Below are 72,089 nucleotides of genomic sequence, written 5' to 3'. Positions count from 1 at the left end.
CCTAAGGCTGTAGTGGAAGAAAAAAAAAAGTCACTCCACATTCAGAGGGCCCGGCTATATCCTGTCTTACAGACGCTGCTATCCCATCATGCACACCCCAGCCTTCTCTCTCCAGCAGGTGGGGGTGGTCATGCACCACGCAACACGGTTATGGGTTTAAGTCTGAAATCTACATACTGAAATGACTTCAGCTCTCTCACACAATGCCAAAACTTGCTGGAAGTCTGATGAGTTTATTTCATCAAATCCAGAAATGCTGCAGAGAGAGAGGACGAGAGGAGGAGGAGGACAAGAAGAGGAGGAGGAGAGACAGAGAGGGAAGAAGAGCGATGGACAGAGCGAGAGGAGAGAGTCTATTTCTACATACAATGGCCTGTGTCCATCATCCTCAGAGTACCTGTGTGTGTCTACGTGCACTGGCTCTGGCTTTGCATACATGGATGTGAGGAGGTAAGTTTGATGTGGATCCTCTCTGCCCTCTGAGTAGCACAGTGACTGCTGTCCATCTGCTCCGGGGTCTCAGGTGTGTGTTATCTCTCCTCGTGCCCCTGGGAACTTTCAACAGATATGCCAGTCAGCCTGAGCTGAACTGCTCTTGTAAATTACTCACTAAACAGCCCTGCCCTGGATTCTGCATTCGGGGGAAAATCAATTATTTGACCCCCCCTTACATTTCACAGTCCATTTTCAGCATGCTGGGGCCAATTACACCCAGCAGAAAGACTACTCTTTATGTCATTCCCACGATGACCTCCATCTTGCAGCTCCACACGGAGCACTGTTAATGCACCAACTACAAGCACTTGTGCCACGAAGGAGCGTGCTAATGCACTGGTTACCCACACTTTAGCCACACCAAGCAGCACACAAATACAGCGGCTGAGGGGCAGCACCACAGCCGCACACAGCCAGCTGCAGTGTCTCTCAACCAGGAGGTGATCATCCCCTGTCCAGTGTACCAAGCGAACGCCACTGACGGTTTGACAGCCCTAATGAAAGCTGATTACCAGGAGGCATCTATTAATTTGTCCTTAATCATGACAAAGAGAGTCTGTGGCTAACAGCTGTGAAATGGCAGCCGCCGCGCGGAAATGAGGCTCAGGGAAAGGCCGGGGACAAGGGGTTAGGCCCTGCGCTGTCATTAACCGGCTGCCATTGTGTGTGCTCGCTCAGAGCTTAGCTACAGGTAACTCAATAAGATAACACAGAGCGCGCTCGGCCCTGCTCTTTGTGAAAAGCTACTGCTGTGAATCCTGGGCGGCTGAGCACAGAATGGGAGGATATTGGTTTGCATGCTCCGAGCAGGAGCTCTTATGATCCAGGTGAGAAGCTGACAGTAACAGGTTTAAGCTCTGTTCCTTCATCTGCTGGAGGGGCGCTGGGGGAAAAGTCAATCACAGACTGAACAGGTTGCTGAATAAGGAACCAAGCTGGCTTTTCAAACAGACAGTGCTGCCAATGAATGCTCAATAAAGTCCAAATGTTAGATTTTTAGAAAATGAAGACATTGAATGACAAATATGTCTTCTGTTTAAAACTTTACAAAAAAAAAGTAAACGAAAACAAATACAGACCTCATTCCCAGATTTCACGCAGGGAGTGCACTTCTCAATGAAATCATCATATTTGAATATTTACAGCTGTGTCAAATCCTGGTTGTAGCTGCTTTGGAAGAGCAGGAGACCCCTCATAGAAATCCAAATGAGCTGCCCAGCTAGAGTGGCTAATGTGGTTTATAGGACCCTTGGGGGGCATAGAGAGGAGTGTAATTATAGAGCCTGTCAGGGAGTCTGTGACATAACACGACCAGAGAGTATTTGACACGTACACTAATTTATGAGAGACCTTATGATCTTTACATTTCTGCTACCTTAACAAGAATGCTAACACAAAAACATGAGATATCATATAACAGAAAAAAATCAGCAGTGATAACTCAAACCAAAGTGTCAAACTGACAGCTTACATCCAAAGACTGAAGATCGAGAGAGGACATGAGCCATGAGTTTGTAGAAAGAAAAAAAAAAGTTTCAAGTTTGGCATTTTGGTTTGTTGCTATCTTGACTTTCAAACATCTCAGATAGCCATGCTGACACGATAGTAGACACCAAAAAGTTAGCGTTAAGTGGTTTGAATTAGCTTGCAGACAAGTAGTCAACAGCTGATCTCACACAATCATCTGTACAATTGTGCAAAACTGTAAGCATAAACATTAGGCATAAAACATTAGCTTATGTAAAATATACACCCTCAAAAAAAAAAAATATATATTAACAACTTATATGTTTATTTTTGCCTGGCTGTGGTTGCCATGCTGCTGCAAAGTTTGTCATTTTATTGCAGTGTTTCCTCGAGACCCACTTGCCTTCGAAGCCAGCCTCATGTGGCCACTCTGGGAACTACAGTTTTTTTTGTTTTTTTATTTATTTATTTATTTATTTTATTTGTTTTGGAATGGCAGTTTTTATTTTTCTAATTTTTAAGCTGTTTTTTTCCCCACTTTTGTTTGTTCCACTTTCATTTTTTGTTTCTCTTAGTCTGTGACATCCATATACATGAATGCACAACTGTTAGCTCTGAAAGGTTACCTGTGCTAGATGCTCAGATTTTGGCTTCTCTTAGTCCATGTCTGACTTCTCAGCACTTAAATGTGAGCTCCTCTTTGCAGCAAAATTTTTTTTTAAAAATCAGGTTTCTGGTGGGTGATATTCATAATCCCATCCTAGAATGGGTGTATTTTGTTGTCAGTTCCCTTTGGTATTAGCTCACTATACTTTTCTCTCCCACTCTCTCTCCTCTATCTGTCTCTCTCTAACCCCAACACAGTCGAGGCAGATGTCTGTCTAACATGAGTCTGGCTCTGTCCGAGGTTTCTGCCCATTAAAGGGAAGTTTTTCTCTGCCATTGTAACTTGCTAAATGCTACAAAGTCCTGTACTCATGGTGGATTAAGATAAGATAAGACTCCTTGTCTTGTCTTGATGTTGGGTTTCAGCTAATAAAATTTTATTAACATTTATAGGTCTAGACCTGTAAATGTTTTTGTAAAATGTTTTGAGATAACATTTGTTATGATTTGGCGCTATACAAATAAAGATTGATTGATTGATTGATTGACTGCACTTTGGATATTACTCATCATTAAAACTTGAAAACTCTGATCTGAGATCTGCTGTATCTTGTCCTTTCTGGCGTTCTGTTGGATCACATGCAACATATCCATATAGGCTACAGTATACTGTAATTCAGCAGTTAAGCGCTACAATAGACAGAATATGAAAAAAGAACGTTGATATCTTAGATCAGGGTGAAGACAAGACATTTACAGCGCCCCCTGGTCAAACTATAAAATGAAAATACAAGTCATATAATTAAGTTTTTGATGAGTTTTTTTTTCCCCAAGAGCTTGTTTTTTTTCAGTTTAGTTGTCTAATGCAGTGGACTTTACCTACTTTAGGGATCATAATGAGTTATCACAAAGTTTAATGCATATTTTGGATAGTGCCGCAGGTTTGAAGTCAATGTGTACATTCAATATAAATGTTTTCAATGGACACCTCAAAGAAAACACAAGAACCAAGACAAAAAACCTTCAACATATAGAAACATTTGTGCAGAATGTTTATTTTGCCGAAACCTATGTCAGATCCGTTTACTTTGAATCCGGTGTTAAAGGAAAAGTTGTAACACGTCTTTTGTGTTGTTGCTCATATGAACAAGCTGGCCCTTTAAAATCAATGTGCTGTATTGAAAATTTAAATACTTTCATTTTGAGATTTATCTATCCTAAATATGAAGGAAAGAAGACAGAGGAGTATTTCACTTTAAATGTACTTTCTCTCTAGGTGGGTTAAAAATAAGTCTTGTGTTGCATCATGTCAGAGGTTTTACTCCAGATTTAAAAACATTCATCCTGATGTGGGGAAAGACTGCAGGGCTTGGATGTAACATGACAAACAAGGCAGAACATTTCGTTTGGCTTCGTATGAATTAATCAGTGGAAACGGGCAGACATGTTGAGCAAACAGTCATTTAAGACTCTGCTGAGACACTGATGGAAGCTGTGATTCAATTAGATACCGAGCTTCCAGAGAAGCAACAAGTATTTTAACTGAGCAGGGACGACATTCACATTGCAGAAATATACCTGAAGAGCACTTCAATATTGAATGCATGTAAAGTTACTCAAAAACCAAAAATGTTTAAAGTTTTATCATAATGTGTCCAAACTGATACTGTCACGTCAAGTAAAATTGCTTAATGCAGGTAATGGCTTTGTCATTGGAGGAGACAATCCTCTCCCTCTTCTCTGTATCTGTATCTCTGTACTAGTCAATTTTAGTGTTTTATCTGTCAATTGATGTGATTGTGTTTTATATGTTTTTGTGTTTTTTTGTCACTCTGTAAAGCAAATTTCCTTCAGGGAACAATAAAGTTTGGATTTTTTTTTTATCTTGAGATGTAAATCACATTTTTGTCTTATTCACACTTTTTCATACACTTGTACTAAACCTCTGACAACATGAAGAGCTATTTTTCTGTTACCTTAGACATAAAATAACCCAGATTGGATATCAGATTGTCCTAACAACAGCTGACTGGTTAGAAGAATAGCTCATTACGCAAGGTTGAAATCACAAAACCAAAGACACGCACTGATTTTTAATTGTTTGTGGACTTAAAACTTTTATTTAACTGTCTACTCATTAATACAGTAGGTCACCGGCATTTACTTTGATAGTACAGCTGTAATGTCACCTTACTGCTGTTGATTTTCCAGGGCATTTTTTCTATTGTTCATTTTTCAGGATTGGAAAGCTTGTCAGCTATGGTTTGACCAAATGGCAACTTCAGGTCTGAAAGTATGAAGCCTGTGTTTAAGTGCTAAAAACTAGAGTTCTTTGAGGGTCTGACTGAGGCTGAGTGCAGAAACACATGCAAACCAGGTAAAAAAAAACTGATTTGTACTGCAAAAATAAACTAGTTTCCAGCCTGGTCCAAAAAAATGGCTTGGGTCTGAATAGCTTCATTTTCTATTGACACACATTTACGGGGGTGCACATTTTTATATGTTATAAGACTTGAAAGTTTTTTGACTGACAAGTGGGCATCAAGTTGTTGTCTGCAAAGAGTCTAAAGGCCCACCTTCTTAGCTGATCCTAACTCAAACAAAGCTAAACTTAGTTCAGCATCACTAATATGACCGCTCTCAATAAGCTTCAGAACAAATGGACGACATCACAGTAACTGAAAAGTGCAAATGCTGTTGCAATAACTAGGGATCAGTGGACGACAGTGTGTAATCACTGGCCCTAGAACACCAAATTAATACCGACTGTAAATCACACTCCTTTTTTTAACAGTTCAACTTACAGAAGAATTCTGTTTCCAAATGCAATTTGTTAAACAATGCAATTCAAGATTAAACGATTAAACTGTATTTAACAAGAAGTTTTGCAGAATATCATGATTTAAATTCAAAAAAATGTTTGACTGTCCAAGAAAATTAAATGAGGGCTTTTTGATATTTTTTTCCTGAAGAGTGTCTCTCTTTTACACCTTCTTGAATGTTACCTATGAGAATGACGAGACCTCTTTTGCTGTTAAAAAGACACAACATGGAATATTTAAAAAAAAATTCCTGATTAAAATTCTTTTCCAGAGCCACTCAATGCTAGATAGCCATTTAGTTATATGCTTTTTAGACGCTAAAAAAAGCAGCACAGTCAGTCTCAGTGTGTATATGTGCTTGGCGTTTGGCGTCTGTTGACAGTTAAGGGTTGAAGGAGTTGTGAGGCACCGCAAGCCTCACGCTGAGTCCCCTGGTGCTGCCCCCTCTCATCTACGAGCAGAGTCTCTACTCCCCTGCTAAGTTTGCAAAGTCCAATTTTCAGCTAATATGGAGGTCGCAACAGCAGGCGCAGAGGGCGTAGTAGGACATAATGGCTATGGGATTGTAAATATTGGTTTTAGAGAGACACAATTGGAGGGCAAGCGGAGAGAAATTTCCATAGAGTATGTGTGCCGGCGCCATTGGAGGCCTCAGCGCGGCAGAATAGATTTTCCATTCTAGTGTGTCACATTAGATTTTCGGAGGTGCTCAGTGGCAGGTACATGTCATTAGTAACACTTTAGCACAGTAATGAACCTTTTTATTTATCCGGTGCTTCTCTCATGAATGAATAAGGAGCTGCTCCCCAACTGTGCCCAGCCGTGAGGAGCAGACAGAGGAGGCACAGAGAGAAAGAAAGAAAGAAAGAAAGGAGAGAAAGAGGGAGGAAAAAAAAAGAGAGAGAGAGGCTGCCTAGAGCGCCACGAAGTCGAAAAGTGGGGGACATGGAGCCCTGGGGAATGCTGAGGAGGGTTAAATGATCATTAATGTGACACTCACATGCACACACATATGCATCAGTGAACAAAAATACACTCTCACACTAACACACACATGCTCACTCCCCCACCTCTGCTCCCTGGGGTCCTGATCTGACACTCTATTTACACACACATTTACACAGTCTACTCCCTCCTTTATAAAGCTGACAGGTACTTAAGCGCTACATTACACTGAGGAGCTGGAGCCTCGCGGCGGTGTAACCAAACTGTCCTTTCACCGCTTGCCTTGTCTCACTGCTCATTCAATAATGGCCTCAGAGAAATGCAGCAGTAACGAACGCTTGTAACCGGGTGGGCAGGGAGGCCGGTAGCCTGACACTGAGCATCAGGAGACTTTTAAAATGACCGAGGTTCATTTAGCTGAGAAGAAAAATGTGTCAGGGTTCAGTACCTTGGAGAGCAAAGGGAGTCTCAAAGGGGATCCAGTCACATGGGACTGGGCTCTCCAAACCTGACAGGAAATCATGACGTGTTTCTGCTTCTGTTAGCAACTCACTTTTTTATCAGACATTACATGTCATGAGTATGACTCTAGATTAATCTGTGCGTCTGTGTCTGGTCAGAAATTAAAAGCTTGTGAGAAAAGTTTGAGCTGCTTATGAAACAGACTGAAATCATTACAGAAGCTTCTTTAAGACATGATGAACCCTTAAAGGCCAAGCTTTTAAAATAGAGTAACAATATCAAACACAACTATTAAACATAAAGTTGATAATGTTAATATTATCATTTGCAACTGCCGCAAATTGAACATCCAACAGGCAAGTTATAAAATGCTCCATACAGCAGGTCTTGAGCCACAGTTAGCAAACACTAACAGAAATGTGTAAAAAGAAATTCAGCCACTAAAACTGCATTGACTACGTTTCATTTTGAAGGAAACAGCTCTTAAGCATATTCACAATCCTAAAAGTAAGTCTTAGTGCCATACTGCATACGTTTTTATTATTTATGAGCTGTAACTGGCTGCTAACAACATAACGATTCTTACCTTCTTTGGGTTAGCAGAAGTTAGCAGAAGTTAGCATAGCGCGAACAGACAGAGACGCTGCGCTAACGTCGCATGGGCCAAAACGTCTCCCTCTTAAAGAGACAGTACATGGATTAACACATCTGGTTCAATGGGCCACCAAAACACCTTATAAAGTGAGTACTTTTCAATATTAGATAGGATTAAAGAAGGTTAACAGAAACAAAAAGATATAATTTAATCTGGTTGAGTTGCTAACACAAAGAGCCTTTACTTAACTTCATGTGAAGAACTTTTGGATTTGGATTTTATTCCAAAAACATTACTTTTTACATTCAAATGCATCTCTTAAGAAAACTTTTCATAAAGAAAATGTAAAATTATAAATAGATGAAAGAATAATGCTGTTTAGCTGTTTGCTGACCTTGCAGCAATGGTTTCAGACATCAAAGATAAACTCAACGTTGTTGCTCTTTGAGGCATCAGCAGCCTTCTTGAATCAGTCTATTTCATAACCAATTGAAAACTCTTTTCTGGAGCTCTGACTGTACATCTACAGAGAAGATTCACAGTGAGTGATGTGATTCACACATTTACAGCCATCAGAAGGATTCTTTGTTATGTATGTGTGTACAGGACAAGATCAGCAAAGAGATAACAGACACAGCTTTCCCTACAGGGGCTATCAAGGTGGATGCAAAGTAAAAGTTTCTTACACTTTCCTTTCTGCCATTCTTATACAGGTGGTAAACCTCCATCTTAACGCCTCCTCCTCATCCTCACTCCTCTCAGCTCGTGGTGCAGTGAAGCGGTCAGAGCGGCGGTGGCTTTGCGTGGTCAGGGCCCCCATGTCACCCCCAGCATCCTCAGTGTTCATTTCCCTTTCATCTTGAGTGTGAAATCGCTGCCGGTGCAGCACTGACCTCAGCATTAAGAGGTCAACTATTGAAATCTGATGTGCGCCTCTCTGGCTGAGGGACTCCAACAGATGGAGGGAAAGAGAGGGAAAGGTAAGAAGTGGAAGGAGAAAAGGAAGTGTTTAAAGGAGGACACATCTTAAAATGTCGGCCATTGCAGAACAGAGACTCCAAAAGTTATTTTTCACAGTATAAGAGTTTGTTTGTGGGTGGCAAAAAGTTCAAGAGTGGTTTTCTGGACTCTGGTGATCTGCTTCATTAGGGTTTGTTTCCATTTTTTTGTAATATTGGGGAAAGAAATTAAGGTTCTTTTGAACACACATGGCCACTGATATACAAGGTTAGACATCCTTATAGAATCCCTTCAGAATAAATGCTTTGATAAATGAGGCAAATGAATCCAAGCAATTTGCAGTGCTGTGTAGATTTTCACAGTACTCAGTTAATATGTTTGGCACATGAAACAAGAATTAGGTCAAAACTCATGTTCAGTATTTGCTTAGACCCTGTTTGTTTTCTACAGGGTGTTTCTCTCTCATACTTCTTTGTTTGAAAGCTGATGTCAGACTTTCGTATTTTTCCTCACACTAATACCTCTGAGCAGAGAAACTCTGAAAACTCCAAACTTTGCAGCTTTTGGCAGCTTTCTACAAAAATACATGCCAGAACTTCTCGTCTCTGTGTGTTTCGAACACAAGGTTTATGCATTTAAAGTCAATTCGACACCTCATCTCAGTATGAATCCCCTCTGAAAGCATATGTGATATGAAGCGTCAGAGAAGTTTGAGGTCTTGTCTCATATTTCCCATCGGCTACACTTTCATCCCTCTCTCTGCAGTAGACCACCCCCAGCAGCCCCGCCAAAATAAGGTGTTCTGCCTTCAATACTCTCCTCTCTGAAGAATCTGAGGAGTTCACAATCTGCCCAAACTTTGGGTCTCAAACACAAACATCTTTTATTCAAAGGGAGTCTGTAATCACAAATAAATAGCATTTCTAGCGATGAGCACAAGAGAGGGGGAGAGGGAGAGAAAAAGAGGGAGAGAGGAGTCTATCTCAGGAGCAGATAACTAGTAGATATGATTCCTTAGATAAGGAGCAGTAATTTGGCTTTTAGAGATAGCTCGGGGGGCCGCTGTGCTGAGCCGTGCCGATTTTCTCTGTGTATGGGAGGTTGTTTTTTTCCACATTTTTATCTCTCCTGTTGAAGAGCTTTTCATCTCTGATGATTTTCCCTCTTTTTTTATGTATTTCCCCCCAGAAGGTGAGATCACAAGCCCGCAGAAGGCAGAGTGGCATGTTTTAAAGCGATGGACAAAATACAAATATTTGAAAATGTATTTCATGGTAATTATGTCAGGTTTCATGGCCTTGGCACAGTACTGAGGCGCAGCCTGGATGCCTTAATTTGTATAGAAACTGTAATCATTTGTTCATTTCAAGGTGAAAATTGCATTTTTTAATTTAAATTGTATCCTGCGTGATAGGCTATTATCTAGAAAAATTGTCACTGTGTATGGCGGTCTATGCCCTGCCGTCACGCCTGTTTGGAGCCCACCTCTCCTGAGAAAGGGCTTATATATGAATCTCCTGACTGAATGCACCCAGCTTGTTCTTCACTCAGGGCCGCCACTCCACTCATTTCCATTTTTGTTATTAATATTAATTAGTTTGAGAGCACAGCTCAGATTGTGAATGTTAAACAAGCTCGGCTTCACAGTGATTTTTACCTTGCAAAGATTTCTTAGATTTACAACTTTACTTGGACTTTTTTCTTCCTTTTTTTTATTTTTAAAACTCTGCTGTGAGGGAGGCTTGTGTGGACTGGTGCAGACTATTTACAGTATATCAAAAATAAGTCAGATTAAATAACAAAAACTAAATGGCAGTAAACTCATTAATACAATGAAGGTGATTTATTTCACAACTGGGACACATTCCTGTTTAATCATATGACTTTAAGCTATGACAATACCCTCTTTAAGCTCCAGCTCTTTCCTTATACATGACAGATTGTCTATCTATAATACCTGAGAGGGGTGACCATGAAATCTAAAATACCTAAAATGTTCTGAAAATAAGATTTTCTCCCTATGCAAAACACGCAATTGGGCAGGAGATATATGCGCAGCAAGCTGTGCGTCTGTGTCTGTGTCAGTGGGATCCTAGAGGTGACGAGCACAAAGCTGCGGCTCAGGTACACGGCGTATGCTGGCATAATTACAGGATTTGGGGGATTATTATACTGTAAGTGCTTTCATGGCGACAGCTGGGAGCTTTTTCACTCCCCGTGACACATAATCTCAAAGAATAAAACCAAGACCCCCAGAGCATCTCTTAATCATTTCTTAGCATACCTGCACACGGCTCTGAACTCTCTTTCTGAAGACAGATTTGTAAAATTAGAATATAATTATCATATCTGCTGTAAATCATTCTAAAGTCATGTTTTCAAACACACTTTCTTGAAAATGGAGACGTTTCCTGGCCTCTTTTTCTCCACTGAAGGCCCTAAAATGGCTGTTTGTGTTCTTCCATCTTCTTCTTCATGGCTTTCCTCGCTCTCTAGCAGCAGGTTATTTATCACAGCATGACCAGGTTCAAGAGCCCGGTCTCTAAATGAGATCTGAATCAGAGTCTCTATTCCATGGCTCAATCTGAAATGTGAGTATGACCGGGCTGAGGCTGTGGCTCCTCTATCGCTGCCTCCTGAGCGATAGGGCCTCCTGGTTCTCTACAGCGAGGCTCAGGAGTTTCATTTCCATCCCTGTGATCTAAACAAACCCATTACCGCCCAGCCATTTATGCACAGGGGCAGTATGCGAGGCCCGGGCCTGAGGACACAGCCCCCAAAGCTAAGCTACCGTGGCACAGAGACACCTTCAATGGCCCCTGTGTCCATATAGAGCGAGAGGGAGAGGAGAGAGGAGAGAGGAGAGCCCGGGCCTCTGCACTTTATCTAAACCACTCCAGAGAGGCGAGTGGAATCGGCTCTTGTGGGCTCTGTTTATCCTCTGCTCCTGTAGTCAATCAATTAGGGGATCAAAGGAGGAGATGAGGGAAGTGTCACAAAGCTCTCCCACACAGCAGAGCCTGAGCTGCCACCTCGTCCACTGTGAGTGACAGCAGACCGTGGGGAGACAAAACTCCCTGGCCGGCACCTCAGGAGACAAGCCGGAGCAAAGGGGACAACCATAGCACATGCCAGGGTCTAATCTGGACAACCACAACACAAACTTTTTTGGGGAATATATAAAGGAGGACAAACAGCTACCTGACAATGCATATTGATCATAGTGTCAGGATGAACTCTTATAGAAAATCAGTTCTCACTTGAGAAATCACTTTTGACGACACTCCTGCCTTGTTGGCATGCATCTCCGGAGCCTGAGAATAATTTCTACTTAAATGTGTGTTTTGTAATTAGTCGCTTGCAAGAATTTCCATTTGCATCAAATCTGACTGAGCCTGGGTGATTTAAAGCGGTGATAACACTGCAGTTTGTAGCTGATTTAAATCTGTAAATCTAGAGGGAATGCTAAATATTCTGCGTCTATTTATACTCGCTGAGCTGCTCCAATCTCTTGAACATTTAACAAAGGATGAAATATGAATAATTTTTACTCTAAATAAAAGTTTTTTTTCCCTGATGAGTTCTTAGTTTAGTTGAGATCAAATTTATCTCTTAATAGAATTTGATGTTGCTGGGATGTGTGGCGCTTTTTATGACTTTCATTTAATTGCAAATCAACAGAGAAGAGCTGCTTATCATTTAGTAGTACACAAAACTGGTGCATGATTTCTGTGTTTGCAAAGACAAATATTAAATGTAGACATAAACGTTGTCTGCAGACACATCAGACATGTTTGGGATGTGTTTACAACCCGTCAGGACTGAATGGAAATACCTCTGGCATGTTTGAAATACCTCCAGCAGTGCTGACGTTGGAAAACTGAATGAGTCTGACTGTTCTGAGGTGTAATATAAGACACAGCGGATGCTCCCCCACCAAACCAGTAAGTCCCCCCCACCCCTGCATTCACACCATACCACCATACCACAGAGATTTGCAGATTTGCAGACAACATTCCCCCGGACAGTGCTGCTGGTCAGACGGCGAAAAATGAATGACTTCCTACAGCTGCAGAGAGATATGCTCTGAGTCTGCGAGTCTGAGTGTAGGACGTCTGAGCTCTCATCACTCCCTAATCACATCAGCAGCTCTGGAACACTGACTGGTGGCCTTCTGGCTCTGCTAATGTGCCTGAACACACATGGTGGACACACATGCATCCACAAGCAGCATGCACTCAAGTATCCTAATGCTCAACATCATTTTCTCATCTGTCAAATGTTTTTCTTCAATCAATAAAAAAGAACTTCTTTTTTCAAAAATATTAGGAAACATAGCCATTTAATAACTGAAGTTTAATGTAATGTCTTAAATTTTATATCAAACTGACTCCCTAGAGTTGGAAACAGTAACTTCAGAATGATGTAGAGCAGTGACAAGCATCAAATTCTTACATTGGGAAAAAAGAAGCAGAATTATTGTCAATTTAACTCAGGAAATATTTTGAAAGATAAATTTATAACACAAACTTGTTGTTTAGATCTTTTCCGTAATAAAATATATATATATATATATATATATATATATATATATATATATATATATATATATACATACACTAACACTTACATAGTAAAGGTTTCTGGAAAAGAAGGTGCAAAAGAAAAGTGCAAAACGAGCCAAACTTCGTAGAAAGAATAAGAAAGGTCAAATAATTGAATCAGTTTTGATCTTTAATTGATAACAGTTACGCCAGTGTTACAGTAAACACACCAACAGGCTGAAGGTAGTAAATACCAGTACAAGTTTCCCACTACTCTAATACTTCATACAGCAGAATAAATTATACCATGATAATATACACACATGCGGAACAGAAGAAGGAAGTAAAGCAAAGCACAGATGTCAGAAAGCAACTAAACAGGTTAAAGGTCAAACAGACAGGGGGAGGGGTGGTGGGGGTAAAGGAGCTTTAAATATCCAAATGTTTATTGACGTAAGTGTTAGAAATGGGTTTGATACACTAAAGACAATTCTAAAATTCTTCCTTTTTAAAATATACACATGAGTGAGGCGTCTACGCCGAGGGAGCAGTCTGTGCTTCAGTGCGGAGTCAGCGTTACTTTTGCTCTCTTTGAGTCTTATTGGTCCATCAAATCAAACACGACTTTGAGTCAGTTTCCCAGAGCTGAGAGGACTTCTTCACTGATCTCATCGCCGTCATTCTGGTTGTGCTTGTGAACCTCTGGTGGACTCTCGTACCAAAGTCTCAAAGAGTCTGTGGTGGGTCAAGTCTGGTCTGCACTTCTATGATCAGTCTGTAAAATTGGGTGGCAGAAACACCCTCAAGATCCTCACACGAGGATGCTTCTTTTTACCGCCTTTTTAAATATACAGTGGTCCTGTGTGGTCCCATGGAGTTCATTTTCCGTTGAGCTCAGTTTGATCCTCTTTTTTTTACAATTCGAACATTTTTAATGGAGTTTTTATTTTACTAATTTATACAAATTCATTCTTACCTGGGCTTAAACCAGAAACAGAACTTTTGGTCAGAACAAGTGAACCAATTAAATACAATTCAAAGAAAACTAACAGAACAAAAAAATAAAAACAAGCCAGTTAAGGAAACTCAAATTACACATTTACTTCCACAGATCCCTCGCTTACCTACCACTCCACATAAGTTTTGTTTTAGTATAAAACATACTCTTTATAAACAAACAATACACAGTCTGCTCCAGCTACTGTACAGGGTTCAGAGGCGACAAGGGACCAAATCCTGTCTGTGCACATCAGCATCATCACCTGGATGCTGATGTAAACAAAACCAAAGGAAGAAAAAGAAAAATCACACACATCTCAAGGAATCAGCTGGTCCTGGATTGTGTCAAAAGTCAACTATGAGTGCTACACAAATGTCTCATATCCACTCCTCTCTCTTTCTTCTATTTCTACATCTCAGGGATTTTTTTTTTTTTAAGCGGGGGATTAGAAACTAATCAGCCGTGTTACCTGTGCCCTTTCACATCTGACTGGATTAAATGTTTTCCAGAGTGCATGTGAATGGCACAGCTTGTGTACTTCTTAATCTCATAACAGAGAGCTTTGGAATGCTTGTAGTTTATTTGTAGTTGGAGCGTAAGGAATGTTTTGAGGAATGCTCGTTCAGTCCGTGAGAGTGGAAACCAGCTGAAGGTGCATTTACAAAATGTGCTAATTGGGCTATAAAAAATGGAAATGCTGTCTAGTGATGGAAAGGGTCACTGTGAATTAGCTTTGACATTATTTTTGTGTGATTTAATCTGCTTTAAAGTCAAACAGGGTTTCCCAGCAGATGGGATTTGAAGGGGGAGGAGTCGTCAGGGGGGAGGATTGAGTTAGCCCTCCTTGGCAAGGTCCGTATTTCTAAACAAAATACATTAATTTCCCCAATCCTGTTTTTGCAAACAATGCCCCGCCTCCCCACGGACCGCGGCTAAGGATGGGATGGAGGTTAGAAGGGGAAAGCTATTGGCGGCCAAAACGCTGCTTTAATTCCCTGCAGAATCCATCCAGCCAGACTTCCCACAGAGTGGCCAAGTTCTTTAGGAATGTCAAGACGAATATGAAAGTGGGAAGGTCAAACCGCTCACAAACATTAGAGCTCAGGGAACAGGCAGAGGAGCAGCAGCTTGAAAAACAATCATCTTCTCTTGTGAGACTGTGCCGACACGCGAAAAGAAAAAGAACTACATGCACACGCAACACACACACACACACACTCTCAGATCATCTCATCCGCTCTGTGTTTTACACACGGACGTCTAACAAGGAAAAGAGATACGAGTGGAATCAAAGAACAACATAAATCACATTAACCATAATCATAGAACAGCAACAATAATCTGAACAATATCAAAAAGGAACAAGAAGAAGAGGCGTTCAAATGATATTGGCTTTGTTAACTACTATGAACAGCAAGGTCAAAGTACATGTTGTTGATGGCTCTGGATGTGTGCTGGACTGCAGCCATGACAAAGAGGGAGCAGGGCCAAGGCGGCCGACCATCCCGAGTGCTTCAGGGTCCTGTCTGGCCTTCTGAGGAAAACAATCCAGGGTTTGGGGCAGGGGATGGAGCACAGGAAGCAGGCAGAGACGCCAAGGTATGGAAAAGACGGGTTGCAGAGCCGCCTGGTGGCTGACAGTGGCGTGAAAAAGTTTGATTCCCAGAGGTGCTTCGTCACACCCACAAAGCGTCACTTTCTGCTGCGTGTCTGTGCGCTGATGTCATGACCGGAAGTTGGAGTCCGAACGTGATGGAGCATGGGAGAAGGTGGGTGCAGCAGGAGGGTGTTGCAAGCGGGGCGTCTGTGGCTTCAGTAGGCCTGTCCCGTCTCCACCTGTAGAAGCCCGAGCACAGCTGAGTGGTCCCCAAGTTTCATCCTCCTCTGGGTGGACAAGCTCACGTTCTTCGCCAGGTAGTCAACAGCAGCTGGAGTGAAACAAACACACAGAAAGAAAGCACATATCAGACAGGTGGTTGATTCCTGACACACATGTTCTATTCAGTCTCATTTCACTCCTTTGATTGAGGCTGAAATAAGTTGTGGCAGAAACGAGTGAGTCAAATAAAAAACAATTCATGCAGGGAGAGTGAAAGATAAAAACCCCTCCCATGTCCCCTTGTCTGAGGTTGGCACGCTGCTGGCACCGAGCATGTGCATCCTGCTAAAAGTCCCGGCGCTGTCACTCACACGGCTCCCTGTGTGTGTTCTGTGTGCCAGTCTTCATTACACTTGGCATCTCTGATTTCATGCCCTCCACACTCCACATGGCCGATCATTTTCATCGTCAGACAGCAGCTCTCTCCTCTCTCCTCCATTCATTACCCATCCACTGTGCTCAATCACCATCTTAATTAACCTCACATCAGCTCACATCCGCGCTGCCATCACTTTCTCTCACTGCTGCTGCTGCTGACAACAACTCTGCTGCGCACTCGCAGAACAGCACGGGGCTGCATGTGCATTCACACACATCACAAACACATCACAAACACATCATGAGAAAAGGCAGAGGAGCTCAAATTCACCAGATCACAACTGGAAGCTGCGGGTAAACACAAACAAATGTTAGCTATCCAGTGCTAGTGTTAGCTTGTCTGGGAAGTGTGCTTCATTTTACCTCTTATGAATGGCTGTGACAGCATCAGTCAATTATGCTAATCTAATAAAGCAAACTCTTTCCTGCCCCGAGGCTGTGTATGTGTGTGTGAGTGTGTGTGTGTTGGTGATGGAGAACAGAGAAAGGCAAGGAGAGAGTGAGGTGGGCAAGAGGACACTGTGGCCCCTGAGGGTGTGCCGTTACTTTGAAGTGGCCCTCTCCTCTTTCCCATCCAAGTGGAGTGGGGTGTGACTAAGGCAGCTCTCGAGGAGGATGGTGGTGGTGTTAGGGGTGGTGTGTGTGTGGGGGGGGTCTTTATCGAGAGCACGTGTCTGCCTCCACCGACTCGAGTGCAAAGGTCAGGAGGCTCTCTTGGCTGGGAGTTGGACATCACATAAAAGGGCTTTTTAAAATCCAGACAGCTAAAGCAGAGGATGTCAAAGACTAAACTGACAAAAGCAGAGAGGAAAACAAACTCTTGGACAGAACTATGTCAAGTTATGCCACAAAATATTGACCAGTTTAAAGTAAGGTTCCACATCATTTTGATAAATAACCAGCAATCAGTGTTTTTCAAACTTCTGACGACTATCAGATTTAAAGGGGCACACGGTATCAGCTAATTCTTAAAAGTCGGTACCAGGAAAGAAAATTGATACTGGATCATCTCTAATGTATGCAAAAACAAAAACACCAAAATGCAGGATAAGTGTAACAGTAAACACAAGGTTTTACTCACTCTGTCCATACTGGCTGTACTGGTAGCCCGCAGTGACCGGGTCCACGCTGTAGCTGGTGGCGCTGTAGGTGGGGGGACAGTAGGACTGGGAGGAGGCCAGACTATCCACACTCTTGATGGTGTCGGAGCGCTGGCTGCAGCTGGCCGAGATGGGGTTGGAGCTCTCCAGGCTGCTGTGCAGGGGGGAAATGGAGAAGTCGTGCTGGGGCTGGGAGGGCACGGCGCTGGGGTTGCTCAGGATACTCATCACCTGCGGGGGGAAAAGTTGGGGGGGGCAGAGGATGTTAGAAATTTGGAAAATTGAGGATCAAAGCATTGACAGAGTTGAGGAAAAGTACTTTTTTCCTGCAAATATAGAGCCATCCCAGCTCTTCACGGTAAAGATGCCAATAGAAATATGCCATTTGAACTTTGAAATAGGGAATGGGAAAACTTCCCCCGTCTTTTTTTTTTTTTTTAAAGAGCAGGGGGAAGGATACAAGGAGGGTGATGAGGTTAGAAAAAGGAGAAAGGGAACAAGGGAGACTGTTTCCATTAGCTGGCGCTGCCAGTAAGTGTTCTGCTGTGGGACAGAAGGGTCCCAGGGTGATAATAGACCCACCATCCGTGCCAGACAGCCCCTGTCCCGGAGCCTGAGGCCTGAGCCCGAGCCTACAGCACAACAAGCACCAAGGGAGTCCCTAATCCCTCGCCCCTAGCCTACCCATCTCATGAATAGTAATGGAGTTGGAACTGGTAAATGATCCCCTCAGATCCCCACACAAAGTAGGCTCCACAAACCTCAGTGAGGGGCCCACTGATACTGCAGGTTGAGGCTGGCCTGAATATCACAGTGTGTATATTATTCATAGTGCATAAAAGCTTCCAATTCAATATTCTAGATTAATGTAATAGCATGTGACACTCGTCAGAAGAAGGTCTCAAAATATGTTAAAATGGAAGAGATTACCTGTAGTGCAGCTCCAGTCTGAAGCGCAGTGGCCCAGAACACTGTGAAAAATGTTGTTTTCTTATGCTTCGAGTTTCTTTAAGTGAAAAAGGAAAGTGGAGTGTGTGTGTGTCTGAGTGTGTGTGGGAGGGGGTGGTTAAAAAAGGGAATTGTCCCACACATGCTCCCCTCCTATAGCCGGGCCAGCTTCCCTTCAACATCAGGTTCATGTTGAGTTTTGCTATGCTGCACTGGCCTTTGGCCCCTCGGCTGCTAAACCAATTAGCCCATCATGGAGGTGGTTACACAGGGGTGATACACATGCACACGTATGTTCACATGCACACACACACTCACACACAAACACAGAGGCAGACAAACAGTCCACAAATGATGCACTAAGCCTGGAATACCCCACGGAGAGAAAACTAACAGTTTTCTGTGAATTAATCATATCTTAAGAAAGGCGGCCTCCCAGGAAATATAAAGCACCAGCAGCATATCAGAAACACAACTGCTGCTTAGTCATTTCCACATGTTAATTCTATCAGTATGGAAACCCCCAGCCTGCCCCGTCCTTCCACATCTGCGGACAGAGCATGTGACATGTATCCATAAGAGGGGAGATTCATGGCCCTCTGCATGCTGGACACATGCGATGCTCCCTCACATATGGAGCCAAGAGGAGGAGGATGAGAGGAGATGGTGTGTGATGGCTGAAAGTGAAGAGAAGAAGAAGAAGAAGAAAGAAGGAGGAAGGGCTTGTTAAGTGTCCTGAGAGACAGCTGGAGGGCATGAGTCCAATTTAGTCATTGGTTAATTGAAGCTTGATTACATCGCTTCCTTATGGAGAAGAATAGCCAACAATCAGGCCGAGTATTATTCATGCTCATAAAAGTTCTTCAAAAGAAAATGACTGCTTATCGTTGACATTGGAGCAGCTTTACTATTTTAAGGAAGAAGAATGGGTCGGCCATAATTAGAGCCGAGCGAGCGTTGTTATGTGAGGACATTGCTCAGCTTTAGACGTCATTTTTAAAGACAGCATGGTTTGAGTTTGGCTGGAGTGGTCGGCTTCTTTTGGCTGTTTGTGAAAGAAAAACAATCAATGCTGCTTCATTATTGTCATCTCAACCCCATGGAGGTACAAGACGATATAAACTTTACTTTTCTAGTGTCGTGTTTGGCTGTTTTGGGGTTTTGAAGCATCCGAGCAAAATGTTTTTCACACTTTCACATTTTGAGGGTTTATGTCACATCATTTTGACTTTGATGACTGTGGAACATCTTCTGGCTTCAGATGAAGAGTAAACTTCTTGAAAAAGCTTTTGTGCATTTATGTGCAAGAATCTGATGCATCTAAAGTCTTACGTGTGTGAATGCAAAGGTTTTCATTGACTTTGCTCTTCGAGAGGAATGAAAAGATATATTTCAGGTTTTGTTCACACTGTTTTGTTAACATTTGCATGGCTTGATCAGGAGTTAGGCTGGAACACATTAAGATCCTTCTAAAGTCTAAAGGCCATGAAGGTGCTTTGAACACAACTCATGGACTTCCAGTGAGTTGAGAAACTAAAAGCAGAGAGAAAAACACTCTTTACAGCCACATTAGTTTTCCTAACACACTCCTTCCTCGTTTGCAGAGAAGACTTCACTCCTTCCCTTCCTTCCCCCTCCTCCCTCCCTCCATCTCTCTCCTTGCACACAGCGTCCTTAGCAGCCTGGAGTTCGTTTGTTGTTCGACGTTGTGTGAGTGCTGGTTTGGGAGATAATGTGAGCCAGGACCTAGTTTAAAGGACAATGCTCCAGGGCGTTCCCCCTCCTCCTTCCTCCTCCCCCCTCACCCTCTCCTTCTCCTTTTTCTGCTCCCTCTCTCCTTCTCTCTCCCTCCACAGATAGATTACTTTATAAATAATAATAAAAAAGTAATTAATTCTCTCAACTTCTGAGCCCTCTAGCCTGTGGCGAAGTGAATGGGGAAGTGCAAATTGATACAATGTGCATCCTTTCAGATAAATAAATAGCGTACTTGAGACACAAAAAGAGGGCCTTTCATACCTCCCTAATTTCTTCAACAGTCAAATTACATTTTTTTTTTGTCTGCGGGAATGTTTGACGAGATGTTCTTTGTTGGGTTTCTTTTCCAGAATAAAACAATGTGTGTGAGAGACAGAGAGGAGAGAGACAGGAAGGGAAGAAAACAGAAACAGAAAAGGGCGGAATAAAGGGCAGATGTGCTATAAAATGCTTCTTATTTTTAGAGACACTGGGGACTTTTTATACTGCTCAGTAAAGCATGACAAAGTCTTATAGATTTAGCTTAGATTTCCATGAAAACTTGTAGCTTTAGTGCACTTTAAATTTAAAAACAAATATGATTCTGAAATGTGTGACTTTAAGATCTTTGTATAGTTGCCTGTCGTGTCCTAAGCGTCTGATTTCAATGCATTTTGGAAAAATCTTTTGATTTTGTTCCACTTTTACCCTCCAGTCAATAGAAATTTTTGGCGTCTGCACATCTAGATTGAGTAGTTTAAATTCTTGAGGATAATTTTGCTTTAATATTTGACTCATGAAGTCTGGAAAGTAATTGACTAGCTATGACTTGAAGGCTCTTGCTTTATTAATAAATGTTGTTTCATGGTTTAATCTGAAGTATTCACGTTGTGTTTTAGGATGCAGTATGGACCCAGCATGCCTCAGGTCTGTAAATGATTGCATCAGTTGGTTGCTGTTTTAACACCTGACAATTATCAGCAGGAAAACCACAACTGCATGTGACTGAAACAACAGTAAGCCAGACATGCAAGGAGAGGAAATAAAGCGGTGTAAATATGATCGCCTATACTGTGAGGGTGAGGGGGCAGAGGAGAAAGTGATCCACAGTGAGCGAAGGGAAAGTGGCGGCTTTGGGAAGTACAAAGACTCCTGTAGGACTGCGCTGGCCTGAGGGCGAGCCTGCCTGGAGAGCTGATAGGAGCCCCTTCTGTTCCATCCCCGGCGCCAGCGCCAACACACCCCGCTCCACAAATACTCTTAATCTGCGCAGGACTGGATTAGTTCCTCTGTCACCGATAGCTCCCTGTTCTGCCCGAATCAAAATGCCCCCGAGATGTACCTTTAAGTTAGGCAGAGGTCAGCGGGGCAGACGGGGAAAAATGAGCACTCCAAATGTCTGTAAGTTATCTGAGTGCTGCAGAATAGCATCTTGCACCTTAGCAGATGAGGCGGGCTGATACTGGCTGCAGCAGACAGTGATTAGTGATCCACAGTGATGACACTGAATACAGATCAATATTTGAAGGCCAGTCCTGAGGGTGTGATTACAGGAAGAGAATAGTGTTTAGATTGGTGATCCTGGAGTCAAGCAGGAACAGTGTCTGGAAAGTGGCTGACATTGAAATCTGCTGAAATATTGAATAAAGACTTTCCGTGTGAAGAAAAGAAATATAAATGCAGATATTTTCTCTTCTAACTCAGTTAGATTTGACCTTAATTATCTTCCCCTTTAAAGCACATTTAAAATCTGCATCAAATTACCCAAAAACCTGAAACTAAACAAGCATAAAATAAGTAAATAACAAATGAAAATATCAGGGACCCCCCACCCACACCTTGAGTCAGTCGACTCCTGCTACCCCCATGTTCCTCCCTTCCCCCCACCCTCACATGAGAGCGCCGGCCCAGCGGGCAGTAAGGCCCCTCATCTGAGCAGACAAAATGACTATTTAAAAATAACAGTGATTGCATAAATTGAATTAAAGCGTTTTGGTCACGGGTGGAGGTTGTGCGCGGGGTGGCGTGGGGGCCGTAGCAGCAGCAGCAGAAGCAGCAGACGGCCAGGGATGGTGGCAGGCAGCAGATGACGGGCTCTGGCCTGCATGCCACTGCGTTAATTGGCCGCGGCACATTAATAAAAAGTGAAAAGTGTCCTCCACAGAGCGCCACGGGATGAAGAGACAGAGGCAGAATGAGAGGTAGGGGGGAAAAGGAGGAGGAGTGGAGAGAAATAGGTCTTTGAAGAATGTGGTGGATATGGGGGTTTGGGTGGGGGTGCTAATTGTGTTCAATTAATGGGCTGATTGGCACTGACAGAATCTGGGCATTGACAAGCCAGGCACAGATGAGGACGATTAGCGGGCACTGGAACAAGCTGTCACTCCTCACAACATGTTAGCCACCCTGCGCCTGTGTCTCCTCTCACTGGGCTCAATACTCCTGGGCTAAAACAATTGGAAAGTCACAAAAAAATCAGATTTATTTGAGGTTTTTATTCACTGTTTCTGGAAATTCTCATTAAACAAAACCCTTTAAATCGCCTTGACTTATGGCAGCCCTAAGTGTTGAAGAAAGCACAGCTGCTCAAGCAAAAGAGCCCCCTCCCACACCCCCCACTCCTAAATGTCCCTCAGTAAAAGCTATAAACTCGGCCCTGCACTAACCAGAGGTTAATATGCCGTCTATTGGACTGCAATTGGAGAACGTGTGGGGAGCAATCCTCTATTCTCTGCTAGTGATATGCTTGAGTAACTATGGGATGGATTCAGCCACTGGGAACAAGAGAGGCCCCTTCAAGGCCCAGGCGGGCGCGCTCACACACACACACACACAAAAACACACGCACACACAGACTCCAGCTCTCCGCACCTTGCACCAACGCCTCTTCTAAATTAAACGGCAGATTTTCTGATTCCAGGAGAGTGGTTTCAGCAAGGCAGGGCCTATGTGTGTGTGTGTGTGATTGTGTGTGTATGAATGTGTGTGTGCTAAGGGAGACAGACTCCAGGAGGAAAGCGAGGCGGATCGAAGGAGGGAAGGAGAAGAAAAAGAGGGAGGAAGAAGATGAAGAAAAGGAAGAGGAGGGGGAGAGTGGGGGATGTTTGCTAAAAACAGCAGGGGCCAGGTCTAGTGAAAAATGTCAGGTCAAATTGTTCTTGACAGTGTTAATATCTGCACCTCATAGCCATAATTACATGTAAATAAATAGTGAAATAGCTCTCAGCTGGAGACTGAGAGGGGAAGAGCTGATGCAGGAGACGGCCAGCTGAGGACCAGAGAGTCAGACTCTCATCTGATTGTGAGGAGGAAGAGAGATGTGCAGTGAAGCATGCTGGAAAAACACACTATTTTTTTTAAAGACGGCTAAAAAAAACTGAGTGTTAGACCAACTTTGAGAAGGGGTCACCAGCAGGAGTGAAAAATAACAGGAGCAGAAATCTAATGGGACATGCACAGAGAGACAGAAGGAAAAAGAGGGACAGAGCCAGAGAACAAGGGTGAGAGAAAGAGTCAGAGAGAGTATTAATCACAGCGATGCACCTGTCAGAGTGGCATCTGGAACTAAGAGGAACCACATGCAGCTCGACAACATCCCCAGACCTCCAGCTAGTAGGACAGGTTCACAGTGAACCAGTCCTCCTCCTCCCTCTTCTTCTTCTATTCCTTCTTCTTCTTTCCCTCTGGCTGTCCAATAACCCTGTGCACTCTGACCTTTGACCCCAGAAGAAGTAGAAGAAGGGTCACCCAACATTTTCCTGACCCACTCTTCACTCACACACTTTTAGGACGACTTTTACAAGTATTGTTATTTTAATACAAGTCACCTTCAAATTGAGTGTTTGAGGCGGGGATCTCCACAGATGAGCATGTGACACACTGTATGTATGTGTGTGTAATGGCTTATTTTAGATAGGATCGATGTCTGCGCCTATACTTTAATAAAGGCACCTCCACTCTCCACCTTATAGGCATTTCAACTGCGTGGGACACACAGCATGAGAATCAGTCGCAGTCATTTTCCCTCCTTAAATCCCCATCTTCTAGGATTTACTGAAATTCATATTGGCTGCCTCTGCAAGATAAATGTAAATCACATTCCCTTATATTTACTATTTATCAGGATGCAGCAGCTCACTTTCAGCAGGAAATATCTCTCACCCGCACACAAACACCCTTGCATTTAAATAGCATTTTTATTGTCCGCCATAGCCTTTCATCTGGGCGTAGGGAAGAAGAGCTGCCTCTCCAGGGGAGAGAGTTGGAGCACTGGAGGAAGGTGGGGAGAGAGGGAGGGAGAGAGAAAAGCGCGATTGGCAAGGCATCATGGGATGACAAAAAGCCAAATGGAGGGAAGCAAGGTTGGTAGGTGAAAAATAGATTATGAATGCATAAAGCGGCGACCAAAAATATTTTGGAATGAAAAAGAAAAATGGCTTCAGTGGGGGGGCTCGGGAGAAGATGACAAAAAAAAAAAAAAAAAAGGGAAGGAGGGAGCAACAAATGGCTCAGGTATACAGGCGGATGTAAGCTGCAGCACTGTCTTAGCTGCTAGCAAAGAGCCAAAATTGAAGCTGCAGAGAGGACTATGTGCTCCATGAGTTTGGTTCTTCATCAACCTTAAAGTTAATAAGAGGTAAAATATTTTTTGGCTTACATGGCTTATGTTACGTTGCATGTTGAAAATCTGCACAAGCAAACCAAGCACCATTTTTAGAGGAATAATGCAACACTGTGAGGGTAACACATTTATTTATTTAAGGATACTGGTTGAGATACCTGTCATTAAGGAAGACATATGGCATTGACTGTAACACTGCTAGCTTTGGCTAACTTTGTTAGCGCCACACTCTTGTTGTTCCTCACAGAAATTTACCAGTTTTGCATGGCTAGTATCTCGCAGATCCAGATCACTGAACTGGTTTTAACCTACTGGTACCAATACTACATTTCATGCCCTTTCCGAACTGGTTCGAGCATCAGAACAACTCTATTTGTAGAGGTATATTTCTGGTGTCACAGCTGCAGACTCTTTCCTCAGAGTTCAAAAGTGTTGCAAAAACAACAGCAAACACTAATAATCTGTGCAGAAACAGTATAGCCAGTGGATATGATTTACAGTCCCTGGATTTTCTTGGCAGCTGCCGACAGCAGGTCTCTTTTTTCTGAAAGCCTCTTACATCTTTTTTTATACTTGCCAAATTGAAACAGTATTTGTTTTAATGGGAGTTCTAATTAACCAGTATGTATTCCCCCTCTTGCTCTGCGAGTGGCGGTGCTGTGAATGCAGGCTATGTGCTCATCCCCTTTGATTTGTTGTCAGTGGAGCCTGCCAGCTGACACAGTGCCCGGTGAGAGGCTTAATGCCCAAGTTTTAATAATGTGGGGGACTACACGAATCTCCCCCTCTCATTGGTATTCAGGTGCAGGATGTCTTGTTAGAAGTCAGGGAGGGAGGCGGAATGAAGCCAGAGCTCCAGATTGTTCCGTACATTTTCCCCTCTACATTTTTTTTTTTTTTTTGGCAACGGCAGAGCTTGCTTCTTAAAAATAATTCATCCTGTTTTTAAAAGAAGCGTCTGCGCGAGCTAATGGAAGAGCAGCAGCACAGTTTGGAGTCTCCCCTTGGCTTATCTCTGTCAGACAGTTGTGGGGAGTCGCTGGTGAGCGTGGTGTCAGCGTGCGTGGTGCGGTGCAGCGCCGCGCGGGCAGGCAGGCCTGGGGACACAGATCAAAGGGAGGCAGGGGTGAGAGCCGCTCTGCCTCTGATCCCGTGTATGTGTGTGTGTATATATGTGTGTGTATGTGTGGAGGCCCGGCCCACTCACACAGCCCAAAGGCCCTCCTCAGACACACACTCATACACATCCTTGTCATTCCAAAACACACACTTTTATAAAACTGCAAAACAGAAAAAAGTTCCTTATAAACTTTGTTGAGCTTCTTCATTTAAACAGCAATAAATCTCTATCTGCACTATCAGATCTTCACATCACAGCAGAGCATTTCCTACTTTTGCCCTGCAAGAGAACTCCGTCTCTCCTCCCTAACCCCTGATGTCATTATTTCTAGAAATTTCTCTGTGGAGTGAAACCTAAACTCTGCAGCTGAGCTCCTCTTGCATGGCTTCTTTTTTCCTCTCCCCATCAGTGCAGTTGTTTTCTTTCTTCTCCCAGCAGGTGTCCCTGTCATGCAATAATGAGGAATTCAGCCCAAATGTCTCCCTGCAAATGCACAGCTTCAGAAAATCATTTGGAGAGTGTCTTAAAGCCTATTAAGAGTTTTGTTTACAGTGAAAATATGAAAAAGATTCCAAGAGATCACTGTCAAAAGTCAATACAGCTGTTTTTTTCTAATGAGAGTCTGCAAAATGAAAGCTGAAGACATCATGAAGGCTGTTAAAGAGGTCCAAAAGGCTGATTTCAAAAGATCACGATAAAAAACAGACCTAAGCTGAAATCTTCAGGTAAGAAATCCTGGCATTCCTGTTTCAGTGCCCTTGCTTTTCCCTCATTCCAACACCTGCTGTGCCTCTAAATGAAACAAGACCAACAACAAAACACACTTCTGGTTTCATACCTTTTGCCCAGCCATGCACAGCGTCACTCTCACCGCCCCTAACACACACTCACCTCCCTCACCCAGCACCCACACACTGCATCTCTCCCTCACTGACAGCCACCAGTTTGAGTGCGGATGGCTTTTCCAGCCTGGCCTGTAATGGGAAAATGTGTGCTGTCGGGATAGGTTATGGGATTGGGATGGACGCGAGCTCCTGTTGGGATCGCTGAACGCTGCAGGATTCCATTACAGACTTGGCACCTCGCCACCGCAGCCCATTTACCGGGAATCAGAGAATTTTTTTTTTGTCAATCTTTACAGCGACAGCTAGGCCATCAATGCCAGACACTTGGAGGAATGGCTTGCACATACCAATGCACAAGCATATCTGCTGCAAACAGATGCTGTGTCTCACTTACAATATCAAATTCTCATTTCCATCCTGATAGAAAGCTTCTTTGTGGTGCTTTTTCCAGAAGAGGGAGGGGGGAAACCAAGAGTGGGAAAAATACACTGCTGATCATTTTCAGAGATGAGGCTGATTTTCTTTTCAGTTAGAATTTGGTTTAACGCAAAGACAAAAAAAAGACTGATGAAGAGGGTTAACTTGGTGTTTACAGCGTGTTCTCCTGCAGAAAGAGACGGCGAGGGAGGGAGGGAGGCAGAGATGGAGGCTGCCCGGCCCAGCGGGAGGCTGCACCACAGAGTGAACTCTGATTCTGCTGTCAGTGGGAACATTCATCTCCATGCTGAGAGACTGATAGGAATGCCACACAGCATTCTGCATGCATTCAATACATTTCAATTCTGTGCTGTGCAAACATGGTGTGACGCGTCTAAACAGCCTCACCACATGCATACAGTCCTCAGAAAAAAAGACACATTTAAAGTTCTGGGTACAGGGCTGAAGTTAAAGCAAAATAATAATTCAGGTGAGTTATTTTAAAGAACACTTTAATCAAAGCCACTTGATGGAGTAATTGAAAAGGGAAAATCTATGCTGTACAGTTGCCCAAAGGCTCTGTCCTAATCCTCACTATGACAGGAAATGTTTAATATCCCAACACATTCTTGAATGCCAGAGCAGAGAGGGAGAGAAAGCGACAGAGCACCCCATGCCAGTATTAGAGAGAGCCATTAATGAAAAAAAAAAAAAGCGTCTCCATGTTCCTGGTGTTTTTCTGCAGGTTTGCAGTGAGAGCATTAGCAGTTAAAGCCCCTGTGCCACGATTAACAATCAAACACGCTGTGAGCCTCCATGTTATCCTCCGTCGCTGCAGCAGGAGAGAAAATCTCTTTTTTGTCACAAAATCCTTAATTCTTTCTTCTCCAAAGAAAGAGGGTAATACCAAGAATGTTTCCAATCTGCTTTGAGAAATATTTGAAGGAGAAGAAGAAAAAAAAAACTCCCAATAAAACACGTGTGAACGACGGGGTAATTGTGGACAAATGCAGCATTGAAATTCATTTTCAACTCTTTACACACCATTTCAATCTTATTTTCTGCCTGTTAACCACATCTTGTTGGTGAGGGTGGGCAAGACTGGCCAGTATTGATGGGTAATTGTGTATAATTCGGTCCGTACACACGATTTGCATCAATACAAATCATTTTTCATTCTGTGCTACTTAAGGCTCAACCCTTAGCACAGAGCCGCGGTTAAACGCTCATTAATGGAGGTGTCCAACATGCAAAATCCTGCAGCTTCTGAACAAAGAGGAGGCTAAAAATCCCACACATACTGTATCAGACATAAAGAAGAGCAGAGGAGATGTTTTAGATTCACGCTGACATTCTGGAGGCCTGGAAACCTCTAAGAAACTGGAGTAATGTTGTTCTTTATCATGACAGGACAGCAGCATAAAGCAGACATGTAGAAATCACACCACCGCTGTGTGAACTGCCTGGATATCATACAGTAAAGCGATGAAGAGAGAAAAAAAAAATCATACATAGCACTGCAGTCTTCCAGCTGCAGACAATTACGTGAAGAAGATTATGGGTCTACATTTATAAGCTTTGGCTAATTATTTCATCTGCATGTGTTCTGCAGGATTTAGATGTCCCAGGAAAGTCGGGGAAAACGTCTGTTTGGAGCAGCTCGAGTACTTGGGGTACTATCAAGATGAATTTTAATTTGTTGATGTTAATCCAATTGTTTTACAAATGTAGCAATTTGGAGTAGCTAAAATAAATCCAGGGGCTTTGGAAGGCGAACATAAAAGCCCACACTGCCGGTTAGTTTGCTGAACATGCTGTTTCTGGATTTTAATTTCCAGTCAATTACAATTACATGTGAGAGGAGGAAGAGGAGGGGGAGACTGAGGAGTGCGAGCACCACCTTCATACGGGAATGTTGTTTATGTTATACTCTTTTGGGCGCAGGAAGGTGAAATGTGTTAGTCTGACCTGTGGGGAGAGCCCGTTGCCGACAGGGTTCATGTGGTTGCTGGAGGCCGAGGGGCTCATGAAGGTGTCGGAGTAGCTGGAGAAGCTGTGTCGGTTGGATGAGAGGCCGTAAGCGGAGCTGCTGTCGGCGCCCAGACCTCCCTGGTGCATGGAGGATGGAGGCAGGGGCTGGGGTCTATGCAATGTGCTGCCCTCTGACATCACAGACAGAGCACAGGCAGAGGACACAATTCATAAAAAATACTTTCCAAGAAAACTTAAAAAGCATCTTTAAAGTTAATCCTCCTATAGGTCATAAGCCATGCATTAAGTGTTCTTGGAAAAAATCTTTTTAAACACTAAAGGAGCTGCAAAGAGCGAAAGTTAAACAAGAAAATGAGTGGCTGCATGTTTCTGTTCCTCTATAACAAAGATATGATTGTACACATAATGCTCTTTGCTTTTTATATGATGCACATGCTTCATATATATCAATAAAAAAGAACATAAAACTGAAGTAATGAAATCTGTTTCTGAATTAGATTAAAGTGAAGTATATTTAGGAGTCTTTACCCTGCGATAACGTGGTGCTGGGGTAGCTTGAGTCTGGTAGCTGGTATGTGGGTAAAGTGGGCATCCCTGTGGGGGGGAAGCCACCAGGAAGCAGGTGGTTGAAAGCTGCAAGCTGATTGGCTCCAGCTTGTTTGCGCCACCGAGCTCGCCTGTTGCTGAACCAGACCTGAAAAAGAGAAGCAGTGTAGATGATCTGTTAAACTCTGGTTTTACTCTCTTCTTCCAGTCGCTCAGACTTTACTTGTTTGTGCTGCTACCTCTTCCCGCCTGTGATTGATGTCCCAGTTAGCATGAGTGGTGTTACTGGTGGTGTTTGAGGGTCTGAGGTCCCCGTGGGAGCTGCCATAGAGGCTCAGTGGTCCGTCCCTGTTGTTCTTAAGGGTCTGAAACTGTGTAAACAGGCTGCCCTAAGCCCCCTTCAGAGGGAAGAAGTCACTTAAAGGTCAGACGCGGGCCACTAGCCTCCACATCACACATCTCGGGTAATTTTTTAAAGCTCTAAGATGCTTTAGAAAGTGCACAGAGATTTGAGCCGGTGAACTAGCAGTGTGCTCTTTGTAAAGCTTTAAAAGTCATTTTTAAGAGCAAGAAAGAGAAGTATTTTAGCTTCTCTTTTGGCTGAAAAATGCTCACAAAATGAGCAGCAGCAAATTCCCTGAATGAAAAGGAGGAGGAAAAAAAAATCAGTCTTTTCAAGCGCAAAGATTTACACATTTTAAAAAGGCTTCTGCTTCAACAAAACATGAATATAATCAGAGCCTCTTTTGAAAGGAGCCAGCAACCTGTTCCATTTAACCCAAAGACAAGGCCCGGCTTCACTGTGTGCTGAGGGGTTGAAGGACATTGATCTATGCCTCGCACAGGCAATTCATCAGAGTTTAATACACTGTCAGCGCAGTTCATCTACTGTTGTGTTTCAAACGGCCCAGGCCATTGTGAGAGCACATGAAAGAGGGGGACAAAAGCCCCTCCATACGCCACGGAGAACAGTGCGCACAAAGAGGGGGCGTCCCTTTTAAACAGGTCTTAAAGAGAGGACACTTTCAAGGGGACTTACACAGCGACATACTCACTGCTCTTTGGGTTCTGCCTCTTTTTGTACACACAAACATACACATAAACTCGTATAGACCTCAGAGAGATCTAAAGAACCAGGAGATCTTAATTTGAAGGTGCTTCTTTTCAAATGGAGGAACTTTCTGTGTAAAGACCAGGTGATTCTTTTTTCTCTCCTCTTTTTTTTTTTGCATAAAGCTGAGTTTAGTCTTGGATTTTAATGGGAAGCAACAGGCGATGACTGACTTGAGCTGGGAAAACCAACAGCAAATCTTTATCTGAAGCACGACCGCCTCTAAGGACCCTGTTTGAATCCCTCAATCAGTGATTCCAAAACAAATGTAGAGAGTGGCTCCAGTGAAATTTCAGCTATTGGGATGTAGTGGAGCGTGCTCCGAGGTCTGAACTAAGCTCCAACTGGGCCAGACAAACAGCTGCCTGAACCAGGGGAGGGGGGCACATGGGGGCACACACACCCTTTTCTTCCACACACTCCCCGCCACCCCGCCCCGCAGTGCTACTTCACCTTCGACCTCATCCACTCACCCTGCTCCCTCTTTTATGTTCACTTTGACTTCCTTCCCTCTGTTTGTCATCCACACTGAGAGGGAGGTGTTTCATCACAGCAGACACTGGACACTTAAACACCAGAGTCTGGTTCTTTCTTTCCCTTTTAAGCATTGTTTTTATTCACATCCTCTTCTAGCAAACCTCCTTTCTTCACTTGGACTCCTTTCTTTGCAGCTGATCCTGCAAAAAGTCTGAAACTAACTTTTCAAAATCTTTTTTTCATCACACTAAAATGGAAGTAAAATGAAAATCCACTACACTTCATCAGCAGCAAACAGACTATACTTTCAACAAAGTTTGTTCTATGTTCACATCTTTATGGAAACATAAAAAGATCTGTAAACTGAGTTAAACTTCACTGCAACAGCCCCAAATAAAGCAACTGTCATCAATGGGTAAATGTATTTTTTTAGACCTTATATAATTCAAATTCACGCAACAAGCCCAGAAAAGCTGCTAATTTCAAGATATCACAAACCAAATCAGGTTTCAATTTTATTTTCATCCTTACCAATTTATCAATATTCTTACAAATAAATGTGTTTTTGCCTCCTCCAAGGAGGTTATGTTTTAGGGAGAGTTTGTCTGTGAACAACATAACTCAAAAACTAATGGATGGATCTGGATGAAATTTTCAGGAAATTTTCAAAATGGGATAAGGAAAAAGTGATTACATGTTGGAGGTGATCCGGATCACCGTTTGGATCCAGGATTTTTTTACAGGATTCTTTATTATTATGAGATAGGGCTGTTTTCACCACATTTGTATAACTCCTAAATGGTCAGATTGCTTTGCAAAACAATACAAGACAAGGTCACGATAATTTCTAACAGATGTAAAAGTCTGATCCAGATTCTGCCAATATTCTGGAAACTAAGATCCCGAATATGAAATATGCACTGGGTCATCATAATTTTCAACACTGTCAGGTAACAAATTATCATACAAACTTCCAACTAACACCAAATCGTAGCAGTCTGCTGAAAGGGAGTATAACATTAAAGTAGGACTTAAGTGTTGTGTGAGAATCACAATATGCTTGGTGTAGGTCTGTGCTCTCTGAGTGCTTTTTTAGTTTAGTTTAGTTTAGTTTGATTTAGTTTGGTTTAGTTTAGTTTAGTTTAGTTTAGTTTAGTTTAGTTTAGTTTAATTTAGTTTAGTTTAGTTTAGTTTAGTTTAGTTTAGTTTAGTTTAGTTTAGTTTAGTTTAGTTTAGTTTTGTTTTGGGGGTTTTTTCGCACCTTTTAGCCCATACAATCTGCTTTCTTGTCTCTTAAAGTTTATTTGACTGATGTGTGTTCAAATAAAAACATTTCTTTCTTCCAGGAAACCTCACATTAAAACAAGTCATTGAAGGCCATCTCCCTAATTCAGTGGAATTTCAAGCATGGACCAGACTCTCTGATAGACTAAAGTTGCAGCTCTATTGAGTTACTCTACAATAAGCTGTGTGCATGGTGTACCTCTCTGCAGAAACATGCACGGACTGACCGACTGACTGAGAGGCTTCCCCCAACAATCTGAGGAGTCTTTGAGCACAGACTGATAAATGTGTTCTCCGACACACACACATACATTACAAACACTCTCTTGGACATACACACTCCCACAGTGACACTGACTCGCACACAGCCCGGAGCTGAGGATTTGAGGCTGTGCTCTGGAACCTGATCACAAAGTCACCTTGGACCAGCAGCTTCTCCTCTGCTCTCCCTCAATCCAGTTTAATTCTCTGCAGAACAGAGAGCTGCAGCAGCTCCTCCATGTCTCCTCTATCTACCTGCAAGTGGGCTGCAGCATACGAGTGGCTCACGGATTCATGTGACTAAAAGGTTTCGTTGGGATCCAGTGTTCTTTGGTGTGTTGGCTGTGCATCTCTGAGGAGAAAGTTTGGGGAGGCGGGGAGGATAGAAGAGCTGAGACTCGTCTTACAGAAGGCAGGGAAGTCTTCTGGAGGGAGTTAAAGGAGGTTGAAAGTTGTTGGAGAGTGAAACTTGATGAAGAAAAATGTAAACAGGACAACAAACCTGCAAAGAGAAACTCTTTCAACCATGAGTTCAAGACACCGCCTTCAGTCTTGCTCCACTTTGAGCCAACAGATTCAATCAAGCTGCATTTTTGCATTTCCTTATCTCTGATCGGCAATAACCCACAAACATGTCACTTCTCTGCAGTAAGAAACCGTCCCTCTGTTGTTTCTCTTAAATAGGATCGCTCACATTTCCGAATTCCCCCCGTTCAGACAATCCTCCATGAATTATTTTGTCAAAGACGAACGAGCAGTGAATATGTGACGCCTTTCAGGAGCCAATTTGCAACATTCGGTAGATGAATACCAAGAGGCGAGATAATGACAAAACAAAATGTGCTGCTGCTGCTGCTGCTGACTTCATATCCACAAGAAACACACAGAGGGGTGATGCAACCAGCCTCAACATACAAATCCTCTTCTGTCTCATACCACGCAACCCCCCTCCTCCCCTCCAACTCTCCTTCTCTTCTTCCCCTCTTCTTCTTCTTCCTCTTCTCCCCCCCACCCCCTCCCTCCCTGCTTGCCTTCCAGACTGGCACTATGCTAATTAAAGTAGCTAGGAGTGTGAATTTGAGAGGAGAGTGGGATTAGCTTGATAAGTATCAGGAGTACAGAAGCACTGTACCAAAGTCATTTAAATTCTAATAATAAGAAAAGTGTTAGAACATTCACACTGATGCATTGCAACAATTTCTCCCCTACAATCTACACAAATCCTATTTGTGCCTTTATGAGACGTAAACCCAAACTGGCGGGAGTACAGTTGCCTGTTGGGTTTTGGTTGTTTCCACTCGACTCCATTGTGATTTCGTCTCTTGCCGTCAGTACTCGTCTGATATTATAATAATCAAGAAACTGTGTTTTACCTCTCAGTACCTCCCCTATAGGATTATATTTTCACATGCAAGGTTGAAAACTTGCTTAAAAGCAGGAGAATGAGTGCGAATCAGCCTGCGCCACTGCAAAAAAAGCACTACAAAAACACATCTCTAAAGGTCTTTAGCTGTGCTCATTCCATGCATCAACAGGCCCGCACAAGCCTCAGATAAAGAGAGAAACTTTTACCAAATTGATTTGCACGCTTCGTAAAAAGCAATGCTTATACCTTATTAGATTCCAGTCAGTATAACAGCAACATGCAGAATGTTTATTGGTAATGAAAGAGGATCTATGTGACAGACTGGGTAAAGTGAGCCGGAGGCAGCGTGCTGTGATGATGAGCCTCAGCAGAGACATGGGAGAAAGTCTCTTAAAAACTTCAGGCTGAATGGAAGAGAAACTAATCTGCCTCAGTGCTCTGCGAGCACAGTCTAACAGCGGACTGCAGCTCCTTCTGTGAGACTTTCGATACTTTTCCTTACCTTTACGGTAACATTTCTGATACCTGAATTGACTGATCCAATATATGTTTGAGACTTGAAGTATAAAAGCTTACTACCCTTGTAAAATGTCATATGACTGCTATCAATCATAGGTCACTTGGCTCAGAGAACATGTAACGAAAAAGTCAGACATATCTGAGAATGGTGTACCTCAACAAAAAGTACTTGAAGAAAAAAATATTTCAGAGATTTGTTTGACACATCCAGTGATGTGCCAGTTGATAATGTTGATATCGATACTACAGCGATACCAGATGTTAATATGGATACTTTTGATACTTCATTCATTTGAGGTTATGTAAATAATCAACAGGAGACAGTGCAAAGTAATTAAACTGCTGAGCATTATTCTAAATGATAGGCAGTTGGTTGGAACTACTGTCTAATCTATACATTCAGTTTCAGTATCGCTGATACCACCCTGAGTTTTGGTGATACAAAACATCACTAGTGTTTGCTAAAGAATGTATATATATATAAAAAAAGACTTTTAATGTGCACCTTTGTAATTCTGTCGGTACTTCTTGTAACAACCAGACCAGCTGGTTTGGGCAGGAAGAAGACCTCTGAAGTCGGCTTGTCTCTCAAGCAAAACTTGATGGACAGCAAAGGAGTTCTAATCTAAATACAGAGCCCTAACTCTAGGCGATGCAAACATTAGCAGCAGCCCCTCAGACTGCAGTGTGCACTTAAGTAGGGTGAAAAAAATAAAAAGAACTTGGACACTTTAAATTAAAGTGTTATGAGACTTACAGGAACTGCAGTAACTTGCATTCATAAAATAGAAATAGATGTCTTGTCAGTTTGCAGAGCAGGAAGTGCCTCTCAGTTTTCATTTTGGAGAGTAGCGTTGGAAGCTGTGACGAGGCAGGTGGGTAACATCTGAGATTTGGTCTGAGATTTTGTTACAGAGGTCTACAGGTGCAGAGAAACACTCAGCAGAGCTCTTTTTGTCCAGACTGCAGAATCAGATTATTGATATTAACATCTTAAATGAATCAAACTGAAACTGTAAAATCTCACAGCTGTATATTACTATCCCTGTGTCAGGCTCAGAGGTTATGTGGTTAAACAGTCACACCTTAAAATAAACCCTAACAATAAAAAGTACTTGAAGAAAATGTTTTGGGTCCCTTCAGTATCTTCAAATACGATGAAAAGCAAAGGAAACCCTCATCCTACCAAACCACAGGCAAACAACAGAGCTAACATTAGTGCTAGCCAAGCTAGCTCCCCCTTGAATCTGTGTTCGCTGAAGAAAACTCGCAAATTTTCAAAGTTGAACTGCTTTGCTAGCACACTGTTGTTAGCTATCATTAGGAGATAAATGTAGTTTTTTTCTGTTTCAGGCAGTGGTGGCAGCGTAGCACTGTTCACTGGATGAAAGCTAGCCACAATAAGTTGCTACAGAACAATGTGTTGCTAGTTAGAGCTTTGCTAAAATTAGTAGCTACATGCTAAACAGTAATGTCTATTCCATTCAGATGGACAGATATTATTAGAGTTTTGTAGATAACAATTTTTTTTTGGCATTCCCTGATTCTAGCATCACACCGACACTTCTCTCCTTCCCTCCACCTGGTCCATGCAGACTCTCTCTGTCTAACAGCTCGTAGACGGGCTCTGCTGCCTGCTTCTGTTAAACTGAGGGGTTATCAGATGGAAAGTGGCAGTACAAACTGAAGGTGGACTTGGCAGTATCCCCTCCCACTGAGACAGCCTGGAACTAATTGCCGAGAGATACGGATCATATCCCACAATTTGTCAGCCAGGGTGATAAAACCATCGCAGAGCTGGTGGTGTTGGTTGAAGGAGCGCTGGTAGCTCTCTCTGCTGATAAAGATGGATGGTGAGGGGGTCTTAAAATGGCAGGCGAGGGCAGACACAGGGGAGTTAGCTGTGTTTATGAGTTTGGGTTGTGAGTCAGTGCTAAGCCAAACACTCACAGTTTAATTTACGGCATAGCTTTGGTGCCGCGTGTTTGCACCAGCTTACCTCTGCAGTGCTCTCCACATTATCACCGTGTTTAATGACTAACGCACAGCACTGAACCATGACCGCAGACACATATTCAAGATAAAATATGAGTCTTTAGGAGAACGAATACCCTAGGCCTGTTTCTTTCTTGACTCCAAACAGCAGTGAGTCTGTGAGCGACATCTGGAAGATGCGTCACTGCAGCTGTGAAGGAGAAGCTCTGCTCTCAGGCCAAAGGGTCTCCTCTCTGCTACCCTGTGATCGGCCTTCTGGGCACCTCTGTGAGAGCCCAGCTGGTGGACATTTACAAACAACAACCATATGCACAAATCATCTAAATTTTCACAGATGCAGCTTATCTTTATTGTCTTATTCCTTTCCATGATTGGCTGAAGTTGTTCAAAATCTGTTGGGTTACAATGACCTCTTTGGAGCTGCATTACGATCAAATCAGTTCTATTAAAGTAAGTCATAACTGTACGTAGGACCATGTCTTCCTCAATTCATGCTCATCAAGTGCAGCACAACTTTTGGCATGATTTATTTTGGCTTCCAGAGTTTCTTTCTTCTTTTCCTTCTAAGAAAATTAAGTTTGAGTTGACCTTTGCAGACTTTCAAAGCCTTTAAGAATTAGATTAAGAAGAAAACAGCATTAACAAATTATAGCCATGACTCAAATTCCGCAGGTTTTCACATGACATCATTTAAGTCTATTATCTAACTGCAAAGACACAGCAGTCACTCCGCTTCTCATTTTTCTCTTGCTTTCATGTTTGGATATTTTTGTCAGGCTCCATAAATACACAGGAACTAATAAAAGAATAGATTTAGTTCACAAACCCCAGGAAATACTGTCGTCCATAATGACTTTGAACTGCACCAGACTGATGCATTTGTGAGCAGCATTTCCTATTAGCTTTGAAAATTAAACAAATTGAGTTTTTATTATATATGGGAACCGGTTTGCTTTTTAAACTTCCAGCATTTACTCTTGTTCTCTCACTTCTCTTAAAAAACTAACGTGCAGAGATAAATTTCTCCTCTCTCAAGTGAGGCATTAAACATGCAGACATGTGGGACATCCCTGCATGTTGGGGGGTTTGAAGATGGACAAAGACATGTGTGGAATTAGTTCTGTTTGTGCTGTGATGAACAGTTAGCATGCGGCGAGGAGGTTTGGAGGGGTTCAGATGGAGTGTGAACCACTGTGGTAAGAGGAGAGGGGTGCCCCAGACCTCTTCTCTCCCCCTTTTTACTAGCGTCTGATTGATTAATGTTGTTGTCGGGGCAGAGGGTCCCTGGAGAGGATGAGGAGCCCTGTGTGATATGTGGAGGGTTTTACAAGCAGCGGCGAGCTTGAAAGTGATGGGGATGAGATCCTGGCCAAAGGCCGAAATGAGAAATCCATCAGGAATGCGTTCCCTCTCTCCCTCTCTCCGTCTTTGGAAGAACAGCTGCTGCTATAACTCTACTGTACATATCTGCCTTCAATCTTACATGCAACACCCAGAGCACCCACACTGATGGACAGGTTCCTCCGCTCTAAGGTGTGAACATGAGGGAGCTTCTCTGTCAGGCAGCCTGGACATTCAGGTTGATGGTTAGCAGCACGTTTCCCCACATGGACAGCACAATATGGTTCGAGTAATGACAACCTCTTTCTGACACATGAGAAAATCATTGCTGTTCATCAAAACTGAGGCAGCATGTAAAATAAAACAATAGCTTTGCAATGCATTTAGGGGGATTGCAGTATTTCCTGCACAGATCTCACATTTTGTGTCTGCAACATGTCTGAAGTATTAGCGAGGAGAAGTACAAATAAGAAAAAAAAAAGGTGTCAAAAATTTTTCAGCTCCTACCTTGCAGATTAAAATATTAAACTAGAATTTTGAACATGTTGTCTAGTTAAAAGACAAATAAATTAATAAATTTAAGTGCTCCTTTTTGGGTTGCATCTAATGCCAAACACAAAAACAGATCATCATTTTGTGGAGGTCAAACTCAAAGTTACTCATGTTGAAATTTTAAAAACCCTTACATTAGAGGAAAGTGTTCGCCATCGGACTCACTTCCACACACAAGAGGTGCTTGTTTCTTTTGGACTGCTTTTGATTCTTGATCACTGTTAATATCCCAAATGGGTGTATTTGAAATCCATGTTGTAATAAGATAAAAATGGGTCCACACAGGTTAAAAACCAATGAAAGACACTGAAAGACAACAAATGTTCAAATCCATATCTATAGAAAATGAAATCTTTTAGATCTTGTATTATTTGTCCCGATGTGCAGATGACGGTGTGATCTGGTGTTTGAGTTTCTGCTTGTGTCGTTGCGGCAGTAGAAATGTGTGTAAATGATGTTTATCATGCTAGACACATCCGACTCAATCTGTCTGAAAAGCTAAGTATCACATTTGTTCGCTCAACTCTTGTTTCATCTATGGCTACTGCTTTACTCCTAATGCGTTTCTGGTGGCTCTAACCTGCACTCTGGCCTCTGTGAGTTTGGTCCTCTGAGCCAGCTCTTCTCGGGTGTAGATGTCGGGGTAATGCGTCCTCTCAAATGCCTTCTCCAGCTCCTCCAGCTGCTCGGCTGTGAAGGTGGTGCGGCTGCGTCTCTGCTTCCTCTTCAGGGGCAGGTCAGGCTCCGAATCCACATCAGAGCCTTCGTCTGTGCGGTTACCTGAGGTGAGAGGGGAAAGACAAGAGGGCCATCTGTGTGATCATGGAATCCAAACAAGAAGAGAAGTAGTGTGAAATAACTGAGTGGTTTGTTGCTGAAAAAAATCGCATAAAACGCAGGCTGGGAGTGTAAGAGAAGTAGCTCTAACAGCATTATCTGCGTTTTTTGAGGCTCTTTTGTTGCTCAATGAGAGCGAGACTGGCAACATAGAGGATTCAAATGACAGCCTCTCCTTTCATAATACACAACTGGGAGAATATTATCTTAATCTGTGGATATTTATTTAATATAGAAGAGGCCTTGATATACAATCCTGCCTGTGTGAGGGGCCCCAGAGGCTGTGGAGGCAGAGGGCTAAGGGGGAGTAGGGGTGCTGGTGGGTAGAGGGGTTAATCTGCACAGGCCACCTTGCTGCTCCTCACCCTGCTTTTCTCTCTCATTGGCCCAGGGCGCACAGCTCGTACACAGCACAGCCAGAGTGTACAAAATAGAACACAATATCACACCGAAACCATTCAGTCCCGTGTGTTTCCATCTGCTGTCATTAAATGAATTAGAACATATTTTACATTACTTTTTAGGCATTCAACTAAGCTGAATTTTCGCTCGAGGAACACAGATACAGCACAAAGCTGCACAATCCGGGCCGACAGGGAAATTTTTGACAGCAAATACGCATTACCAGTGCACATTACCATTATAACTGAATTTAGAAAATTGCATCATTTTCACCTCCTCTGCACGTCTATTCAAACTACATGGCCCTTTTCATTCCATGTCATAAAATTCATATTCTCATAATTTGCCTCATTGAGACATTGACAAGGCGGCATGATGTGCCAGTGTTGCTCCAGGCCTTGTTGGATTGCATCATGCTCAGTCCAGAAAAGTGTGGGAAGAGGGAAAATAAAGGGAGATATTGAAGAAGAAGAGGGTGCATGAAGAGATTTCTGCTTCTGACAGAGGCCTTTTTGCTATTCAGCCTTGATGGGAAAAAAAAAAAAAAAAAAAAGACTACGACGCTCACCTGAATGTCTCGCCTGGATGAGTTAGAGCGTCTAATTCTTTGTTTTACGGCTTCGATCCCTGTTTATAGCTCCACTCCAGTCGCATCTTTCAACACAAGTGGACAAAAGGATACTCAAAGCTAGCCTCCAAATAACAACTGTGAGAACAAAAGAGCAACAGAGCTGCCGGAGTCTCAAGGCCAGCTCCAGAGTTTAATTAAACAAGGAATTATGGGATTATATGGAGACTATCATTACAGGCCACTCTAACCAGTCTTCTACGAACATTTTTTTTGTCCCCCCTGAGCTTGTGCTCGATGATTCTCTGCGGATTACACGTGGCTGCAGGACATGAGGCCGCATTCATTAAATCAATTCTTCAGTCTTATCCTTTTTAATAAAGATTGATTCTTGAAGCAGCAGATTCACTCGGCTGCAGAAACACCCTTGAACATACAAAGTTGGATATGTACATACACCGCATATCCCTTTGTTGGTTTTCATGAGGATGCGTAGATCCATTTGCTTGCTAACTTGCCATGACGACACTTGAGACTGGCCCAGATCACTTTCCAAAGTCACCCCTGTGTCCTACAGGGAGGCGAGGGGGCCACAGTCGACACATATGCACTCAAGGGGCTCTGAGGAAGACACTTATTTTCTCTTACGTCTCCTTGTTTCACAGACTTCATTTTGCGAGTAAACCAGCCCTGCAATCTGTGTCACATTTAGCATGCTATCAGGCTAATGACTGATAAACCTTGACAGACAATAGCATGTACCGCTGCTCTCAGCTAAGCCCCACAGAGGCAACACATCTGCTCTTGTACATGAACCACAAGCACAAGGTCAACAGCCCTTCCTGTAATGAGTGAAGCAAAATGGGAGATGGCACACGCTGCATGGGGCCAACTGGGACTCATCTATATGCTGACAACATTTGGTGGATAGGAAATATATTGAAACACACGACTGCTCTCCATGTTGATGCAGCAGCGCCCGACGCTGAAGTCTCGGAAGCGTGAATAGTGCAACAATACCTCAGGTGATGAAGATTCTGGCCTGAAAACAACCATTCTTCAGTTTTTTATCTGGGAAAAACACTTTGAAATTTAAATTTTACGTCTGCTCCCTCTCATCACACAAGTGCTAGTGTTGACAATCTGAGACACAATAAGACCCAATGAAAACAAAATCCCCGTAGGGCTGTTGAGGTCAATTCCTTAATGGTCCGCTCGGCACAAAAAAGGTACGTTCTGATTAGACCTTGGAATAATACAACGGAGGTAATTCCATTCACAGGTTCAGGGGGATATTGATAAACCACTCATGCCTTGTCTCATTACTTATTGTCCAATTAGAATGTAATTATGTGCCATCCAGTGGGCATGATTACCGCCGTGTACTCTCCTCCAGGGGCCCTCTGAGGTCTCTCCCTCATATTGATTTAGAACAGGCCCAGTAGAAATAGGAATTAATCAGGTTTACACAATGCTCTGTCTGAGTAAGAGCTTGATTAAGACTGAAATTAACACCGGGTCTGGTTGAAATAGAACATTTAAAGCTCCTGTGAGGAGTCCTTAGTTGGTTATGAAACATATTGGAAATAATGTTGATGTGTCTTTAAGACCTGCAAAAGTGAACAAAGCTTTTATCGTATGCCTCCACAGCAGCTTTCTTTTAACTTTTCTGATTGTCAAAATAAAAGAGGATGAGATATTTTAATAATGAACATAGCAAAATAAGGGACAACAAAAGAGGTTACACTTAAGAGAAAATCAGCATAAACTAAATCTCCCCGAAAGAAGCTTTAACCAGAATAGTTGTTATTATCCTGATGCATTAAAAGAAGTTTAAAAACGCTTTGAAAGTGTACTTTTAGAAATTCTTGAAGAAGATCAATCACTCATTTACAATATGGTTAGAAATTTGGTTGAAAAGCAGACAACCATCATCAGTGGTCACATTGCTTATCCACAGTTTTATCCTTGTGTCATTAAATCTGGCTTTAATAATGATGAACGACAGACATGAGAGGAGTTGAGGCTGGAATAATTACGCTTTTAAGCTATTCCACATCAGTGCAATCCAGATTTATCCAACTTTTTAAGAAAACTTCCGGTCATCTCCATTCAGACCTGGATGCTGACATGAATCACGGTCTGTCTCTACTGATAAAGATCAGAGTTTTTTTTATTCTTATTAATTTTTTCATAATAATACCTCAAACTTGTTTCATAAAGCCTAAACTCCTAAATAAAAATAATGCTGCACGATGTTGTGTGGCAAATATATAATGCAGAGCAGGGGTGGCCAACCTAGGGCTCGGGGGCCGCATATGGCTCTTTGCCGTTTTGCGTGCGGCTCTTTGATTTATTCATACAAATATATATATAGTTAAGAGTAGCGGTGTGCCGATCAATCTAAAATATTGATATACTGATGCCAACGTTGGGGTCAGTGTTGATCAACGTTTGGGTGTACAGATTGATACTTAAGTTTCAGTTTCTCTTCTCTAGTATGAATTTGATCACACTTACAAACACAATAAATCTTGCTTTGAAAGTTGGAAATGTATTGATTTTCATTTTATGCCATTTTGTTGATGTGTGAGAGGAAGGGCGTTTGTAAGACCCCATGTGTGATGTGGGTCTCTGTAGTACCACGGTCATTTTTGTGGCGTTTGGTCTCTGACTGGTTGGCCACCCCTGATGCAGAAGGATCTCTGTGTCCAACCCAGCTAGTCTGACAAAGAGCAGAAATAGTCCTCCTGTCCCTGTATCCACCTGTCATCTCCTGTCTTCTAACAGGAATATAAAACTCCAGTCTGACCATTATGTGACTGTAATGAAGCAGCAAAACAGTAAGAGTAAAGTCACTTTACTATCATCATATCAAGAGAGGAACCTGTGATTTTAAGAGTCTGATGGGCCAATATCTTACTTTGAAGGAGAGTGACAGCAGAAGTTGCTGCTTTGAATCCTGGCCACAACCATTCACTGCATGTCTCTCCCCACTTTCTATTCCCCACATTTCCTGTCTCTTATCAGTTAACCTATCAAAAAGGTAAGGAAAAAATAAAAACAAAACCCATACACCCGAAAATGTAATTTTAATTGCAAATATTGCTTATGTTATCTATAATATTGCTCTATTTTTTTCAATTCTACACTTTCACTCTCCTTATTTCCTCCCTTTTTTGGTGGCATAAGGGTGCCATATGTTTTCAGAATTGTTTAATCTCCAATTGTTTCCAGCAGCAAAAAGCTCATCTATAGTCTTTATGCAATGCACTATGGTAAAAAAGTTAGCATCAGCAGCTCCCCAAAAGTCTGGTTTTGACTGGGCAGAATAAATTTATTCTTCATTGATATGAGTAAGTATGTAATAAGTATTAGTTTGAGAATATCATGAAAAGATTTGTGCATCAAAAGTCCAACCTTCTTCTATTCAATGGTAACACACCAATACAGACGTGTATAATATTTACAGTATGTATCTGTAAACCTTCTTGTTGTTATTTACCCTCTAGAAATAATCCCCAAAGTAGTGTAGGGACAACACTGCTTCCTCCCCCCTGGTGTGACTTTGCTTAAAGGAAGCTTCCACTCAGAGCAGACCCTTCAGAGAAAACAGTTAGTCCTCCTGAAGGAGTGCAGTGAGTTAATAGTTTTGAGGTCACACTGAGGTTTAAAGGTGGCTCTCTCCCTTCACGCTCCTCTGCTGACCTTTCAGACTAAACTCCTCAGACTGCAGGCAGATGGGATCCTCATCAACACCCTGCTTCCTCAAAACATCAACCCACCACCACCACCACCACCACTCCTCAAACTCTTTTTTCTCTCCTCTGGTCCTCCACCTTTACCTTCTTAAACAGGCGGCTGTCCGCCAAAAAGCAGCAATTAACAAAGTGACCGTTATGATCACAAACAAGTGTGATAAATTTCATATGAGCCAGGTCGGTGAAAAATGTGGTGCGTAAAATAAAAGCTTTTGAGTCTTTAAGGAAAGAAAGACACGCTAACTGTAAGACAGCGTGTTAATCATGAATGAAAATTATGTAAATAAATCAATTTTATTCTTGAAAATGCATTGTTTTAAAACTGATATCCTGTACACCAAGATAAAAATGGGTAAAATAGGGCAAATATCTGTAAAATCATGAAAAATTAAAAAAATATATATTTGTACCTAGACCCAAAGGTGTGTTAAAAAAAACAGTACAAAACCATCAATCTACCCTGAAAAAATTTAAATTAAAGAAGGAAAAGTGCAGAAGTAATGAGTTGTTTTTAGCAAATGCTACTAAAAGATTCACATAAAATAAACTACTCTCTTAAAAAAAAAAAAAAAAAATTAATCTCGTCATAAACATGTTGGAAATCCTGTTTTAAAAAAAGCCTCCTCCACAGTACCGCAGGTGTCAGGTATCTCTACCTCACCTGTGAGCAGCATTAGCATTAAGCTCAGTAGTCAGCCTGTCTGTGACATCATAACCCATGGCCTCAATATCAGCCATACCTTTGCAAACTATCCGAGACAGAGGGACAAAAACAGACAGGGCTTTGGCAGTGCAGCATTAGCTCATAATGGCTCATTTTGAAAAGCATATTAGTTCCAGCATAATTACAATCAGGCCTCACGCTCAGTGTTTTGCAGGCATTCACAGGACCAGCCTGTGAGCGGCGAGTCACACCAGTTGACTGTGACTGACAGCAGATTTAGTTCAAAACGCTGCTTTTTTCCTCCCTCTTTTTTTCCCACAGGACAAAAATAACACCGCATCTTTTCTCCCTATTTATGTTGACTTGTTTATTTTGTGCCTACCTTTTGTCGTAGTTGATGCTGCAATTATACTTTTTGTCAGTCAGAGGGGCTGAATATCAAAAGGCCTAATTATGCAAACATGGCTGCGATAAGAGGCATCTGCCTGCGATGGGATCTGCTATCTCTGACATGCATCTGTCTCTGCGCTGTCTCTGCGGCTCCAGGCCTGCATATAAACAGGCCTGCCTGTCCCCGGGACTGCATGCAATTCAAACCACCAACACTGGAGCGGAGGGATGTTTCGGGGGCGGGGGGGATCGTGCTGCAACATCAAATAACTAACAACTTCCCAATTTGCATTTTTGTGAGAATGGCGCAGCATCACCGCTTAACGCACTCGCCTGTTCATCCCAAAGGGCTTTGCAGAGTTAAAGGAGGCATGTGATTCAAGGCATTTACCAAAGGATGTATCTCAGATAGGAACCTTATGTGAATACAAGATAGACGACAGCGATAACCAGAGTGGTTTAGAGACAAATTCTCTATGAATAATCTTTTCCTGTAGTTATCTCCCTGCGAGTGAAAAACACAAACAAAACTCTGAAAGTGTGCAAAGCCACTGCAGGGTTGGAATTAATTCATATATAACCAGATACTCTGTAAAAAGGGCTGCATATGTGGCCAAATCAAGTTAACAGACTTGGTTTGGTAACATGCCAAAATGCATCATCAATTTCTCCTGCTTGTCAGTGACCTTCTCCAGGCTGTAATTTGACATTTAGCTGGAATTGAATCTGGATGAGATGTGTAACTGGACATTATTAAAACTCCTCCGTTTATCTGAAATAAAATCATTCCAGGCTCACCTTTATGGACAGATGTCATTGGATTCAGCTTTGTCTCACGCCTATCACATTCATTACCAGTTTAGAGAGGGCTGCTGAGGGCCAAGGGCAGTGTCCAAAAATCTATCTGAAGTGGTGAGATACTGAGAGAGGAGAGAGTTTGCAGGAAACTTGTGCAGCAAAAGCACAGGTTTGAACTTTTTATGATATGACAACAACTTGATATAAGAGTAGAGAAGGCCGCCTTGTGTCTACCTTCACGTACTCCATCTCTTGTTGCTAATGTCAAAGTTTTTAGGCTCTTTTATGTTGACATTCCTCAGAAAAATCCCCAAACTTTTCTTCTCTTGTCTCTTGGACAGAATCAAATTCTTATGAAAAAGAGTAAGGGGCCCGCAAAAAAAGGAGAAAAAGGCAAAGGGAGGAAGAAAGATGGGAGGCTCTATAATCTTTGGCTCTCACAACAAACAATTAGCCCCCTTTTCTCTGTTTGAGGTGAAAGTGAGAAAGAGGAGGGGAGGAGGGGGGAGTGAGAAGGAGAAATAAAGCGGAGGAGACAGAGAGGGAGAAGCAGCCAGAGCGATGCTCTTTTATGGCTCTTGTCATACGGATGAAGGCGCGGCGCGTCCATGAGAGCGCACGCTCACCTTCAACAACAGGGCGTCCACTGGGCCTCCCGGCCTTTTCAGCCCAGAGAGACGAGCTCCTCGGGGGGCCATTAGAGCATGAATAGAGGCCTGACAGCCCTGTGCAGCTCCGCAGGGCATCCATAAACGCTGACATATTGACTCCCCAGGCCTCTGTGCCGCCTCAGTGTGAAAGCGTGAAGGGCTGGAAGGGTGGGACACTTTTTCTTTAATATACTCCTGACAAAAACAAGGATATTAGCTAGTTTTTAGCTCAAGGAGTGTATTGGTTCCTCAGTTAAAATTGTTTTCAGAATGAAACAGATTTTGCCATCTCTTTTATGCTGACATTAGGGAACATTTCACAAAAGGGTCAACTTTTATGAACATTTAAGAAATCTCTTTCTAAATGATCATCTCACATTCTCCTGTGTTGAAAGTAGAAAATATTTTACAGGGCTACATGGATCTATAGCCACTGAAGGGGACACAAAATGTGCACGACAGCCAGTCTGAGCTCTGCATCAGGTTTCCTCTTCCGTCAAGCAGAGTTTTGCTGCCTAAGCTGCAGTCTTTGCTAATTGAGGTCAAAGCGAAAGTAATGAAATTAACAGGGAGCACAAGAAAGTTTTTTAAAAAAAGGAGCCCAATGGGGGTCTCTGCCAAATGGCACTGGAGCCAGAGCCTCAGTCCCCCAGCAAAAAGCTTCTAAAAACCTACGCAGGAAATCAAACAGTTACGTCTCAGGGCTATGAGCCGAGGTCTCCTGGAGGAACAAATCATTTTCTCAACAAAGCCAAAGAGAGATTACCGGGCACAGTATAGGAATGCACAGCGGACAGTTTTATGCGCCCGGGGGAAGTTTCCTAATTTTCTGGACAAGGCCGGGCAGCAAATATTGCAGAAAAGTTTGTGTGATATTGAGGACATGAGAAAGGAAGGAAGAGCTGTGAAGAAAGATGCAAACTTTAGTGAAATCTCATGATTGACGTGAATAAAAGCTTAAAAAACAATCCCAGAGAATATGTTTCTGAGATTAAACGTGGAGGTCGTTTTTGGAGGAATCAGTACTTTTACTGGAATGCCTTTGTTGCTACTGTTGGGTCTTTTTTGTAGCTTATTTGTAGGTTTGAATTTCACTGTTTTCCTCACAGGGAGCTATGTTTTCATGATGGGAGATGAATAAGGGGAGTTAAGTTGGTTTGTTTGGCGTTTCCAAAAAGTTCCTTCACATTGTGTTACAGTTTAATGTAGACTGTATAAAGCTTCACTCTGCAGCATTGCATCGCCTGACATTATTTCCTGCCTTCCCTCCACATAGAGGGGTTGTAATGTGGCACAGTAGCAAAGCTTTGTACACTGAGACTACATATTCCCCAAGGAGAGAGTGACTGACGATGCAGAAATAAGCCCATTAGTTGAAAATGGGGGACAACATTTTGAAGTTGTTATTTAGTCGGCGAGGACAGGAGCTCCACCCCACTGTTTGGACAACCGCTTACACATTTAAACTCAGCAGAGGAAAAAAAAAAAACACATTTCTGATTTGCAACACTTGGGGAACATGTTTATTGTCTTTGTGGTTTTTGAAAAAGAGAAACACGCACAATTAAAACAAACTCGGTGGTGAAGCAGATCAAGAGCATATAATGTGAAATGTTCTGGCCCTAAGTAGCATGGGCTAATGGCGATTTTTAAACTAGCAGACCATGGTCAATGTTCCTCATTCATCACTGAGGGGGAGCTGTGCTAAACGTAATTACTGTCGCACATTATGTGGGCTATTCCTGCATTGTAATAAAATTAGCCAGAAATGCTTTTTGTCTTTTCTAATGCAGCACCATGGAAACTAGAGGACGGTCATAATGCAGCACGCCGTCTCCGTCTGTGCCAGCTGTCAGAGTTTGACAACCTTAGGTGGCACGGCGAATCGGAGGAAACTACATTTCTTTCAGTAAATTATGTGGCTCTGACCCGCTCAAGTAGTGCACAATTTAACATGGGCTTAATAACATACTGTATACTCATTTTTCTGATTTGTCAGTGCTGTTTTTTGGCAGGATGACAATGGTTTAATCAGCTAGACAACGATCCTTCTTTTTATCATACTGTCCAGTTTGAAAGTGCCAAAATCAGCTCAGACAAGCAGGAAATTCAATAAGTAAAGATTTGTGATATTTGCTCCAAACTACTGAAAATTGAATTTGACCATTTTTCTTACCAATTTGAGGCAGTTTTTAAACTTAATATTTAATCAACCCAAGCCTCCTGCATCTTCTGTGGAAAACTTGCGCAACAGATTTTAAATATGTTTTTTTAGAGGAAATATTTACATATACTTTCAAATGTAAACTGATCTGAGCAACATTATCCTTTAGATCTCTTTACAGGAGCCTTTAAATACTTGAAGGCAAGCATGCACCTGCCTCCTTACAGATAACACTGGCATAAATACACTGAATAATTACAGTTTGGACCTTTCGCACATTGACATTATTCAACATTCTCTGTCAGTCTGTAAACAGCATTCATTTTGTTTGGTGGAGCGCCTATTAGGCAAAATGACTATGAGAAGTTGAATTACATGGTTAATTAGAGACTGTTTAAAGCTGAAATGACTCTGCAAACTGTCTGTCCCCTTTGGGAAGTCACCTAGTGAAGGCAAAAACAAAAAGAGTGAAGTCTGGTTTTAAGTTTATGGAGTATTTCTGAGACGTTTGAAAGGCTGGGCTTGTTTTCTCAGTTTAGAGATGTCGGCTTAAAGCTCATTATAGTTTTATTGCTTGTTAACATTGTTAATAGTGCTCATTTACAACTGGCCACATTGTCTGAAAAAGGGCAAGAGGTCACTTAAATACACCTGTTTATTGCACCCAGCTGATCTAAGCTCTTCTAAATGCTCCAGAGGTTTGTTTGAGTAGTTGGTACAAGATTTTTTTTGTTGTTGTTTTATCAGGACAAATCACGGCAAGAGGACTCCACAAAGCAATTAAATACAATTTCTTTATGTTATCTCTTTTTTTTTATTAAGACTCTTAAAACACTCCCCTCCTTCCCCCAACGGAGAGCACTTGTCTCTGGCAGTGGCACGGCCAGGAATCAGCAGTGAGAGGTAAATAAATGGCCTTTTAAAAAACATTGGCCCTCTTGTCAGGACACATATCTAGTGGAGAGCAGCAACAGTCCACATGTCAACTATTTCGACTCTCATTTCCTCTGCCCCCCTCGCTAAGACACTCCTGTCTAATGAGGGAGAGGGGCTGCAATCCCAGAGAGCTAACAGAGCTCTGTCAACCCTGAGTGTTTGTTTTCCCCCCGGACAGCCTGGTCAGTGTCCACCATCCAAGGTAATACTCACCAATCAGGATCCATTACAACACCAAATCTATGAATGAGCTGCCCGGGAGGAGAAATAGACCTCTCAGGGACCCCCCAACTCCAAACTAAATTGGATTGCCAATACGGCCCAGAGACGTTTGAGGAGTGCAGAAAAACAATGGAGCAGAAAATAAATACTCCAAAGCCACAGTGATGAGTCCACTTGGTAAACTAACACAGTATTGATCGCCTTCTTCTTCTTTTTTTGTGTTTGTTTGTTTAGAAAAGCCTCATCCCCTCTAATAGCTGTCTCAGAGTGTAATCTCTCCCCCTCCTCTCCTCCCTCTCCTCATTCCCCCATTATGTGGCTCCTTTCAGAGCGCCTCACATAGTTTAGGTTCAGAGTCGCGCTGGGGTACGGGCTGGATGGGTGGGTAGCAGGGGGGTGTGGGACTGGGGACCAATTGTTTGCTAATGTTGACACCTGCCAGAGCCGGCTTGGCCTATTTGAGGCCCGCCAAGCTGCAAAAACTGGATGCTCCCCCTCTTTAGCGAGATTAAGTGTGGGGTTTCTGGGGTCACAAATCACTGGACTCCCTCTGATGTTGGGAGGCACCGAGCCAGAGACTGAGAGGACTGAAAGAGAGAAGCTGGAGAGGGAGGGACAGAGGAGGGAAGAGGGATAAAGAGTGACAGTCTATTGTTGGCTGAAAAGGAGGGGAATAATGTATCTTCTTGAGTCGAGTAACCAGTGTGCCCCATTCAAAAAAATATATACATCAACTGTTTTTTGCCTCCTTTTTCTTCTTTTGGGTGCATAGATGTTCAGAGATATTTAAGCACTTTTACTTTGATATCCAGCATAACTGAAATTTCTATAACAAAAACTACGCATTAACAGTGAAAAAAACAAACATATTTGAAGTTATTTAAAAGTCTGCTTTTATGGGGCTTCAAGGAAAGACTCTTAGGACTTGAATTTTACCAAATTTCTCCAAAACTCCATCTGCTCTAGAACAGAAAGATAAAGCATCTCCTGTCTTTACAATTTCAACAGATAAGCCAAAGAGAGCGCTTGTTTACACTACTTATATATCTCTTTAAAGTAAATCCAAAGCCTCAAGTAATGACAACACGTCCCTGACAGACAGACAGCCCTCCTCCCTCCTCTGCAGATTTACATTAATGCAAAAAAAAAAAAAAAGAGGCTGAGATGTGAGCTGCTGCAGAAGCACCCTCTCTCCCTTTAAAACTGCTGCTGTCCAGCCTGATCGTGTCAGTTTGAAGGCCCCCATTCAAAAGTATTCATGCATCTGCCTTTGAGGCACAATAGCAGCTAGTTTATAAACTGTCTGCCCGGGCACCCAGAGGCTTTAGTTCTTATTGTTTTCAGCCCCTTAATAAACTTTTTGGAGGAGTTCATCAACTCCCCTGAATAGCCTATGCAGCAAGTCTCAAGACAGAAAATAACAGAAGGGCCTTTTCTCCTCCCTCTTCTTTCTCTCGTCCTTTTCTAGAGGCTGTTTGGCCAACAATGGCGAGAGGAGGCTGTCAGACATCACAGGGCTTTTTTTGTACCAATACAACGAGGGAAAAAGGTATTTAAAAAAGGATGATAAAAAGAGCAAGAAGACTCTAAAAAATGGGAATCAGAGACTATTGTGTTTTAGCACAGAAAGTTTGGGCTAACCCTTAAAAGTAAAAAGTTGTTAACAAATAAAAATTGTAAATATATATAAAAAAGCCTGTGCAACAAAAAGGAGTTCTAAATTCAAGTGTTACCTCCATTAAAAAAGAGAGAGAAAAGGTAACTTTAGGAGTTTGAAGTATTCTTAAAAAGAGTATGCAGGTTATTTAATGTTGAGACAAATCAAGGAAAAGAAAAAAAAGGAAAAAGGAAAAAAAACTTTTTTTTTAATCTGAAAAACTGAACTTATTCTGCATGTGTAAACTCATTTATTGGCTGACACCTGTTAGACAGGCAGCACACAAATGACGGGATGCAATAAAAAGTAATTTTGGCAGTAAGCCATTAATCCACTGTTACACCTTTAAACTCTGTGAAAAAAATGAGCCAAACTTAAAAGTCTTTAATAGATGTCTGCTGTAATTAATTTCATACCTAATTAAAACAAGGCTATACGGCCCGTGCAGGCCGGCCTGTGTAGCCCGCTGCATGGACATAATTGAAGTAATAGCGGAAAAAAGGCCCGCTTTAGAAAATAAAAGCCCGCAGCGGTCCAATTCAACAACTTCAGCATCCAACCACGCTACTCACCCCCTACTCCCCCTTCTCCACCCTCCACCATCTGACCCAAAAAGGCCTTATTGGCTGCCCCGGACCCACCACCTACTGTTTCCCATGATGCACTCGGTGCGTTTTAACACCCTAATTAGATGTGACAAGTTCAACGAGCTGGTTGCAGCGGAGGAAAAGCTGGTCAGGTTATGATTTCCGAGTCAGACTCACAGGGGAATCTGTGGACAGCTGATTCCTGTCAGCCTCATTCAGCTTCTTCCAGCCAATTAAACATCAGCGCTAACAAAGCGGCGCCAATTTAGGGGAGACATTAGAGGGCTGAGGAGGAAATGTAAATGTTTGAGGCGATGTCAGCCAGCAGGAAACACTAAGGAAATTGACAAATTGACCCCAAATAATAATAATAATAATAATAATAATAATAATAATAATAATAATAATAATAATAATAATAATAATAATAATAATAATAATAATAGATAGATAGATAGATAGGAAGAAATAAAAATGTGACACAAAAAAATGGATATAAAATTGATGGGACAAAAAAAATGTAAAGCCATCAGTGACCCTTTACGTATGTTAAAATATGTTTTATGGATAAGTATAGAAATATTAAAACTGAAAAAACGGCCTCTATAAACTACGTTGGCTTTGTGAATTGTAACTATAAATATATAGCCCATTTTGGAAAACTTTATTCACTGTTATTTACTTCAACAGACATCGTGGTAATTATACCCTTAAAAATTTGCAGATTGAGCCGAAACAGCTGTCGTTAATCAAAATGTGGAGGTCACACGAAGTCAACTAATTTCATCACTGCTAACCCCACCTGTTGATATGAATGTATGATGCACAGCAATAAAGAAGTAAAGGAGAGAGACTATGGGTGGGGGCTACACAAACTTTAGCAATGACCAAAAAAAAAAAAAAAAATAGAGAGAGAGATGAGATTGTAAGATTCTCTATTTATTTTGGCCTACAGCCTGCAGGCAGAGCAGCGCAGGATCTTGGAGCCTCAGAGTGAAAATTGGCGGAATAAAACACAGACAGAAATGAAGCACCCTACTGTTGTGTGTGACAGGATACCTGGAGGGCAACGCTTCCTCTTTAATTTGTCTCGTATGGTTCTGGGACCCCCAACCAGACATCCAATCCTCAGAGTGTGCGTAAGCCTACTGAATTTAATTCTCGGTGGTGAAATTATATGCTATAATTAAATATCATATCATTTGAAAATGCTCGGTGGCATAGAGAGGCATCTTATCGACGTGGTCGTCCTCGTTGTTATCACATTAATAGTAACAACATCTAAAGTGGGACTATCAGCATTTGGGGGAATTGCAGGCTAAACAAAGGGCACCTATGGGCTTACAGCTTATATTCTGATATTTTCGAGCAGGAAATGTTAACCTTGAAATGCTTCTATCTGCGTCGAACAATGTGCGATCATAACCCCATAAATGAGGGGAGAAATTGAATCCTTTTAAGTTATTAAGCAGGAAAGGATTATAAACTCGTCTTTATAAATGAGCTAGAAATCCCCATGTCTTCCTCTGTACACTTTGAAATTTCCCACAAGAAGCTGGAGAGGAAAGATTGCCCCTTTTCAAGAGCCCCCACAAGAGATGGAAAAACCATTTTTGTGCCCAGATAGGGAGTCGTCCCACATGGTAAGCGCCACTTTAATTAATAGACAGCCTTGAGAGGTATCACTGTCAGCCTGGATAATGGTGGCAGAGCCAGTGTTTGTGCTTCCATGAATATTTCTGATGTGATCAAAGTCAAATGCCAGCACAGAGTGAATTTAAGCCTACTCCATTTTTTATTTAGCCTAATGCTGCCGACACTTAAAGCTCCTGACACTGAAACGTCTCTGGTAGGCCTACAAGCTTTAACTTCACTCCTTAAAATTGATGCATTACTCATTACTCATAAGCAATGGGTTTCATGTTATTATGTTGCACGGTTCGCTCATGTTACCTTGCTGGAACCAATAGGCTAATTTGTTACACTAGTGAAAGGAGCTCCTCGTCATAATATAAAGCTATTTGTCATTAACAACAAATTATACTGCCACTTTTGGATGAAAAAGGATGCTAAATGACAAATGTCACCTTATAGTGGAAATGCTCACTCATAGGCTAGGCTGGTTTGTAGCCCTGCTCTAAGCTGTAACCTGGCTTAAGAAAAATATGACAAACAAAGAAAAAATAGTCCGAATAATACAGCCCAAAGTAATTTCTGTAAGCCCATGATAATTGCCCATTATGGAATCTACTTGTTAATTCGCTGGGGGCCTGGCAAACAAATTACGCTAAAAGCAAGCTACAAGCTATTTTTGTTTTACTATTTTTTTTCTTTTGACTGAAATATTTTATAATTTTATCGATAGTTTAATTCATGGTGCTTGAATGTTGTATAGTAGATTTCTTGCCATCTTAAAGTCAACTGTAAGGAAAGAGGCAAGCTAGCTAGCTATCAACCAGTTCAAACAAGCTAAGCAAAATGTTCAAAAAACAAAACGTGATTTGAAGATTAACATTATTTGGCTAACTTGAGACATGCAAGGAGATTTGAAAAATTATAGAAGGTAATTTTTTGTTGTTTGAAAAAATGCAAAAGTTTTACAGGTTTAGATTTTTCCTTGGATGCTAACTCCGGGTGTCAAAAAAAAAACAAAAAAAAAAACAGAGAGGCTGTTATTAAAACGGCTATGTCCTTTATACAAGCTGGGATTAGAAACTGTTACATTGTTATTCTCTAATACATAATTAGGAAAAGAAATTTGGCTCCTTGTTATATTCCATTTTTTTAAAAGCATTGCAATTACTTGAATCCCGAATTCCTCAAAAACTGAATTTTACCCAAATCTGTGTGAAAGTTGATAATTTTGCTCCGTGTATTGGTTGTAAATATAACTTCATAATAATTGTTATAATTTCTATTATTATTATTATTATTATTATTATTATCATTATTATTATTATTATTATTATTATTATTATTATTATTATTATTATTGCGTCTTTCAGCCCCTTTTATAACAAATATAGGCCTACCGATGTAAATTCCAGTGAAATGTGGCTCGAGTGGCTGCGGGGACAGGGGAGGTTAATCCGAGTTTAATGCAGTGAAGCACAGCGCAGGGTCTGGGCTATGATGGGTATGTTATCTCTGCCCAACATTTGGGTCTCCCTCAATTTCCACCCAGCCAAATAGCTGCGAGAAAGTGCAGATGGAGTCACTCTCAATGCCTGAGGAAAAAACGTTATTAATAGCTAAATAACTTCCCCATACTTTCACTGAATCTCTCTCACACACTGTTCCAGATGGATTTGTTTGAAGTGGTCTCTCGCTTCATTCCCCTGTCCTTCTCATTCAGCACGGCTTTAGACCCGAAATATAGCTACATTATATTACCATACACTTAGAGACTAGGCGTGCGTGCAAGAGAAGTGTGTGTGTTAGCGCGTGCGTGAGCGCATATGAGTTTGTGACGAGGTAAAGCATGGAGGGGGCAGCTTTCTACTCACTATATGACGGGTCTGTCGTCAGCAACAAGATTATCATTATTTTAGTTTTTCTTTGTTTGTGTAAGAAATCACAGCTGGACCTGGGGGTGGTTTGTGTTATCAATAAACTTATTTCTGCGTGACTGGATTGGCTTTCGATTTGAATTTACAGACCTTTACATGTCATTTACAGCAAGAGTAGGACAGAAAAAAGAAAAAGAAAAACCGAGACGTTTTGTCTCCAGAGATATTAAAAAACGAAGTGTGAGTCACAATTCCTTCCTTGCAACACAAATGACATGAAGCCCTCTTTTAGCCATTCTTAACCGGGATCTTTGGTGCGCCCTCACACCTTTCCGCTTTTCTGTCACTTTCCCTCCCTGACGCGCGGGAATAATCCCACCTGGCATCTGTTTAATTAGATTGAGGACCTCAGGTAATCCTGCGATTTGCTGGAGTGTCCGTTGCCTGTCTGCACCTCAGCTGACGGCCGGGTTGGTTACATTTGTGTGGCAGATGGATGCCGGACAGCTGATTCACCTTTTCTTTCTGAGCTGCGTATCGCGAAACAAAAGGATGCCCAAGTTTGTACAGATGTTGCGCAACCTTTCCCCCATTTGTAGCGCGTGATTAAAGTTTGGCACAAAATTGAACCCCTGTATATAAAAATTGTACCCTTTATAATAATATCAGACACTCTACAACTAACACAGATTAAAATAAAAGATATCCCAAAGAGAGATATGGGGAAGTAGGACTATTTTAAGTTATGGTTACTTCCACCATGTCCTTTCGAGAAATAATATAAATGCCACGAAATAAAATGTAAAATATTTCGTTATGGTAAGCGGTTTATATACACGTTTAATAAAGCTAGATTAAAGCCGGGATAAATCCGTGATGTAACCTCTGAGAAAAATAAAATACGCGAGCCTAATAAACAAATAGATAAATAAATAAAGTCTTAAAATCTGGATAAGTAAACGAAAAAAAAATCTCATGAATTTTGTGCCCAGGGCGAGCCACTGTGAGCTCCGCTCTGAGATGAAAGTGAAAAGAAATAAAAGGCTCTATTTAATCTGCTTTAAAACCCCTCTCCACATAAGGGCTGCGCTTCAAACTCGGAGAGTGAGGGGCTGATTGGGGATAAATACATTTCTTACCATGCCTGCGAGCTATTACACCCGGCACGAACACAGCCACCTATTCAGTAAGCGTCGTTTCCAGCGCTTACTCTAATAAGTATTAACATTATTAGATGCCATCCGGATGCCGGTATAAACTGCATTACGCACACGGTGCGTCTCTTTTTATAGCAACGTAATTGAGCCCAGATTTTAAACACAAGCATCAATGAAAAAAAAAATAGACACAGGAACATTTTGTAGATTTAAAAGTGAGGAGTCACTAATAATCTTGTGTTAATGTGGTTAACACAATTCAAACTATCACATTACGCATGCACGTCCTTACTTTTACGCAGCTGCTCTGTGCGTAACGGGCACACTCAGAGAAAAAAAGAAATAAACATTTGAAGCCAGCATGGTTAACAGACCATCAGTGCAGACTTTAGGGTAACTGAAACAAAATTGTGACATTTTTCTTCGAACATTAATGCGTGGTGTGACTGAAAAAAGAGACCGTTTTCACGCTATCAACTGATTCTTCTCCAACGGGCCATTATAGAAAATTACAAAACTATCTAACAGCGGGGCGTACTGAATAATTCATCTCCTTTTATGTCTCTCCGTGCCCTTTGTCCAAACTTTTCTCTCTCCCTTTTACCCACTGTTTGAATGAGAAAGGACGGGCCCATACTCTCCCTTTTCTCTGCCCTGCTTTCCAGGATTTGCTTTTGTACCTCGGACTCTTCACTTTTAGAAAAGCGTCAATGGAGGGAGGAGAGGTTTGTTGCGCGTGAAGTTCATCTTCAAGTTTGAGAATTTTTTGGCAGTGTTTTCTTTTTTCAGGGCAGAGGCTTTTTGTGAAATCGTATCTAAACCCATTCACTAATGTTTGATCATCAAAAGGGGGACAACCTTCATGCTTGGAAGCCGAGTCTTTTTGGTAAGAAAACAGCGAAGCATTAAACAGAACATAAGATATGTCCGAAAAATCTGAAGTTTAAAGCATTCAAATGGTAAAATTTATTTTTTAAAGGATTTTAAACTAAAGAAAAATATCAATTCAAAGAGTAATTGCCTGTTATGTCCCTTTATTTGTTATGTCTCCCTCTGTGTTGTTGTTTTAAATATGTAAAATAAGCCACACAAAACATACCGTAAACGAGAGGGGATCTCAATACATTTTAAGGTTATTACAAGCTTGTAAATGCTATTGACAAACAGTGACAGCCAATACGTGAATCAAAGGCACATATTTCTCCCTCCTCTCAGCATTACTAATAGAGCAAATAATAATATGAACATTGATTTCCACTTTAAGTGACAAGTGGTGAAATGTCAGTGAAGTGACATCGATTGTGAAATGGGTCAACTGTCAGCTGTCGTTTAGGGGTCGTTAAATGAGTGAATGAATGAGGAGGAATTCGCTACACAAATTAATTTTCTGCACTTAAATACCTTCTGCCAAAGGCTCTCATAAATAATTGAGTGAATGAACAAGTGCTGGCTCGGAGTTAAAAGCAGGAATAAATTCTCTGCGTTTAGCTGAAAGCTCGGATGTGGGACATTTTCCCAAGAGGACGTAAAGTAGGAAGTCTATTTCAAACAAACGCTTCCTGTTTACAAGACTGCAATTTACTCTGCATAATAATAATAATAATAATAATAATAATAATAATAATAATAATAATAATAATAATAATAATAATAATAATATAATTCGTTATAATTCAAACATGTAGAAAAAAGGGCCAGATACTTTCTGTTGTTAACTTACATTTATCACCGAGGATGCCATCGATGCTATGCTTTGTTTTCTTTTCTCCATCTTCATCCTTCTTATCACAGTCATCCTCGTCATCTTTTTTGCCAAATCGGGCCCTCAACACGCGGCTGATGGAGCTCACTAATGGTAACAAAAAGGTAAATGGGTGATTAGGCCTAAAACCCACAAAAGAACCAGAATAATCCTGTCAGACATATATTTTTGAAGGATACAGAAAATGGCACAGGAAAAGTTTGACATGAGCTCCGTAGAGAGAGAGAAAAAAATCAAACTCAAATCAGTACACTGCAAAGTGTAAGAAAAAAAGGGAGCTTCTCAGGTTCAGGTGAGTTGTCTGATACATTTGATTATCAGTAACTGAGGGTCTTAAAACATGTTGGATCCTAAATGATGTTCACAAAGCAGTGATGCTGCAGTGTTGGATCGTTATAAGAGTGAAAACATAAAAAATGTAAAAAAGTGCAGCTTACCAGATGAAGCCTCACCTGAAGGAACCGTGCTTCTGTCGCACACCCCGTCCTTCAGCAGCTTATCCCGGATCTCCCAGCTGAACATCCCCGGGTTTTCTCGTTTGTACTCCTCGATCCGCTTCTCCACGTCAGGAGTTGCCACCTGCTGAAGGGTGGAAGTGGAGCAAGAGAGGCAGGGGGGAAGAAACGAGGAGCGGGAAAAGAAGACAGCATTAAACGAGTTGAAATTTAAAAGCTGGAGAGAGGTTGTAACCCATTTATAAAGGACAACAAACAGAGGAAATAATTTTTATACGTCATTTTAATCCGGAATTTTGCAAGAGAATTCAGTCTATGCATTTTCGTAAATTTAATGCAATTGAGAAAATAATTTTGTTGTTGCATTTAACTCTGAAAAAAACTAAAATGAAACAATCTGAAATAAAAACCAATAATTTCATCGTCCGTCTTTTAGATTTAAAATCGTTGGATTAATTTGCATCCGTTTCAATTTTATAAGATTATAAAATTAAGATCTTAAAATTGTTCGAATTTGAAGACAAAAAGCACAACTTACAAAGTGACACTCGGATAGTTGTTACAGGTGGTCTGCTGTTTATGTCATATAATAATAATAATAATAATAATAATAATAATAATAATAATAATAATAATAATAATAATCATAATAATAATAAATTTCCCACATCCAGTATTTCTTCTCTCTGTAAAACAACTACACTCATGTATGGGTCCACTCAGGTGTGCTTCATCCCGTGGCACCCTGTCCTCGCGCCCCTCTGTGACACTGCCCCACGTTCCAGGACCCCACTCACCCTGGGTTTGCTGCCTCCGATGGCCCCCGGACGGATCGAGCCTGTCTCCTGGTACCGGCACAGGATCTTGGAGACACAACCGTGTGAAACTCGCAGTTGTCGCGAGATTACGCAGGGTCGGATGCCGTGGTGGGCCATCTCCACTATCTTGTGTCGGATGTGATTTGGCAGTGGCCTCCCGTTGATGAACACGCCGCCAAGCTGGTTCACTCTCCCCTGGCCCAGAGGGGTTGACACTGCGCCACAATAAAGAGAGAAAATAAAACAAAGGTTTCAAAAACAACAACAAAAACACGCGAGATTTAAAATGTTTTACTCTAAGAAAGAATAAGTTAATTCATCAGGGTGTTGCAGTCAGATGGAGGCTTGTTTGCAATTTGGCTGACTTTTAATGGGGCGCAGTTTACTCACATTATCATATTATACATTTTCAAGAGAGCCTCGTGCCAGATTCAGCCAGCGTCTGTCTGTCTGACAGGATGCATCCGAGGCCACTTCAGCGTCCAATTTCACATTCAAGAGACACTGAAGAGGCTGACACTTCCCACCTTGATTATTCCTAGTCATGCTGTACAAATATTGATGTGATCCTTTGAGTCGTCTCTTTTGCTGTGTGTGTTGAGGCCATTTCCAGCAGCAGGACACTTGAACAAATCCCGGAGCTCGAGGAACTCACGAGCTACGTGGTTTTTCTACATTTCAGTCCAGGGCACTTGAGCACGAACCGCGCGTAATGGGAAAACAGTTTCCAAAAAGCGCATGCAAATACAAAGTGATCTTTTTCCGCCCATATGTTCACACGAGTCGAGTGTGGGCAGGGAAGTAAGAAAAAAAAGCTAATTAGATTGCTTTTGTTTGCTTGTGTGTGTGTGTGTTTGCTTGTGTGTGTGTGTGTGTGTGTGTGTGTGTGTGTGTGTGTGTGTGTGTGTGTGTGTGTGTGTGTTTAGATGAGTGTGAATGTGTATCATAATCCAACTTTGTCTGAGAATAGTTGCTCAAAGAAACCAAAATTGCATTTTAATGTGACATCTGTTGAGTTATGTTGCTAAATTATTGTCAAACTGTATAAAATCTGAGTAACTAACAGAGCAATATTTTCAGGTTAATTTACTATAAAACAATCGCATTGGAAAACTGCAGTTTTAGAAACATTCAGAAAAATTAAATCAGAAAACAAAAAGTGTATGTTACTTGTTGTTTTTTGTTTGTTTGTTGTATTTTTTTTTAAAAATACAATGATCTTTTAAAAATCAGAAACAGAAAATAAAATATAAGATAGGTCGTAATGGAATGCATCTATTTGCAAATGAATTCCAGTTGTGCCCAAAAAATCTTTTAAAAAACCAGTTTGAAACACATGAGAATTTTTAAAAGGTTGTGGATTTATTTAAAGGCACAAGCAGCTGCCCCCCTGCAGCCATAGTTCACTTCTGATTGAAGCTGTTAACTTTAATCATGTCTGACTGGAGGTCCAATTTGTTCACCCACCTTTTTATTTCCCAGCATGTCGCCTGTAAACTGTGTGTGAGAATCTCACACGGGCTGACATAGTGCACATCTGATGAGTTTTGTCACAGCAAACAAGTTCACACACCTCTCTCTCTCTTTCTCTACAACACACACACGCATGTTGCCACTGCTCTTACCTTCCAGAGGGAAGCCGGTTCGGGGGTAGTTCTGGCCTGGCGCAGGGCGCATCATCCGAGGCACTGTTCCGGGTAAAGTAGCCATCATATAGCTACTGACACGAACGACGAATTGTGCTCGAACCTGTTACTCTCACAAAGTCCAAGAAGAAAAAAACAGAATGCCTTTGAATGTGGTTAAAAAAGAGTCTGCTGTCAAATCCCAATCCCAGGCGGGGAAACCAGACGAGTCCTTCTTCCACCGGGAAAATAAAAGTGATGCTCCTCTCTGCGGCGACGCCAAAATAAAACCAAACAACAGCCGATTGTAAACAAAATCTGCAAAAATAGCGCAGCTGCACTCGAAGTTGTGTGTCAGAGTTGCAGGAACGCACTGTTATTCTTTTCCCCTGGCGTAGTTTGGGTTCAGTAGGATGTCTGCTGCCTGGTTGGAAGTAGTTTAAGTGGCCAACTTTCGTGCATGTCGTAGGAGGAGACAGGCGCGCGCTCCCATAGGCTCCCCGGCCTTTCTTTTATGGATGAAAGAGAGTGGGTTTAGCCAGACGCCGGTCGACCAATCAGAGCCTCACATTCCACTTTTAATTCACTCCTGCCTCCCCTTATGAGACTCCATACACCGAAAACCTGCAGTTCTGAATGTTATTATGTCTAAATGTTACTCTAAATCCTGACTTTTTCAGATGGTTTCACTTCCTTGACATTCAGCCACTTAAACCAGAGGAATATTAATGCTTGAAAGAGAGTTTTCAATATTTTTACACCTCATATTTTCATTTAATTGATTAAAATAAGATGAAAAGATCAGAAATTTAAAACCTACAAAATGCGTTTGAAGAACAATAAATGATGTTAAAAAAAAGAGCTAAAACAACTTCAAGTAAAAACAGAAATGGAAGTGAAAAAAAATACTGCTCATTTGTGCCAAAATTAAAATATATGATACAATTAAAATACCATCGTCGAAAAACGAAAAAAAAAAAACAGTAAATAAATTAACCACAATTAACTTTTTACGGCCGCAACTAAAAATAGTGGATTAAAAATATGCGTAAAAGTCCGTATCCAAAGTTATTTCTCTACGACGCACATGCAAAGCTTTCTGTGAATAAAAGAATCCCGGCGCAGAATAACTGAGTCAGACCCTGGTGAGGTGTTTTCTGAGTGGACAGACGCTGCGTAAAAGCTGCCCTGGCTGTCGAAGGTTAGACCATACGATGCTTCTCCCTTGTTAACCTTTCAATTAAGCAAGCATGAGCGTCTAAATCGCTCCTTTTGCTGTTTGTGGTAATGACAACGTTTGGATCGACCCGCTATTGATGACAACAGGTTGCCTTGCCCTAGAGTACGCATGAGAGTAATTGCTAAAAGGTAATTGTTCAAAATAAATAATGCTTGGCTATTAAAGTGGAATAAAAAGCGCACATGTGGCAGAAAAAGAAGAGGTGCATGTGTCAACTCTGTGGGCCCACCGTGCATATAAAATCGTGTGACAATTGCCGTGGAAAACACTCCTGGTGGAAGGCAATTTCACAAATAATTTTAGCAACAATTAGGGAGTGTGGAGGGGTGAAATGGCGATTTCACATGCAGATGTGCCGATGGGAAGGATCTGGTACCCTGCCGAACAGCTCTGACCCTCACTCTCCCGCTTTGGTTCGCTTCACATGGGACGCAGGAGCACAAAGAGAGCGCCTCGCCCTCCTGGGAAGGCGCAAAGAGCGCTGGATTAAGTCAAGCATCAATCATGAGGAAGCCAAACAAAAGCACTTTTCTCGAAGAGAGAGCATGTTCTTCTTAAAAAATAAACACCTCACCTCGGCAGAGCTACAACAGGTATGTTTTTAAAATCACACAGACACGCAAATAAAGCTAATAATCTCCCCTCCCTGTAAGTATCATTGGTTCTGCAGCTGCAGCAGGTCCTGCCTCTGTTATCCTCATCATTATTAGCCTGCTTTTCATTTGTCATGGAGCTGTTCATAATTACAACCAAGGAAAGGAGTTTTCTCTGTGCACAGACATTTCACACCATTTTGACCACAAGTAGGATGTTAGAAAAAATTATTTCGCACCCACACACACAAAAGCACCAATGTGTGTTTTTTCTGAATACTTGTGGAAAAGTTTGTTTTTATTTGAAGGTTTTTGTTGAATTTTATTGAGGCTATTTGTTCCTGTTTCAACACTGAGTATAATTTTATGGCACCATAGATTATTAAAATCATGTTTATTTTTTACATGTTTTGTTTTTTTTGTGCTCCAAGTTTAAGTGATGTGATACCATTTTCCTCACCAGATGACTTTTTTTTTTAAATCCTAAAGCTTTTGTAAAACCACTGGTGGATCCAGTTTATGGTGAACTCAAATAAAAAGAAAAAATAGTCTGAACGTCTGATCAAAATCTCACACAGACCTGCAGTTGTTTTCCATCTTCTACAGTGAGATTTTACTTGTGGCTTCTCATGCTTGAAGGACTAACATTGTACGATTGTTGTGGCACCATGTCCACTAGTGGGCGACTACTGTTTCACCTCTTTCACCAACAGAATGATGTGGAACAAAAGCCTCATTAATGTGATCTTTGTGCTCTTCCAAACAACAGCGTTACACTCCTAATAGAGGTTGGAATGCATTCATATTTGACCACAAGTGACTCTCCTCGTCCTCGTCACACCCCAAACTCCCCTCAGCCTGCGTGTTTCTGCAGGCTGCGGCTCAGAGTCTGGCTCCTGTAAGTAACTCTGTCCCTAAAGTTTCCTCTCAGCTGCAGCAGACACAAAAAACACTTCCTCAGCCTCACCATACTGTCTGCAATCTTATCTCGATCAGGAGCGCTCTTCAAACACTTCCCTACATCGCCTCTCATTATTTGTGTTATGGTAATTACCAAAGTTTCTTTTTTGCTTGTAGGTGAACACTTCCCACCCACCCCCTCTCTCTTCCCTATCTACATGTATTTTCTCTTTACACAACGTTCAGCTATTCACAGCGAGGAGCACAAAGAGAAACACCTTTGATGGGAGGCATCGCCAATTTAGGATTTATCTTTGTCTGAGCTGAACAAAGGCAAAAAAGTACAGGCTTTAGTGTGTATAAACATTCATTTTGTAACTGTTTTAATTCCAGCTGTGCTTTTTATAGTCTGATAAGTGATGAGAGTTTTGATGTAACCAAATAAGACTTATTTGTCTTAGTGGATGCTGTGTAGATTATGTTAAGATAATGTGTGCTGTGGTTTTTTATTTGTTTTGTTAGAGCAGTCTCTAAAAGGTGTTTGCAAAGCTGATTGACCTCTGATCTATATATGTTCCCATAAAATATAAAGAGCGAAGAATGGATCATACTGGAAGTATCAAAGATAAAGACACAGGAGCTTAGGAAAAAAAAAGATCAAATGTGGTAAACATTTAAATAAGTCCTGTCTTCTCTTTTCTTTTGATCTTGATGGTCTGAACTGAAAATGTAAAAGAAATTAACGAATCTCAACACTCTCCTGAAGCCTCTTTTTGTGTATTCATGTTGAAGGTGAGGTCTATTCTTTGTTGACAATATGGAAGATTTTGTTTATTAGCACTGGCGTTCAAGAGATGAATTATAAACTGTGTGTTTGCACCCAAGATGGCTGGACTAAACTCAGTCAAAAGGGGAATTTAAGACTGCAACATGAGTAGTTTGTGAAAACAAGTGGTCAGCATGATGGTTAGCTACCTGAAGGTTTCAGGGAGGATGTTTCAAAGAGCAAAAACAGGCCTTGTTTTACCACCATGTTTGGTCCATTCACAGTTTATCTCCACTGCCACGCTCCTGGCTCCACAGACAGATGCTTTCAGTGTTGCCGAGGCCTGCACTTCCACCACAGCCTTGTTAACTTGTTGAGACATTTTCACATCTGCTTGGAATTATCCAAATGTGTAATCGCTTCCTCATGGGAATTATTTGATCACGATAGACAGAGAGCGTATAAAATGCGCTCTTAGGAGGGGACTGGTGAAAAGCTTAGACTTTGTGTTGAAAGTTTAATTAAAGAAAGCTGATTTGAGATACTCATCTCATTATGTGTGGCACGGGGAGGAGCTCCGAACAGGCATGTAGGGTCTGACAAGGTGATGTTTGGTTAATAAGGAGAGCGAGGCATTCCTCACACTCATTTGGAACAAGTTAACCATACGTGTGAACCCTGCCTGAACTCCCACCGTTAGCAGTCTCCTCCTGGCCGGCTCTATACAGTACATATATAGGAAACACAGAGGGGTAATAAAATAGGAAGATAGCTCGGAAGAATTTGTAATAAATTCTAAAGAACAACAGAGAACCTGCTTTATACAACCATAAAGACTCTATAGAGTGTTAAACAAATGCAGACCTTTTCTCAGATGATGCCAGAGTGTGAGGTGATGAGAACAACTGTAGGGGATCTTTTCCTACCCTTTAGTTCAACCTTTAGCCAAAGATTCAATTTTTTCATTAAAATCAAAGTAAGCTTAACTAAGAATCAGTTCCTGATACCAATTTTTATTCAACTGTCGCCTAAACTTGTTTGTTAGTGTTTAAGATTTATTTATCTAACATCATGCTTCATTCCACGTCAATCATGAAATCATAAGGCTTACATTTAATCTACAAAAGAAGTCATTGTGTTGTGACACTTCACAAAGATAAGACGTCTCACAACACGTTTCTTTTTAAGTCATATACCCCGAAAAAAAAAAATCCAAAGAAATAATTGATTTCCTGTTTGTTTTGCGATGACTTGATGCAAAAATCTGCCCAATGCAAACCATTTAAAGAGAACAATACTTGGTTACAGAAATTACCCACTGTGTTCAACTAGTTTCAGATATTATATTTATAATGTATGCTTTTTGTTTTCTTTTTGCAATGAAACAGAATGTTAAAAAAATAGTTTTTTCCACTTTATATGTTGATGATTGTAATTTTTTTTTTCAAAAAATGTAAAAAAAAAAAAGAAAAAAAAGTTGTGACCTACAATGGGCAGTGTTCTTTTACATTATTATTCTAGAAACAAAAGCAGATAAGTTTACAAGGATAGGTTGTTAGTTATCTCTATTGTCTTAATTCAAATTCATTGTACACATATTTCTATTTGCTTAAATGTCACAGATATGATAGCTACCACTTTCATTTTAAATGGATAACATTTTAATCGTATCTGGTATCGTAACTGATTTTTTGATATATTCCTTCTTGGGTATGACTGGATTAAAATACTCGTTATGGCATCACGTCCATCAGTGAGTGGAGGTATGTGCAGGTTAGTGGAAGTAGACTGGTGGTGCTAGCTCTGCTAGTGGAAGCTACACTTGACAGAACCATTCAACATTGTTAACTCACAGACTCTATGACCTCACATTTAACTAGAGATGGATATCAATGACCAGTTCCTGTTGATAATCAATTAGAAATGGTTCAGTCCATCAACATCATAAACCTCCATGCTCAACGTTTCCTTTGTCCATTCTTTATATTAGGCCAGAGCGGCTGGACCTTACACCAACGTCACATGACATGCCACACGTCCATGCTTGTTAGTCATCAGCAGAATTTCCAACACAATGGTGGAGAGATTGAAGCAATCGAAAGCTTGGTTTTACTTTACTGAAAAGGACATCAACATGCAAATTACAATTTGTGCAATACTGTGATATCATGCCAAGAAGGCAACACCTCCAAAAACATTTGTCAACACACAGTAGCGGCTGTGGCTCAGTGGTAGAGCAGTCACCTTTCAATCAGAAGGTCAGGGGTTTAATTCCAGCTCCTGGAGTCACATGCTTAAGTGCCTTTGAGCAAGACAATGAACCCCAAATTGCTCCCACTGTTGGTCAGTGGTGTGTGGATGGGCAGGAAATCTACCATCAGTGTGTGAATGTGGTGTGTATGGGTGAATAAGACTAGAATAGTGAAGCGCTTTGAGTGGCTATATCAGTACTAGTCCATTTACCATTAAATACCAATGTGTTAAGTTATATAATGTATTTAAGTTATATGTATTTTTTTAGTTACAAACTCAAAAAAATGTTTTTGACACAAATACCTGTAAAGCCTACTGTTTATATACAGAAGATGTACAGGAGAAATTGGTAAGGGAATCAATTAAGAATCAGATCGTTAAGTGGGATGGAAAATGGCATTGGTATCAGTAAAACTGCATCAGTATTCATTCCTACATTTGACCATGCTAAAAAAAAATGAGCTCTTCTTTAATTATCTGAACATTTTCTGATTTGAGAAAAATTAGTCAGAATGTAAATGTTTCAGTATCCCTTTGAATCCAAATAGGATGACACATTTGTGTTTCAGTGGGCATAGCTGTGTTCAGGGGGAAGTCCGCGTGGACAGAGAAAGACATTGGCTGCACCACTACAACCTATTTGTGTTCACCTAACAACAGTTTAAATGAACGGCAGCTTTAATCTTAATCTTAATCTGCATTTAATCACAGTTTAAAATAATCTCCATACTTCCTCAGTTGAAAGTCAGACTGTAGATATGCAAAAGATATGCAAATGAAAGTCTTTGCCAAGTCAGCCGTTGCTTACTGCTGGCTACACCACAAGTCCCACAAAGTCTGCCGTCACTCCCAGAGGCATGTGCAGCAACAGATGGGAGCTAATGTGTTAAGAGATACTGCTGCTCCAAATAACTGCAAAAACTTAAGACAGATTTTTCAGATGTTAAAAACTTGCAGGATGTGACGCATACAAAAAAGTAAAAATGGTTCTTTCTGGTGGTGTGTTCCTGTCTGGCACTGATGTGATAGAGGTTGGTGGTACTCACATTGTGTGGTAAAGGATAAGGAAAACAACATGTGTTATGTTGACATCTGAGTCTGGCGTTTGACTTATGAGTCATGGAGACATCCATAACTCATGTGATGATCAAACAGAGCGAAAGGCCACTCAGTGAGGGCAGCTTTCTTTGCATTCCATACGGAGAAGAGGCATATGGAGGAGGAAGAATCAGACAAGGAAAAACTGAACAAAAGGTTCAAGTGTGGTTTAAAAAAAAGAGAGAGAGACAAATCTGACATATCAGGCCAGGCAGGGACTGAGAAACAATGGTGGATGTTGCCTTCTTGTTGCAACACCATCAGAGAGAAATCAGCTCTGTGGAGAAAAGCAAGTTGAGCAGGTGATATCACACGAGCAGGCAGACTCAGCTGGAAGGGTGCAGGTGGGTGCTGGAAAGGGGGGATGGATGCGGACTGGGAGGGGGGTTGATCTGTGGCAGAGTGGGTGACATCCTGTCAGTGCTGGTTAGAGTGTGAATTCTGTGTATCCTCAATAACACCTTCGCTTGGCACAAGCAGTACGAGCAAGAGATGTGGAAGAGGAAGTAAAGAGAAAAAAAAGAAAAGTGTTTGTGTTGTTTGAACATGTGGAAGACAATAAAGACGGTGGACAATAAAAACAGAATCTTAAAATGAGAATGATCTCAAACATTGGAGCCGGGAAGAGAACAAACACGGAAGAAAACAAGGAAAAATACCAAAAAAGCATGAGACAGGTGCATCTTTGGTGTGTCAGGGGATGCAACAGTGCTCCTTTATCCTCTTCACACAATACTTTAGGAAACCTGTTGTCTGTACTCCTTAGTCTCTTATCACCTCACAGCAGAGCTCACCTGTCCTCTCTTATTTAACGCGACGGAAAACCAGCGAAACACCTCGCTCTGTTTTAACGTCCCACAAAATCACACTTTGACTCCGTGAGTGGTTTGTTTAACGTTTGTTTATGTAGGGGTGGCGTTGATCCGGAGTTTAAAAAGCCATGCCTGCTACTCGGAGCTGTGCACAAACAAGGCGCCATGTCACAGCCAAGCGCTGATCTTGTGTCTTTGATGATCAGACCGGTACAAACACATGGAGATAATGCAACATTTTAAATGGTGTGTAACTTGTCATGGCCGCCTACGATGTCCCTAAGATAAGACAGCTTGTGGTTTAATGTCAGTTTGCTAAGAGAGGGGCAGCATTGCAGGAGGAAGTCTGTGTTGCTACTGGGTGTTCGACAAACAGGTTGCACTAACACCTAAAAGTAGAATATCACAGATGAGAAGATTTCCCTGAAGCATGCACGAAAGTGAGACTAAATCTGGGTACGACTAAATCAGGGAACAAGAATTTTGGGAGAATTTGGCCTCATGATATTTGTCACTCTGCTTCAAATCTCTTCAAAGGTTTCACTTGAAAACAACCAGAAGCAATTTTCTATTTATTAGATCATTTTTAATGGTCAAATTAGAGAGAAATCTACTTACAGTTTGCCAAATAGGTACCTGTTTTTGCAATAAATTAAGCACAAGGAAAATTTTTCTCTGTATGCAAAGAAACCTACCTTCAATGTGAAAGACCACAGGTGTTCCAGCTTGTTTTTTATGCTGTGACAACACTGAACACCAAGAGTACACTGAAGCATTTAGAGAATTTTGCTGTAAAGGAATACTGTGGGTTGCTGGCATCATTTCATTACAGTGGCCAGTGTTGCAATCCATTTTACACGACCAAGAATGCCCCCTGTGTGTGTTGTACTTGCGCAAGTGTGTGTGTGGCATGTGATAGGAGCGAAATGCTTGGGTATCACGCTCTGATGTGCATGCCAAATCCACTTGTCCTCTCACACAGCCTACCAGCGTGGCTCTGCAGCTTCAGCTCTGCCAGCACAGGTCTGGAGAGAGTGACAGCACAGGAAGCAGGTCACGACCCCGTCCTGCAGAAACCACAATGTGATGTGCTGACTGAGGGTGGCCACAAATTACCTTTGACCGGCTATAGTTACCTGGTCTGCCTTGACTCATAATGTAAACTCTTACCATTCTCAAATAGTGTTTTTTTTAAGTCAGATCCTATTATGTGTCACAAAAAACAAGTGTATAGTGGTCAATGTGTAGCTTAAACATTAAATGTATTTTAGCCCTCTGTGCTAAACCCACATGCAGAGTAAGCACAAAGAAACAAATTGGATTAAAAGAGCATCCAGATAGTCTTGGCTGTGTGAACTATCCTACTTCATAGATAATAATAAAGCTTGTTTGTATCCTGTGCTTGTGGTTGACAGGCTATGTATTTACTTCATGTATTAGTTTAACATTTTTTCAAACTGTCTTTCACAAGTTAAAAAAGTGTAGTAACTAAATGTTCTGTTATGATGTTAAAATCTGAATACTAAGATCAATTCAAACCAGAAAATTGGTCAAAAACTAATCAAAACCCATTACATGCTTTTATACAGAAAAAAGAAACTGTATTCCCAAGTGAAAACCCATTCCTAATGATATTACCTGCTGTAGTGTTAATCACGGATCTACACAGAGTTTACAGCATAGACTGCTTATTAACTGTATATAAATATGGATGACGACCATCCCCTGGTTAATTAAATGAGACCAAAGTACAGCATTAATGGACACGGTCATATTGGCCTCTGTTTAGTTATTTACTTGTGTGTTTGATAGGACCAAATGAAAGAATCAGAAACAGAAATGAAGCTAATATGAAATTTCTAAAACCTGCAGTTCATTGCATGTCCATGTAAGGCTGGATCTGGAAGTCCCTCATACAAGTATAGACTGTAAAACAAAGACCGAAGTAATCTCTCTCTGCCTGAGGTGAGGTTGCCACAATAACTACTCCCCCTGGTGGCTGGCTACAGTAGAGGTCAAAAGCTCTGTCTCTTCCATTTATTCTAAAGGGGCTGTGGTGAAACTGGAAATAAATAAATAAATTAATACACCTCTCTGAAGTGTTAGTATTGGGCTTCACTGTGTTCATGTTCTCTTTTTCTTAAAAGTTTATTTTTTGTTAGTTACGTTAAAAAGTGGGTTTTATTACACGTTTCACAATGATTGACAGCTGTCGTTCTTACGTGGACTTTTTAAGGAAAAGTAGTATGACAGAAAAGAGAACCAAGAAGAGACTAGACTTTCTGATAAAAGAAATTACACTTTTTATGTTATCCAACTCGACATGGATTTTCTACTGCACAAACTGGCTGCACAATGGTGGTGCCTCAAGTGGGGGTATTTTGACTTCAAAACTGTACCAACCCATTTACAAAAGCTGATATGTGCAGCAAAAACAACAGTGTTGACAGTCTGATATAAAAACTATTTTAATCTGAATGGTTCAATTCACCACTGAAACGCACTGCATGGGAGCGGCTCTATAACTCAGTAGTTTAGAAGATATTACCATTATGTGTTTTACATCAGCAAACCTGGAATGCTGCAGCTGTTGGCAAAAAAATGAAAGGCCTGCCACTAAATTCACCTCTGTGTCTGTTATTAGGTTGGCAGTTGAGTCATGTTCGGTCAACTTTTCCAATATGGCGTCCACCGAAGAAAACCCTGCCACATTCTGCTTTTAGCATAAAAAATAATAAAGTAACTTCTCTGTAGAATGAACATGATCAAACCATGAAACCATGTTCCACCTGTATAGTAAAGGGGGCAGGCTCCGAGAGTAATTAGGACCAAGACTGCAGCTAGTCACCAGGGGGAGCTCTTGGTGTTTTGGCTTCACTCTTAGATAGTGGTTGCATCATCCATGCATTTCGTCTTGATTGTTAATTCACATTACCTCTGATGTAGTATTTTTTTCTTCATGCGTCAAATATGGTTCATGGGCTTTGTTAAAATGACTCAATGAGTTCAAGTTAGTCTAAGGTCTGTGCTTAAAAGACAATGATGAAAAGTGATATTTATTCCAGAAAGTTCTTATCAAA

General features: G+C 41.5%; 1 protein-coding gene across 4 annotated transcripts; it reads right to left on the bottom strand.

The window, feature by feature from the left end:
• Positions 1–13,106: 13,106 nt before the first annotated feature.
• On the bottom strand, positions 13,107–61,951 carry pax7a (paired box 7a). Of its 4 annotated transcripts, none has more exons than XM_074670665.1 (9): positions 61,348–61,950; positions 59,702–59,937; positions 58,887–59,031; positions 58,408–58,536; positions 38,966–39,165; positions 29,462–29,627; positions 28,910–29,103; positions 17,235–17,484; positions 13,108–15,824 (listed from the first exon to the last, which is right to left on the bottom strand). In XM_074670665.1, the coding sequence occupies exons 1-9, from the start codon at positions 61,433–61,435 to the stop codon at positions 15,709–15,711; spliced, it is 1,524 nt and encodes a 507-aa protein (XP_074526766.1). In that variant the 5' UTR covers positions 61,436–61,950; the 3' UTR covers positions 13,108–15,708. The 4 variants fall into 4 exon arrangements, with proteins under 4 accessions (XP_074526781.1, XP_074526790.1, XP_074526766.1 ...); XM_074670672.1 differs by having other exon boundaries at positions 58,902–59,031; positions 61,348–61,949; XM_074670680.1 differs by lacking the exon at positions 58,408–58,536 and having other exon boundaries at positions 13,107–15,824; positions 61,348–61,951.
• Positions 61,952–72,089: the final 10,138 nt, after the last annotated feature.

This window comes from Halichoeres trimaculatus, unplaced genomic scaffold (assembly GCF_033239565.1).
Source record: "Halichoeres trimaculatus isolate MK-OKI-2021-1 unplaced genomic scaffold, fHalTri1.1 fHalTri1_scaffold_1, whole genome shotgun sequence".
Taxonomy (NCBI): domain Eukaryota; kingdom Metazoa; phylum Chordata; class Actinopteri; order Labriformes; family Labridae; genus Halichoeres; species Halichoeres trimaculatus.
The sequence above is the reverse complement of the archived record's forward strand: the minus strand, read 5'-3'. Positions and strand labels throughout refer to the sequence as shown.

Excerpts from the sequence above, each read along its gene's own strand:
- pax7a (XM_074670665.1), bottom strand. The coding sequence starts at position 61,435 with ATGATGGCTACTTTACCCGGAACAGTGCCTCGGATGATGCGCCCTGCG. Across the intron at positions 59,032-59,701 it reads TCGGAGGCAGCAAACCCAGG|CAGGTGGCAACTCCTGACGT; the intron begins GTGAGTGGGGTC and ends TCCACCCTTCAG. Across the intron at positions 58,537-58,886 it reads TTCAGGTGAGGCTTCATCTG|TGAGCTCCATCAGCCGCGTG; the intron begins GTAAGCTGCACT and ends TGTTACCATTAG.